Source organism: Acipenser ruthenus, chromosome 46 (genome assembly GCF_902713425.1).
Source record: "Acipenser ruthenus chromosome 46, fAciRut3.2 maternal haplotype, whole genome shotgun sequence".
Lineage (NCBI taxonomy): Eukaryota > Metazoa > Chordata > Actinopteri > Acipenseriformes > Acipenseridae > Acipenser > Acipenser ruthenus.
In genome coordinates, this window is record NC_081234.1 from 4,641,459 (window position 1) to 4,702,406 (window position 60,948).

Sequence of the window (60,948 nt, forward strand, 5' to 3'; positions counted from 1 at the left end):
CTGTTTCATACCTTCATGGTTTGCTTTTCTAAAATTGTAAACCTTAGCTTTAGTCATTACTTTTGGGGTTTTAAAAATCACTTCAAGTTTGCCAATGGCTCTCTGACCTCTGTTTTAGTTATTCTGTCTTTGTTATTTGAAAAGACTAAATCAAGGCATGCCTCCCCTCTAGTCGGTGCCTTGACAAATTACGTTAGGAAGCAGTCATTTGTCATTTCCACCATTTCAATTTCATCCGTCATGCTCCCCACTGGGTTCTCCCATTTTATACGGGGGAAGTTGAAATCCCCCATTAGTATGGCTTCTCCTTTTCTACACACATTTCAAAACTTACTTGCGTGCATCAGTGCATGAAAACTGACTTTCTAATTTGGCACTTCTGTTCACTGAAAGAGCTACGGCTGAAAGACTTGATTTTGAAAAAGTCATCACTACATTTAATAATTTAAAGGAACAAAAAATTGAGCTGTAGATGAGAACTTCAAAACCTTTTTTTTATACCTTAGTTTTAAAAAAATAATTTTGGTTCTTATTTTGAAACGCCAATTATTTCCCTTTTAAAACGAGACACTGACAAATCAACCCCTATTTGCAGACTTAAGACTGAATTGAAATTGGCCTGAACTGGATTTATCAATGTCTTTGGATTTATCAATACCTTTATAGCGTTTCACCAGTTATATTAGGCTACATACTATGTGGTATACAAACTAGGACAAGTTTGTGTTTATTTATTTTCCGTTCTCTCCTTTGCAGTTCTTCAAGAACAAATGTATTGAACATGTGAGAATGTGGTTGATGTAGGCTATCTGTGCTGTCTGTACTTTGTACCCGGTGGTAGTGACATCACATTTGCTCCTCTCGTTGTCTGCTCAGTTATGCAGAGTACATTGCCATTTGTATAAATTACATTGGATTTTGCGCTGTTTTGGTGTGATATCGCTTACTGCGTGCAGGTTAGTATTCAACTATAGACAATTCAGTTGAATCGTGATCATGACGTTAGCAAATTGCGAGACAATTATCATAAGAGTGCATCGTGAATTGTTTCTTTCTTTTTAGAGAAATTGATTGTTTCCAATTTTTTTTCTTTTAAAATGTATTAGTCGCCATAGTTTTTTTTTTTTTTTACGTTTTTTATGTTTTCTCCCCCAATTGAATAGTGTCCAATTATTTTTTTTTGTTTAGCTCAGCTCACCACTACCACCCCCGCGCTGACTCGGGAGCGGCGAAGACAAGAACACGCGGTGTGCCGTCAGCCGACCGCTTTTCTTCACACTGCGGACTCACCATGCAGCTATTGAGCTACAGCGCCGGAGGACAACGCAGATCTGGGCAGCTTACAGGCAGGCCCGCAGGCGCCCGGCCAGTCTACAGGGGTCGCTGGTGCGCGGTGAGCCGAGGACACCCTGGCCGACCTAACCCTCCCTCCCCACGGGCGACGCTTGGCCAACTGTGAGCAGCCCCCTGGGTCGACAAAGGAATAGCCTGGACTCGAACCGACGACGATTGTTTCCAATCTTTTAAAAAATAATGTATAATTAATAGTAAATGTACCTCTGTTTGACAATAGGAAAACACCCATCATCGCAACTGATTGCATATGTACCAAAATCTGACAGCGTACCTCTTTCTGACATTACATTGGTCAGGGTTTGGTATACGTGTCACATTCTGACGATGTACCACTTTCTAACACTTCACCGTTTTTTTCTCATTCATGATGCTATTTGGGGCACAGAATGATCATGTTGACACAACTTTGCCCGCCTTAGAATCTCTGTGAAATGAGGCCCCTGGATACAATCCAGGGGGATTCCTCAAAGCCTGGCTTATCTGATAATAAAACCACAATGCACTCCCGTTGCATTCATATGCATGAATTCACCACTACTGGAAAACTACTGGCATGGCTCAATAAAGTAAAAAAGACTAGGAAACACATTTGGCAGACTGACGTCAGCACCAGTGTCTGACACTCAAGTGTTCAAAAGGAAATAGCAGCCTAGCCAGAGACAAGCTGCTACAGCTGGATGTCCGGGTGCGCCTTTTTTACGTCATGCACTTGCCACACGCTGTTCACGCGCAGTATGCGTGGAGACAAGAACAGTCTTTTTATGTGAATTTACGATAGACATATATATGCTTTTTACTTTACAGACATAACAATTAAACATGACCACTGCTAGTCATATATGAACAACATAAACAATGAATTCACCAGATATACTCCACGTGTTGTATGCTTAAGTAGCAGTCGTTTCAGTACGCACACATTTACAGATTCAATAGCGAGATGTACATTAATAAACGCTAGGCTTACATTGGTCTAATGTAAATGCCACATGACGGGTAACCACGTAAAAGTGAAGTAGCACAAGCTATTGTGGGAGTCTACTGCTAACGTACTGGTGTGGCATCAAACCTATCAAACTGGTTTGTTTCACTGAGAACGTGTTCTCCATACCCGATGCTTTGTCGATGCTATCGACGAAGTGATCCAATTGTATTGTAAAAACAAAACAAATCATTTTATACATTTCTGATTATATATCTGCAGTCTTATCCCCTGATAAAAACAACCACGGTGAAGTCCAGGCTTAAAAACGCTTCCTTTTTATTTGCCTACGACAAACAGAATTCTGGAAAGTTCCAGGGATTCTCCGTGTCACTCCACACAAGAACACAAGAACATAAGAAAATTTACAAACGAGAGGAGGCCATTCAGCCCATCTTGCTCGTTTGGTTGTTAGTAGCTTTTTGATCCCAGAATCTCATCAAGCAGCTTCTTGAAGGATCCTGCTGGCCGAACACCGCATTATTTTCTTTATACGGTTGTTCATGGCTGCATCTATATACTTGTTGTTTTATTTACTGATAAGCACATTGACTGACTTTCATTTATATTCTGATTTCAAGCTACGCAGCTTGATTACTATTACTAAGAATTAGGTAGGAGGAGCCGGGTCTCGTGACCGGTGACGCTATCGAGCCGGTTCCTCTTTCCCCGCCCTCTTACCCTGCTATAAACCCTCGAGCCGGCTGCGTCCTACAGGCAGAGAGAGATCAATATCTGATTGGGTTTAGTACGGGTTGTACAATTATTACTTTTAGTGCCTATCGGATATGGATAATTTTGCGGTGGATATATTATAGTTAATTTTAAAATATAAAATATTTTTTTCGGCGAGGTACTACATTTTCTTTGGAAAGGTTTTTCAATTAAATTAAAGAAACGACATCCCGCGCGCGCCTTAGTGCTGAAGCGGGCTCGAGACTACGGAGCTGTTTCTGAAGAGATCAGACTTCTGTATTTGCCATTTCTCACTGACTTGGTGAGTGTTTGTTTGTTTATTTATTTATTTTTATTTTATTTTATTAAATGTGCTGTTTTTTGTTATCTTTCAAATAGGTGTGTTTTATTGTTACTATCACTTTAGTACCAAAAGCATTTTAGGGAGGGAGTCGTAATTAAATGTTGCTGTAATTATTTTGACTGACGAGTTGTTATTGTGGTGTGTGTGTGGTGTTTTTATTTATTTATTTATTTATTTATTTTATTTATTTTTTATATTTTTTTTCAATTAACATGAGTGGTTTAAGTACATACACAAAGACACTTGTTTTCCGGCCTGGTGATGAACAGCAATACACGTGTTGGATTTGATTGTCACACACAGATATATAGCTATTAACAGTTTATCAACGTCTGCTGGTGTCTTCTACCTTTTCATTGCTGTTTCTTAATATACTTTCAATTATAAGTGTCCTTGCTTGGGATGGGAGGGGGGAATTAGCATGGATGCTACATTATACAGTATTGGTCATATTTGGTCGGCAAGCTGTATATTTTATAGTAATACATACGGTAGGCAACGTGTTTGTTTCTTTAATTGTACACGTTTTATGTATTTTAATTCTGTATGGGAAGGAAAATGGAGCCTTTCACCAGACCACATCGTAGTACTGTATTTTGGAATAAAATGGCTCCATTTCCTGTCATATCAGAGCTCCCATTCAGTCCCTGCCAGCCATTCCAACAGGAGCCTCGCTTTGGATATACAATTCAGTAATAGTCTTCATAAAGCTGGGTTTCGCTAACTCTGCAGTTGCACTGGATAAACACAACCGCTTAAATAAAACTAGAACTCGCACACATTGGGAGGAAACGCATTCAGTGGTAGCTAGCAGCATGTCACGTTGTAAATTAGCGTGCAACATTCTGTATGCGTTAAATAATAAGCTCGGGCTCGACCTGAAATGTACTGTGTTCATCCTGTTCGTTACAACTACGCACCACTACGTAGTTTAGGGGTAAGGAGAGGCTAACCGTACGGATTCCTATGAAGGTGTTCTTGTCTCTTTAAATCATCCAGGTCTGCTACTGGCTAAACCTCATGGGGTTACTGTGGCAGACATAACGCTTTTAGATTTAGCTCACAATTGAGGCCACATAATTTGGGAACTGGTGTCTATTTAGGTTGAGAGGGGGAGGGGCAGAAGCGGTGTGACGGTAACCGTGCATTCATTCGAAAACCAGGACAGTTCAGAGAGGTCTAGCTGAAAATTAAAATTGGCACCGACTACAAATATGCCCTTTTAAGATATTTGACATTTACTCTGTTAGGCCTTATATACTGTGTTTAAAATGCGTTTAAAGAGGATCGTAGATTTTCTGCTAGCTCTCCTAGCCGCTCTGACTTTATAAAATGATTGTACTGCCCCGATCCCACCCAAAGTAGCACAAGCAGATGCAACTGGATACCGTTAAATTGGAGAAGTGTAGTTGCAATCGTTTGGAAACGGAAGCTGTTTCCGTTTAGTGTAATTTTTAATAACGTTTGACAGCTCGAAACCGGAGCTAACTGGTTTCTCTCGCTAGACATTCGCACATGTTTCTGTTACGCTGGCCAAACCTTCAAAGCTTTATACAAAATAAATAAACCATAGCTTACAGGCATTGTGCAATGCTTTATTTCCTCTGTGAATGTTTGTGTTTATTAGCTTGGCCGCAGGGTCGGTTTAAATATTCAGTCTGGACAATTATACAGTGTTTTTGGAAAGGAAAATGTGTCTAACCTACGGCTAAGGTCGTTGCGGTATAAAATTACTGTCTCAAAATACGCCTAGAGGGGGTGGAAAAGGATTTGGTTGACCACTAGGATAAATAGTTTTTCTAACTACTGGAAAACAAGTCTCGTTTTTGGTGCAGTAACTTAGTGTTCTAGCGCTGCCAAGCTTCCAGAACATTTCTAAACATCAATGCAGAGATGTTCGCAATGATGCCTCACTTTAGGACAAGGGGTGGCGTTAACGGTATTACTGTATTTCCTGAATGAGCGCTCAGGTAACAGTCTTTAAGTGAATCTCAAAAAATTAGAATAAGAGGACGTTACAACAGGCGGGAAGATTTTTAAATGTATTTACCAATGTTTTTAAAAGACAATGGGATTAATAATGTATTCACCCCCGCGGCTTCCTTGAAGTGCAGTTCTGTTTTTTTCAGCTTTATTGCCATCTCTCACTGTGCCACTGCATATCATTAAAGCGGAACAGCGCCGTTTGTCAGTTCAGAGCAGTGTATGGTACTCTTGCTTTGCTTATCAGGACGGGGATTTTCTTTGTCTTAATAGGAAGAATACTGAGCTCTACCGTGATTGACCATGCATATTTAACTTGGGCACATCATGTAGCGCTTGGTAGTGGTCAAAACAGGCGACTCTGCTGCAGCAAATACCAATGAACACTTTCCTGTCTTTGAATAAAGTTTTCATTTCTTGCCAGCTGCTTAATGAATGCTTTTATACTTGGATGTGTGGGACTGTAATTCAGAGCTGTTCAGTTTCATTAATTGCATACAGAGCATGTGTTTTCAAGCCTAATGGGGATGCTGAATAGGCGTTCCAGTTTTTAATTTGCGATTAAGTTCTCTGGGGTTAAAACCCAAAGTAATATCCTTGTGTGGTGGATAACAATCATCAGGAATTGACAGGTAGAATCGTTCTGCCATTCATTGGCATTCCTGCTATAACAGTCACAAAGGCTCCCAATCACAACACAGGCGCCCACAGAAAGACTGTAGTCAGAGTAGCGGAATCACCACATAAATGACTTCTTGCATAAAACCCAGGACCTTGAAACAGTCAGTTCTGTCACTGATTGTATCCCCTTATCTTGTGCTCAGTCTGTCCTATAGTAGGGATGTGCTTTTGGTAAATTTATGAACGTTTTAAACTCTTTGCAATGTCTGCGCTTAAACCATATCTACATACACACACACACTTTATATTACATTCTGATACTGACAGCCCTGGTTAGTATTTTCTAAGCATATAAACCCTAAATAAGCAAACAACATTTTAACATTGCAAAGAATTAACTACAAAAATAAATAAATAAATAAAACATCTACAAAGTATATTGCAATGTTTATATTTATGGTTGTAATTAAAGTTGCTAGTGAAGATATAACTAATATACATTTTCAGATAGTATAGTTTTTAGAATAGTGTGTTTAAAGGTTCATTTAACAGCAAAACAGGAACCTTTTTTTTTTTATAAGGCACAAACACACACAGTGCACCAATGAAGCGCTAGACTGACTGAGAATAAAACCTGCCCCAGTGTCAATCTACCTGTTGCACCAATTAGAAAAGCTACTTGGAGGCACTTACCAAACTCCTTCACTTTTTATAATATCCTCCCTTACTGTGGCACTACAGCAGTCTCATACGCTACTGATGATAAATTACTAAAATTAATTCATAAAAAAATATGCGTTTGACATTTGTCACGTGACCGGTTATATGTCTAGCATATTATTAAACGTTTTACCACTTTAGAGTTTATACGTTTAAAATTCCCATCCCTATCCTATAGTTGCTGCTTAACGGTTGCTCTCTGTTGCTGTTTTATTGTAATGCATTTAAGACCATTATTTAAGTATTGTCAGGTGGAAGTTTAAAGGAATTTTTTTTTTTTCAGGATGAAGAATCTTTCATCTCCAGCGTTTTCTGCAAAATGGATGTTTGTTCAATCTTTCTAACTGCCCAGAGCCAAAGAAACTTTCTCGAAAAGACTAGTATACGCAGAGGATAGCAATAACTCCCCACCCCACCCAACACCCATATAATATTACATTGCTATTCAAAATAAATACATATCCTTAAAGTTTACATATTTAATTTTTTATAGAAAAAATATTTATTGAAAATCAAAGCATTCATACCTCTTATTTTGTAAAAAAAAAAATCTCAATTTATAAATATATTTATTTGTACAAGTTAAATTAAACCCACTAAGATTGTGAAAATGGAATCGACAGCTATAGCAAGTTTTGTGTCCACTACTCTGGCATCTCTGACTCAGAAGCCTCTGGAGGATTATCTCTGGTTGTTGATAGTCGGCTTCATCATTGCATTTGTCCTGGCGTTTTCTGTTGGTGCCAACGATGTTGCAAACTCCTTTGGCACGGCTGTGGGCTCAGGTGTGGTGACCCTGCGACAGGCCTGCATCCTGGCTACGGTGTTTGAAACGGTTGGCTCAGTGTTGCTGGGAGCGAAAGTGAGTGAGACAATCCGCAACGGAATCATCGATGTCCAGATGTACAACACGTCCCAACATGTATTAATGGCTGGATCTGTCAGTGCCATGTTCGGTGAGTTGTCTTATTCCTCCATAAGAGTATTACTACTAATGAGCATGTTTGGTTTTTCATTAAGTGTTTGCATTGACCAAAAACAGGAGCACTGATCCCAGAATCTCAAGCAGCTTCTCGAAGGATCCCAGGGTGTCAGCTTCAACAACATTGCAAGCTACATTGTAGCTTGTTGCACTGACTGTGAAAAATGTCCAGTTTTTGTGTCCTGTTACTGTTTTATGAACACTGCAGCAAAATGACCATAATACTTACTTGCTTTAAAAAAAAAACAAAAAAAACACAAAACTTTTCTGGAATAGAACAGCTTTAAGGTACACTCCAGTCCTGTAGGTGGCAGTAATAAACATCATATTTGGCTTACACAGCAATATAAAGAGAGATATTTTAGACGTTTCTGGCTCCAGACCCGTGTCTGTGACGATATGGCGAAGCAGTTGTCAGTCTGAAGTTTTTTTGCTAAGCAGTCAGCATCTTCAGACTACAAGTGCAGTCATCTCCGCAGAACACCTCCTAAGAGAACACTTTGCCTAAGGAAACACACTTTGGGTGGAACAGATTTTTCCCATTGTAAATGCTCCAGTTAAAGGAAAAGGAACTTCGCTTAAAAGAACATCTTCTTGACTGTGGATGCAGTACTGTTTTGTAGCCTAATAACTCATTATCATCAAACTGAAATTAAAGTGATTCAGTCTTTTCAAAAGCGACTTGTCATCGCGAGAGTGTCTTGAGGCACACCGATTTGGTTTATTAAATCTTTCCAGAACCGGCGTCATATTATTTTATGTTTTGTGTTTTGATTTCCACAAGTGCACCTCATTGTTACAAAATGACATGCACAAACAAAATGGCGAAATGATTTTGAATAAGCAAAGCAAAATGAGCAATCTATTCACTATATAGGAACTCCTAATACATCAGTTATTAACCCCAATGTTAAGTGCGTATTGTGGAATGCACCCAGAAAACAGGCATATATGAATGTATGGACATTCCCTATGAATTTTGACCTTCCTGAAAAATTGGTTAAAAGCTCTTAGGCTAACCAAACGACAGCTGTGCTATATGGACTATTTGGTTAGTCATACTCTTGCTGTTGTGTATAACGGAAAGTTCTTTGATTACAGGTTCTGCTGTATGGCAGCTATTTGCTTCGTTTTTGAAGCTACCCATTTCTGGAACTCACTGCATTGTGGGTGCGACGATCGGCTTCTCCCTGGTGGCTAAGGGGCAGCAAGGGGTTAAGTGGTTGGAACTCCTCAAAATCGGTAAGCATCAGAATTGGATATCTTTCTGAATGTGAAATTTGTTGTTTGCTGTACTGTCGTACAAAGATGAGTAATTCTTTGATTTTAAAAATTGAAATTGGTAGTAAATGTACAATATTGAAATACTGTATGCATGGTGAAGTTGGCTAATATGTATCTGTTTCTTGAATACAAAATATTAATTTTAAATATGTTTAAAAAAAAAAAAAAAAAAACACACCTTGCATTGTTTGCTTTTTATCCCCACCAGGATGCCTAAGCCTTATAAATTGCACCATGTCTAAAAGATGTGAAAAGATGTTTTAGTTACTTGATGGCCAAAGGTCATTCAGACTCCAGCAATAGTACAGTGACTAATGGTGATTTTTTTTCTTTTTCTTTTTTTTTTAAGTGGGTTCCTGGTTCATCTCCCCTCTTCTATCTGGCATCATGTCTGCTGTTCTGTTTTACTTTGTCCGCAAATTCATTCTACGCAAGGTAAGGCCTAGATCGCAGCATGAGTTTACAGGGGAGGTAGGTTACTTGGGGTTAGAAACTAACACAATTGTGGTACTAGACCTAAGGACTAGTACCTTTTGAAACTTGCCAGTCTTTATGTAAACTTACTTGTCCTTGTGTGACGTTTCTGAGTCAGAATTAACAGCTGTTGGGGTCCCTAAAATATTGGGCTTAAATTTTATTTTCCTAAAAAATTAACTTATAAATGTTTTTTATTTATTGTAGGCCTATTTAAAAGAAAATAAAATTAAAAAAATACAATGAGCATTAATGCTCAGTCACCAGATACATTGATTGGGTTTCTGCACCTGCCTTCTCCATATTCTAACCCCACAAAGTCTGTGTGGACAACACCATTGACAGCATACTTCCAGTAGCACGTAGGTTAACTGGGTTGGATGCTGGGTCCTCGCGATAGCGTGTATACACTCCTGTTCCTGTTTAGAATTTCTATAGGTTTTCCCTACATTTGAATCCTTTTGCCTCATCCAGGTCACACATCCATTCAAAATCAGAATATGGTCGGGCATGCTTTGCAAGGGCGTGAGCTGTTCTAAAAAGCACTTTTTTAGATTTTGCTTTAAAATCAGAGGTGTCTATGGGGTGTAGTAATTGTTACGCATTTGATGTGCCTTGTTTTGGCGGTCTTTGCCTTCATCAGTTTCACACAGTTCTAATGATTATTTTCATGCGCTTTAAAATCGACTGTCTTAAAGGTAGACGACCCTGTCACAAATGTGCTACTCTGGCTCTTGTCATACTAGACACAAACCTTGCAGTACATCTTCTGAAGGCGTAGATTTACTGCAGCCAATCAAATTGTGAAAGCCAGGTTGCTTAAAGTGCACTGCCTCTTTTCTATGAAATTTCTTGTGTTTGCGAATCATCCTTTTTTACTTTTATTTTTTTGTGTGGTGGGGGATTGCAACCCGGTATAAATCTCCACATTTGTTGCTTTTACTTTACACTTACTTCAAAGATGCAATACGCTATTAATTTATTCATCGCCATGGTTTAAATGTAAACTTTTTGTCTAAATTTAATTTAGACAAACTTCAAAACACAAAATAGCTCTAGTGAATAGCCATTTCCTCACAACGTTTCTTTGAAATGGACCATATGAAATTGTTCTAGTATTTTACACTAAATCTTGTAATACGAATATATTGGTAATAAGACAAGCAATTAAGCAATCATCCCTTGAATCTGTATAGTTAAATACTTTATTTTACAGATTAAAGATTGACCTACCAAATAAGTTGTTGTGTTCAAGCAATTGGACTTTTTCCAAAAATAAATACAGAATTGAATAAGGAAATGTAATGTGAGGAAATGGCCATTTTTATGCTGTTGTCTTAAACGTTTTGTTTATCAAGTTCAATTAAACCATGGCGATGAATAAATTAATAGCGTAAGTAATCACACCGACACAATTTTAAGTGAAACGCTGACGCATTTGCATATCTCGCAATGCAAAATACAATGAGATGAAGGAAGGAAGGTTTCAGTTCTGAGTGACTGTTTTGTAAGAATTATGAATGTTTGTTCACCACTGCTACACCCCATTAGAAAATTGACTTTTCCTGCATTTTTTTTTATTATTATTTTTTTAAGCACTCGTCCACAGGACTATTGACACAGGCATCGACTAGTCCTCGTCAATTTTAATTCGCCTGGGGCGAGCGGTTGGTTTCTAATCCTTGTTCAGGGTTCTCCCCAGGAATTCTGTACAGCCGGGCGGCAGAACATTATAGCCGGGAGCACTTTTAATGGAAAAATAAACTTGCCTTACCTTAAATCCTATAATGCGACAAAGAATTTGAATAATGTGGTGTCTTTCATTGACTATCTGGTTGCGCTTTATGTTCTACATTCTTTTTCATTACTGTTTTTTATTATGGTAAATTACCGTGCTTATTTAGGCACTCTACGATTTGATTGGGGAAAGATAGCATAGTTATTGTACTGTTGTGTTAAAAAGGTTAATTTTAATACAACAGTACTCGCACAAGTTTCATCGCCATCAAAACTGTTGCATAAAACCGGAATGTAATAATCCAGCACCTCTGCACTTAAGCATTTGTATGTCAGCTGACAAGTGTTCAGCTGATATCGCATCACACCTTTCTTCTTATGAACCCCCAATATCTCTCGCAAGCACCTGGGTACATATTACGATATCACAACAAAAGGAATACGCTCTTTTTTCTCTTTTTTTTTTTATTTATTTTTTTTGGTGCATATGTATAGCTATTATGTACTATATATCCCCGTACGGTACAATAATACGACAAAGGGATAAAACCCGAAAATAATCGTAATATTTTTTTAATAAAGTAGCCGGTGCAAATATAGTATTAGGCGGTGGATTGCGCAGATCGTCAGCTTATTTTGACCCCCTGCATTCATTGTCACTATTTTTGCTTTGAAAATAATTGGTTATTTTTTTTTTTAGCAGTCATTTAACGTTTTAGCCTCTCGAAGTGCTTAACACAGAAAACCCACCCCTTCAACTCTCTGATTGGTTAAATGTTGTGTCAAGACGTAACACAGCTGTTATGTGGTTCAAAGATTTTTTTTTTTTTTCACCCAGCAACACGCAACTGATCTAGTCTGCTAGAAGCACAATCAAGCCTTACTGTTAAAGGCACAGTAGCATCTGCAAGACGGGCGGATCGGGTTTTTTCAGCCGAGCGGCGACGGCTACTTTGCCGGGCAGCCCGCCCAGCTGAAAAGGCCTGGGGAGAACCCTGCTTGTTACTTAATTTAAGCTTAGAAACATCTCCAAGTTTTTTAAATCTACATTTTCAATTGTTATTTTTGCCCTATTGGTCCAGAGATCAAAAAGAACAATGTTGAATTTAACGTTTTATTGGACTGTACAAGCTTTCAAGACCACATAGGACCTTTCAAGTAAAAGTAGATTTTGTGTCTCTCGGATCATAACTGTTTAACTGCCACTTGGTTTTCCATATGCCATTTCGTTGTGGCCTTGTGATTCAAGATACATTTGGTACACAGCTGTATTCTTTATATTTTGGAATGTTTGACAAAAAAAACAAACATTTCACAACCTTTTTGAGATTAAGACTTGCATCAAATGCTAAAGTATGCCATATTTGAAATATTTTGTTTTTTAAATTACGTGCCCCTTGAGTCCTCTTTTTTGCTGTTCTCTAACTGAAGACTCTTTGTTTTTATAGAAGGACCCAGTACCCAATGGGTTGCGTGCCCTACCTGTCTTCTATGCCTGCACTATTGGAATAAACCTCTTCTCCATCATGTTTACTGGAGCACCTTGTAAGTACAGGAAATCTGAAACATACCTAACTGTAAAAATGCTTTATTGTGGACGCAGTAACTTTAATGCTGTACAATAGTAATTTCCTAAAGGGACTACTGTTCATATTATTACTGTCCAAAAAACAAACTGCTGTATATTTTGTGAAATGTTTCTGTTTTAATAATTGTTCGTTTTCAGACTGGGAGACCTCATTAAACGCATAATTTTACTCCTTTTTACTTTACAGGGATGAATAAAGAAGTCAACTGGCCTGGGCCGATTATACAGAAGGCTGCAGGCCGGTGTACCCTGAGATATGCACACACTTACTGTAGCTATTTTGGCATTTCTGCCTATAGTCAGGGTTTTATTCAGACTTGCAACACGGCTCCAGTCCCCTCTTCTACCTTACTCTTACATTAACAGGTTGGTCACCAATATATATATATAAATCTGAAACTGGTGGCCAGTATTTGTACAATAGGCACTCATAATGTCTGTGTGTGTGTGTATATATAACAGTGTACTACACACATATACATGTACTGTATGTGAAGCATATACAAAAGAAAACATTTCAGTCATTTTGCAAAACACTTTACACTATTAAATAAACCACAAGAACTGAAAAAAAGATTAGTATACTACTTGCTTTACCAAATAGGACACAACAAACATTCTGAAACACAAGCCTTTTCATACAGCTGGTTAGAATTCTGCACCATCGATCTCTTAAGAGCTGAAGACTCCCAAGAAGAAAGCAGCTTCATGTCAACAACTTTTATTTCTCAATTTCATTTTCTTTTCTTTGTTTTAATTCCTCCATAAACGGGTTGGCACTCGCTCCAGAGCTTGACTTGCTAGCTTATCTAACTTGAGCTACATGGATGGTATGGAAACTTTTTTCTCTCCGTGACTAGAAATAATCGGTTTACCTACTTGATATTGGATGTTGACCACAATGCAGCATTTTATAAACAAACCTTCAATGGTCCTTTTCTCTACTGTACCATGAGCAGCTTTCTGTTACTAGATAGCATCAGGCAGAAAGCGTTTTGGGAAATTTGAAAAGCAGGATTTCGCCCTTAAGCGTGTTAGAATAGCTGCTTATTTCTGTAATTGCCCCTGTGTAAAAATGGCATTCTTTCTCAAAGCTTGCAACACATTTAAATTGTTTTAAGCTTCAGAAACACTTCCTTAGTAAAATGTAAATGTGCATGTATCTGTATATAATTGGTCCAAGCTGAAGATACAAACAATTTCTATAAAGATTTAAAACATTTGAGGACTTGCTTTTTAAGGATCTTGATGTAGTTTTAAATAATCATTCTCTTTTTATGTCTTTCTTATATGAAGAGGGGTTTATTGTTTCAGTACATGGTGTTTTTTTTTTGTTTTTATTTTTTCAAAACCCTTAAGCCGTACTAGCTGGGATATGCTTGAATTTGATTATGCAAACAACTTGCTAGCTAGTTTCAAATTCCATAATCTGTTCTGCAGCTGAAGGTCCACCTGCTAATCTGCACCTGTCAGGCATGGTAAGGGTATAGCATTGCAGCAGGTCTAATTAGATACCAGTAGTATTCTATCAGCATTTAAGAACATAAAGTTTACAAACGAGAGGAGGCCATTCAGCCCATCTTGCTCGTTTGGTTGTTAGTAGCTTATTGATCCCAGAATCTCATCAAGCAGCTTCTTGAAGGATCCCAGGGTGTCAGCTTCAACATTTGAGCATATGTGAATGTTGTCCTGCTCACAACCACTTTGTTTTTTTCATGTTCGGTACAGAATGTTTTCAGCAACTCTGTCCTTGGTTAGATTGTGTAATATTGGGATGTCACAAAGTTTTAAAAAAAACAACAACAAAAAAAAAAAACTGGAAGGAACTCTGTCAAATGTATGAACTTTGAGAAATAAGGTGATTTCTCAATACCGGTTATATGACCTTGCAACTTTAGAGTTGACACGCCTCCTGAATCTTTTAAAACTAAAATTCACTGTTAAACTGTGTGTTTGCTGTATATTTAGGAGAAGTATTACTTTATGTACAAAGCCCTGGCCATTATGCAAAATGGTCTAACCAAGTGTCTCCTTGAATAGCTAAAAATAACCCAGTATTCCATTGCCTAGTCTTGCATAATTGTACAATAATACTACTACTGTCTAGACTGGGGAGGGGTGGATTCTGAGTCATTCGATCAGTAAATTTTATTACTGAATGTAAGAAGAAACAAATGTAGTCCCAGTCTTTTGTTTTATGTAATTGCTTAACAATGTGGGCACAATTAATTGAGGCCTATGCTTTGCTCCAGCGCTACTTTAACGCATATGAGTTGGGTTGGGGGGGGGTGAAATGTTGTCTCAATCAATCCAAGGGTACTGGATAGGGTACTATATCCAGCTGAGTAAACTACAATCCGCCAACTTGTAATATTGATTATTTGTGAGGTTCACAGCGTATCTGTAGATGTCAACTGTTCCTGGTGGCTGTACAATATACCTGTTCATTAAAACCTTTTTATATTAACAGTGGAGGAAAAAGCTTCAATTAAATCACGATGTGATGTTAAATACAGCAGTTGTCAGCCCAAGTGTATAAGCTCCCATGTGGTTGTGTCCATATTGAGCTCCCCCCCCCCCCCCCCGTGCATTAATGTTTGCATACTCTGAAGGGAAGAAGTCTGCAGCAGCGGGATCCTGGCTCATCCAGCACTGGAGAACAGTGTGGGTGCTGTGTAAGGAGGGGTTTGTCCCCTGAAGTCTCACGACTCTTCTTTTCTCTCCTAGTGCTGGGGTTCGAATTCCCTGTGTGGGGTATGATCCTGATAACTCTGGGTTGTGCAGTGATCACGGCCCTCATTGTCTGGTTTATCGTCTGTCCCAGATTGAAAAGAAAAATTGAACGTGAGTATCTGCCTCCTTTTGGTTTACACTTGTGCTGTCCCATAGTTGTGGGTAAGGGGAATGGTGGTGGTTTTATCAAACTGTTACTTGACTTAGGAGCTGTTTCATTAAACCTTTCTATAAATGTGTGAGATACAATTTGATGCAGAAACCAAGTGTTCGTGGGAGAAAAAATAAATAAATAGAAATGTGCTGCAGTAACACTGTACAATGTTTCACTTAAATTCTAGTTTAAAAAAAAAATGATGCTTTGGTTGGCATGGATTTTAAAATGTCTAGTGACATGATGTGGCGTCTGTCAAGCCTTGAATGTATTTCCTCCTGAGGTTAGCGGCTAATCGAATCCTGACTTTCAGAACTCCTCTCATAATTGAGGACGATGAATGGCTCAACCTTATTGAGACAAAAAGGGAAATTAAAATCCACATGACTGACTTGTCGCTTGCCCTTGAAGCTGAGGAAGTGCATTGCAACCCAGAACTGATATTCAGCAGTTGCTATGCTTAGTTGCTTGTGCCACAGACCACTTTATCGATGTAAGAATTAAAAATGCACTTGCTAAACTGTTGAAATCATTAAGTGTCTGTCAGTGTCCCAGTGAGGGGACATCGCCTTCACTGCGTCTCCCATTGATGCATGTCAGTTACCAGTACGCTGCAGAACTGTGCAATGTCAATTGGAAATGGAAGTTTTGTTTTTTTCTCCCCAGATATTAATATTGGACTTGTGGGTTGACAAAAGCACAAGGCTAAGCCCACCCCCCCCCCCCCCCCCCATTTAACTGGAAATGTAACTTTTGCCTGCTGTTTTGAACTTCAGTTAATAAAAGACAAGATTACTTTAATTCAGAACCCAGAGCAAACATTTTATAGGGTTTTGTTTAATGAACTATGCAGGTCGGCAGCTTGAACTTAAAAGCTTGGCTGGAGGTTTGTGTGCTAGCTTGTTATCCCTGATACCATGTGTTCATATATTTTAATGTTTGCCTTACTCTGTAAAGCAGAGATCAGAACTAGAAATTGGTCATTGTGTGTGTGTTGGGATATTGATTCCTTATCGGTGGAATGAATACTATTTTAATGGAATAGCCCAAATGCATGTTTTAGAAATGTACACGGATGAATCTACCAGTTAATCAACTAATGCCCATACATTAACCAATCAAAAAATTTGAATCGAGTGACAGCCCTAATTTTAGTGTATACTTTGGTGTGTTTTTTTTTTTTTTAACTTTTGTAGGTAAGGAAGTCTCTACAATGTTAACTTTATTTGCTCATTTAGGGATTCTTTTACTAATACTAACCAGGGCTGTTCTACATCAGAATGTAATAGTGTGTGTATGTAGATATGGTTTAAACACTGACACCTGCATAGCATTTAAATGTTCATAAAAATGTACCAAAAGCACATCCCTATAACTGGCAAATGGATTGCATTCTTCTATGACTAATTGGTACAAGAGGTTAGATTTTGGCAACTACAAATTGCAAGAAATGCGTTGCATTTTCAAATCCTATCTCTGACCAGAGGTACAGTACAGTGTTTGGTGTATATACAATAACAAGCGTTTTCCACCCCAAAAACTATTCTGCTTTTAATTTTAAAAAAAACTTAAGGTAAAGTTTTTTTTTTTTTGTTAGTTTAACTTTCGCATATGCTTATTTATTCTCCATAGAATACGTGTGTGTATCGCTTAAAGAATGGACAGGTGTTGCACGAATGACAATGACATTTTGTGTTGTGACTGGTAAAACATTTAGATCAGTCAGTTTTTGCTAGCGGTGGATTATATTTATGTAAAACCTGAACATGTGTGGGACACTGCAGCTCACTGGCTGTGTGTCAGATTCTAGTTGACACAGTACAATAAACATGAGGTTTTGGAACTTCTGTTTTTGTTTGTTTGGGAACAGGTTGATCTAGTGTATTGTACTTTATTTGTGAAGGAGGTTGAACAGTGTGAAATAAACACAATTTAACTAAGATTTAGTAACTGCAATAAAATGCTTAATTTTGTTAGCCGCCACAGGGTATCGTATCTAACCCAATCTTTCTCCCTCGCCAACAGGAGAGATTAAGTCAAGTCCTTCTGAAAGCCCTTTGATGGAGAAGAAGAATAGCGACCTGCACTGCCCAATGCTGAAATCTGACCCTGAGACTAAAGATCCACCTTCAAATGGGATTTCTGTTGAAACCAAGAGCCCTGTGATGGAGAGCGTCTGCCCTCTCCTGCCTTCCAAGCCAGTGTCTGGGGAGCGGGCAGTCGCGTTCAACATTGGGGATTCGGATGATGGTGACGAGATGGACAAGCTGCAGTCGGGAGACGAGAAGGATACCAGCGACGACGTCACCTGCAATAATGGTAAACATTCCATCGCTATGCTATCTGGTCATTATTTGATGGATGTAGCGTAGAGTCTTCCATTTCAGGATGGAGTGTTAACCCTTAGTGATCCATTTATTCAGCGCGTGTCCGGTCCAATTTATTTTCACACGCGCTGTTTATTTTACACGCGCTGTTTTAAAAGTATTATTTTTTCACAGTAAACAGGTTTAAAAGGCACTGCATATCAACAGGACACTCGGTACTGCATCTCCAGCCCCGCCACACCCCTTGTTCGTTGTATTTTTCACATACCTCTTCATAGTCGTGCATACTGATAGATCATCTCCTGATCACTGGTTTTATCACCAAACTCCTCAATAATGCGATCCAAGTCATTATTTTATTACTATAACATCTCAAAAAGCTCTGCAAATGTCTGATTTTTTTTTTTTTGAGCGTTGGATGCGGAAGCAGCTATCTTGTTTGTTTATGGCCGTGTTATCTCTGTGGTGCCGGGGCTGTGTATTGCTAAGATCATTTTTTTTTTTTTTTGTTGACTCCTATCGGTCTCACTCAGCCATTGAATGATTTACTCTGTTTTTCCGGAGAAAAAAAAAACTAGACGCCTGTGCTTTACATCTTTTTTGATGTCGGACCGGAAAGGGAAAATTGTAATGTCGGACTTGGTCTGACATACGACCGCAAAGGGTTAACACAGGTTGACAGTAGCTGTAGCTAGTCTGGTTTCTGAATGCATTTGATAAACCATGATTTTGGTGCTTATGAAAAGACACGGTTATTCTTTAAACAAAAGAGATAGTAAATTTTGTTGACTAAAGATTTCTTAATTTTAGATTTAACTTTTCTATTGCTCCATTTCTTAAACATCTGTTTTTGTTACTATTTTGAAGAGGCTGGAATTGTGAGTAGGATTGCTGCTTTCAGGTTATTGGTGTTGGTCTTGCGTTCAAAGTGTTTTACCTTTTTGTCTCCTTGTTTAAAGCAACAGAGAATGCAGGACACGTACAATTCAGGAATGTGGTGAGCAGCCATCTCCCCAGCAATGGCTATAGCCAGTACCACACTGTGCACAAGGACTCTGGGCTCTACAAGGACCTGCTTCACAAACTGCATCTGGCCAAGATGGGCGACTGCATGGGGGAGTCCGGGGACAAGCCCATGAGGCGCAACAACAGTTACACTTCCTACACCATGGCCATCTGCGGCATGCCTCTGGACCACTTTAAGCCCCGTGAGAACGACTGGAAAAGTGGGGCGGCTGTTGATGACACGGAGAAGGACAACATGGGGGCTGACCATGGGAAGAAGAGGGTGCGCATGGACAGCTACACCAGCTACTGCAACGCTGTGGCGGAGTCAACCCTGGCGGAAGCGCTGGAGGAGAGCCAGGTGGCGGTGGAGATAGGGATGGGTGAGCGGAAGAGCAGCGATGGATCCCTGGAGGACTGCTGCGAGAAGGACAAGCCAGAGGTCTCCCAGCTCTTTCGGTTCCTGCAGATCTTGACTGCTTGCTTTGGATCCTTTGCTCATGGCGGGAATGATGTCAGGTTGGTAGTTTTTATTCGTGTAGAACACGTAGTTAAATGTAATCATTATTTCAATATGCTACAGTGCATTTGCCATGTGAGCCATGGAGGATTAACCCTTTGCAGTCCATTTATTAAGTGCGCGTCAGGCGCGCCAGGTCTAATTTATTTTCACATGCGCAGTTAATTTTAGACGCGCTGTTTAAAATGTATTTTTTTCCACAGTCAAACGGGTTTAAATGGCCCTGCATATCAACAAAGCACTCACTAGGCATCTCCAGCCCCGCCACACCCTTTCGTTCGCTATCGCTTTCATCTATGTAAGAAATAAATAATAATAAAAATAATAGTCGTACATACCGATCAATCATCTCCGGATCACTCGTTTTATCACCAAACTCCTCAATATTGCGATCAAAGTCATTATTTTATTACTATAACATCTGAAAAAAGCTCTGCAAATGTCCATGATAGTCTCTGTGCGCTGACGCACTCAGCCAGCTTGTTTACTATGACTGCCCCGTTATCTGATACCAGGGCCATATGTATGACTATTCATGAGATACGCTTTCCCCCCCCCCCCCCGACTTGTCTCGGCTCCTGTCGCTACCACTCGGCAATTGAATGGTTTTCTCGGCTTTTTCCGGAGAAAAAACGACTAGAAACCCGTTTTTTGCGTTGCTATAATGATGTCGGACCCAGTCCGACAAAGGACCTGAGAGGAATAATTGCAATGTCGGACCCAGTCCGACAATGGACCGCAAAGGGTTAAGCACTTTAGCCAGGCACAGTACAGGTACAATGCGAGACTGTGGAGTACTTTAAGTACTGTGGAACATCGCATATCTGACCGTCACATAACCGCCCTGATCAATTAACAGCCTCGCTAAATAAATAAATAAATAAATAAATAAATAAAATAAATATTAAAAGTAGGCTACGAGAGTAATGGCATTGGCAGCAAATGCAGCTTCCGTGATGAAAACATTCTAGAAAGAAAGCATTCTAGCAATCAGCCTTTTGGTGCGTTCCCCTTTAAGAGAGGTGGGCTGTGTGTGTCAGTCAGCTGCATGTAGCAGTGATGTTTCAGTACACTGTGTGCAATGTGTTTATGATGGAGCGCACGCTTGCAGATATTGACAGCGTGTTGTAGCTTTTAAATGCATTTGAATTAAACAAAGCAAGCTTCATAAATGCAGTGCTTACCGGCCGTTTGTTTATAGAGCCTATGACATGGAATTTGACTTTTACCAAAAACAAATATAATAGCTGAAGCAATATTCAAAACGAACTGCTTATCGGCTGTTGGCAATATCTAAAAAGAGCGCAAAGTACCGTGACACAGATATTAAAGCAGAATTACTGCCGATTACTGTACGTTTTACTGTTTTTGTATTTTTTTTTTTTAAGCAGCTTTGCATGGAGATGGCTTATAGCAAACCGCATAGCAACACTGTGTATTGTAGCCTAATTTAATCTCGGTTTGCTTACTTTTTAAAGCAAAATATGTCTCCATGTTTAAAGCAGTTTGCGTGTTTGTTTTTGTTCGCTAACCTACTTATGGATTTGTAAATGCTACAGATGTTCGAAAATTCGACATCTTCACATATCCACCGCCTACGTGGTACTGTATTAAATATTATTTGAGTGACATGAAATGAGGTGCTTAAGATTGTCCAGCTTTCCTGCTCTTGTTAAAAGGTGGAACATGTATGAATACTGAATGGCTTTTGTTTTTTCTTTCCAGCAATGCAATTGGACCTCTGGTTGCTCTCTACTTAATTTATCAATCTGGTCAAGTTGCCTCAAATACTCCCACCCCTATCTGGCTGCTCCTGTATGGAGGAGTGGGCATCTGTGCTGGTCTCTGGGTCTGGGGAAGGAGAGTGATCCAGACCATGGGAAAGGACCTCACCCCCATCACTCCTTCCAGGTAGGAAGGCTAAATATAGTCCACTACTTCATGCAAATAGGTCAACTGATGCAATAATGGTGATCTCTATGTTTGCAGAAAGTAGCGAAATCTGTACATTTCAACTGTCGCCTTTTTAAGCAAAGTGAGTTTGATGTAGTTTATAATGTAAACAATGTAATTATCTGTAGATCAGAAGTGATGCCATTTCTTTTTTTGTTGCACAGTGGCTTCAGTATTGAGTTGGCATCTGCTTTGACTGTGGTGCTTGCTTCAAACATCGGACTTCCCATCAGCACAACGCACTGCAAGGTTTGTGTAATGGAGGGTTTGACAAAATACGTAGCCTTTGTGACCGGTGCAAGTATCCCCATGAGTTCAAAACTAATCCTCAAGTACCCCAACAGGCCAGGTTTATGTTTCAATCTGGATCAATTTTGTTTAGCATGCATATGAGATGGCACTAACAAGCTGTGGGGCTTTAAACTGTGTAATGAATATCAACTGGGGGGGCGTCGAGTGTCATTAAGGGGGGCGCGAGACTAAAGAGGCAGTTCTGTTTTTTAAAAAGATAGAACATTTAATAAATGCATAAATGACTAATTAGGCCAAGCTCTTACCTTTCAAATGAGCCGTTGACGATTACTCTAGGTAGGACTTGTAGAACTGGAGAAATTATGTTTGAACTGGCGAGTGCGTCAGTGAAACTGCAGTGAACAGTGCTGATAAGTGTAAAAAAAAAAAAAAAAAAAAAAAAGTCCTGTATTAATGTAAATCACGTATTTTTTCCGAGGTTTAACAACAAAGTCCAGATTTATCTAAATACATAAATATTAACAAACATTCTTAAGTCGGAGTGTAAGCGCAGTTCTGCAACATGCACTGCCAAATCAAACACATCAATGGGCTTGCATGTTAAGAGCTATGCACACTGGACGCGAGCTTGTGAATCAAAAATAATTAACTATTGATTTAAATGGAGTAATGCACAACACAAGCGAAGCAAGTGGCGTGAATGAAGCAAGCAAATATAGAAATACATTTGTTTTATTTGTATTTTGCTATGCATTGTTCGCGTCACAATGGACCAATCAGAAATAAGGTCAAAGGTAGCGGCTGTCAGACTGTCAGTGTCTCACGCAGAGATTACCACAGAAATATAAAAATGGTAATTTAATTATTAAAGTGAAAAAATATAATGTTCTTTGATGCCGGTGTCTGTGGTTATAAAGACAATAAAAAGGACGCACATGTCAAGAAATAGCAGAACAATTGGAAATTGATGGTATGTCTCTCTCTTTATTTCACCTTAATTTTAGTCCGTGATGGGGAGCGCCACACACTGGTTTCTTATTTCTGTAAAATGATGCTTCTTTGTTTAAATAATGTTGACCAATAATAATAATCACATTAGCTATTTTACAAGCTTACAAACTTTCCCTTTTTTAGTGTGTGGTGTTCCCATGCTCTTCTGTTTTATTTTTTATTTCATCTCCACAAAAGGAGACAGTCTTTTCTTTGACTAGCTACATTTTTTTGAACTCGTGCTGTATTCGTGTCGTTCGCGCTTCTCTCCCTATGTGCATACTGTATTTTGTGAAAACCTAAGATTTAATTGCTGAACGATAATGTTTCAGATGTATCTGTCAGGTAACTGTTGAATCGCCAAGTTTAAACAAAACAAACAAAGTTAAGTTACATGTATTTTTTCACAGATTTATTTGTTAGAAATGTTAGCTAAATGTTGACTTGCCAAGTGTAAACAAAATATATAAATTCACCGATTTATTTGTTAGAAACCCAGGTTTAACATGTCAAAATGTTCACTCGAAGTGGGGGGGCGGGGGGGGGGATTAAGACTGATTTTTAAATGTTGAATTTGATGCGTGTGTGTTTAGCTAAATCTGGACTTAAGGAAGGTTAAGGAAAAAATATGCAATTTACGCGGAATCGGGAAAAAAAACTGTTAAAATATAAAGTTGTGGTCTAATGTTTTAATATGGGGGGGCACGACAAAATGTATGCTAAAAAAGGGGGGTGCCATTTAAAAACTTTGCGCAACACTGCTCTAGAGTTGAGATTCATTACTAGGCAATATACATAAAGAAAAGAGAACCATTTGGGGGTACTTGAGTATGTGGTTGCCCTATAAAACCACATTGTATAATCAGTCCTTTTTTACTGGGTGTTTATTCACACTGGGAACACGCCCCTCCCAAATGTAGTACTAATGTGAGTTTCATCCCAGTTCCTCTACGTCTTCTGGAAGCTTTGCACAGAAGTCCTTGCTCTGCACACTGTTTACAATTACCAGTAGAAGCAGTCAATATGGGAAATGCTCTTCTAATGGCCTCCCCTCGTTCGCAGGTTGGCTCGGTTGTGTCCATTGGTTGGCTGCGCTCCAAGAAGGCTGTCGATTGGCGCCTGTTCCGTAACATCTTCCTGGCCTGGTTTGTCACTGTGCCAATCTCGGGGCTCATCAGTGCAGCCATCATGGCCCTCTTCAAATATGTCATCCTGGATCCCTGAGTGTGCTACCAGGGGGGTTCATGCAAAGTTCACCTTAGAAAAGGGAGACCTTCAGTCTGACAGCAGAGCAGCTGGGGTGGACAGAGGAGGGACTGCTGTCTTTCATGGAAGATGATTTCTGCTTCAGCTCTGTATTCTTGCTATATTACTGTGCTTTAACTCCTTGGTGTATTAAGACTACCATAAACATATGTATGCTGTACATAATTGCCAGTAAATTTCCAACCCCTCCCAAAAAAAAGTTCCTTGGCATTCTGTAATTATGTACATATTTTTTATTTTTATTTTTTTTTACACTTGCGTTTTAAACATCAGAGTACAAACTATGATCATGTTGGGTTTTTTTCTGTTTTTTTAGAGCTGGAATTGTGTTCCGGGTAATGCAGTTAACATGTTAATGTCTATAGAGTAGGCAGTATGTGTAGGTGCCAGTCTGTTAAACAGTAGTTTCAGAAGTGGATTGGGACAGGTCTAACAGTATATGCCTTAAATGACACTGACTTTGTGGAGAGATGCGTGTTTCTTTATAAAAAAAATAAAAAAAATGAAAGGCTGGTACCCAATTGCAGTCCAGTGTGCAAAACCTTTGTCTAATGAAATATTTGAGGAATACTTTTTTTTGTGTGTATCTGCTGCTTTGAATCACACAAGTCCCACTATAAGGAATCGAACTGCAAATTTAGTTTGCCATTCTTAATGTATTGGAATTTCTTAGCTGTTTTTAACTAAGTTGCTTCCGTTTAGATATATATTTGCCTACAACTGTTTTAAAATCTGTTGTTCTTTAACTTCTAACTTACGTATTAAGAATTGTGTTTTTATATAGATTTAAAAAGAAAGTGAACTGTGGTTCTAATGCTGTATAAACTGTATTCCTGAAAACTTGACCGTACTGAACAAGAGGGAGTGACTTTTCAAAGGCAGTATTCATGTCTTGCACATTGTAGGGGTACAGGTCTGGGATTGTGAAAGAATTCTACCATCGGCCAAGTGGAAACCACCTGCCTTTGTGTCTTTTGGTAATGTTGCGCCTCTCCTAAAAGTTTTTGTTCAGATAAGCCTGCATCTGGTGGTGTGTGTGGTGTTATATACTTTTTTTTTTTTTTTTTTTTTTTTTTTTTTTGTGGTTGCTTGGATGCCTTGTGAAATAGGTACCAAAGAGTAGAGACTGGAGTGTTGGAAACACATGCAACACGTGCTGTTTTAGTCTTCCAGTGTGAATGGAGGTTTAAAAAATGTAATTCAATAAAAAAAATCATTTTTAAAACTACCAATTTTAAAGCTTTCTTCAAGTTATTTCTGCTACTGTGGGGCTTCTTTGGGAGCTACATATCACTGCTTTTAGAATCCCATTAAGCCAACTAGGACCATAGCCACAGTGGTGGGGACAGATGGTAATATCATTGAAGTAGAAGTGTGAAATTACATTAAAACATAAATTTAAATCTGTAGGCTCCTCCCAGTTTTTCAAGGTTATTACTTTGTTGCTTTCTACATTTATGATGCATCTATAGTTCAGTTTTCTTTGCTGTCTACTTTTAATTCCCTTTCAAGTATGAAATGTAACCATTACCTAATGGCCTAACGGGGATATCCTCTCTTATAGCCTGAATTACCTGATCACTTCTATCAAAGCTGCTTCTTTTAAGAGCCCCTTTTGTGTTGGACGTTTTCTCCGCCCCCAAGATATAAATATGAGTGACACATAAGGCTCTGCATCATTTTCACCTTCAGCCTTTACCTGAGGAAGGAGTGAGCTCTGACTTTGTCATAACTACAGAGAGAAGTTGCTTTAGTTCACTTTTTCTCTCTATTACATAGGGCTCTCCCCACCCCTTACCCGGGATTCAGTACCTTGTTGCGGCTAGGGATTTGCTGCCATAGGTCCAGGGCCCGTTCTATCAGGATACCTGGATTATTGCCGATCATGCACCACAGACACCTGGGTGATTTGCCATCATCAGGGCAGGTCACACACTGCAGTTTCGGTTCAGCCCCCCTCCTCAAGACACTGTATTAGTGTCTCCGGAGGTGGCGGCCCTCCTGCAGAAACAGGCAATTTCAATTGTTCACCCTCGCTGAAAGAAGGGTTTTACTCCAGGTTCTTCCTGGTGCCGAAACAGGATGGCGGTCTCAAACAGATCCTCGACCTCAGACAGCTTAATCTGTACTTGAGAGTACAAAGGTTCAAGATGCTGACAACACGGCAGCTGTTGCAGTCACTAAGGTCAGGTGACTGGTTCACTATAGTGGACCTCAAGGATGCCTACTTTCACATCTGTGGGTACTATTGTAGACCGTTAATATTCTTAACAGCAATAACTGTTTTATTATAACGTACAAACCCGTTTTCAATATTGCGCTCTGAAAACGGTAGCAGATTTACATGTTGCAACAAACTAAAACTATACCACATTCCATTAAATTTAAAGTTTAAATCGAGGTTGTTCAACACGAGTGAATGATTTACTACTGAGAATCCCTCAGAAAGATGGCAACAAAAGTTACACATTTAATACCACATTTAAAAGCAATAAGAACTAAGGTTTTAAACAATATGCCAATTAACTATTAGTACATACTGACACTACAACAAGGAATCGTACAACTCCCTCCTGGCTGGCCTCCCTGTGTCCGCCACCCTTCCGCTCCAGCTCATCCAGAACTCCACTGCTCGCCTGGTGTTCTCTCTGCCTCGCTTCTCCCACGCAACTCCACTGCTCTGCTCACTCCACTGGCTCCCAATCACCCTTCACATCCAGTTCAAGACTCTTGTACTAGCCTAAAGCATCTTGTACAGATGCCTTGACCAGACTGCACCCAGCTACCTCCAGACCCTCCTCTCTCCCTACACCCCCCCACTCGACACCTCCGCTCCTCCTGCACTAGAAGACTGGCTGTACCTCCTCTACGCTCCCCTGCCTCCAGAGCCCGCTCCTTCTCCACCCTAGCCCTGCAGTGGTGGAATGACCTGTCCCTGACCACCTTCTGGCACCTCCTCAAGACTCCCCTCTTCAGACAGCACCTGTAGACCTCCTCTTTTCCCTCTGGACACTTTATCACTCTTCCTTAATGCGCTTTACTTGCTCTTATCTGCTCCCTATTTTACTGCATTTAATCCTGTACTTTAGAGTACTGTAATCTGTCAAGTGTTATTTAATCTGTAGTATTTTGTATTTAATTATATCCTGACTGTTACCTGTTCCGTTATTGAATCGTATTTTGTCATATACTTGTACTTGCTAGAACTGAAGTCACTGTATTTTATCTTGCTCTTGATTGTATTAATACTTGTACTGTGATTCATGAAATGTATTTTTGTTTACAACTGTAAGTCGCCCTGGATAAGGGCATCTGCTAAGAAATAAATAATAATAATTGTTACTTAGCCTGGAAAGCAGTCAAGTTTCAGCGTGCTGTTACCTTGTGTTTTTCTGAGTGTCAGGGCCCCTGGTCTGGATGGATTAATGCTGAAAGTGGAGGGCTTCTGGCACGATCTTGTAGCTTTTGCTTTTTTGTATCCGAGAGAGTGCTTTATAATGTTTGCTTTTATACTTTTCAGGCTAAAGGGATTTTGAAATTCCGCAGCACGCTCTGATTGGCTAGTTTGTGCCTGAATTGGGATCGCAATCTTGATTGTTCACCTTCCTCCCTCCCTGGCTCTTGTCTGACTCGTTCATTATCATCATTTAGAGAGGGGAAATTTTTAAACGTACATAAGAACATAAGAAAGTTTACAAACGAGAGGAGGCCATTCAGCCCATCTTGCTCGTTTGGTTGTTAGTAGCTTATTGAACCCAGAATCTCATCAAGCAGATTCTTGAAGGATCCCAGGGTGTCAGCTTCAACAACATTACTGGGGAGTTGGTTCCAGACCCTCACAATTCTCTGTGTAAAAAAGTGCCTCCTATTTTCTGTTCTGAATGCCCCTTTATCTAATCTCCATTTGTGACCCCTTGTCCTTGTTTCTTTTTTCAGGTCAAAGAAGTCCCCTGGGTTGACATTGTCTATACCTTTTAGGATTTTGAAAGTTTGAATCAGATCGCCGCGTAGTCTTCTTTGTTCAAGACTGAACAGATTCAATTCTTTTAGCCTGTGTGCATACGACATGCCTTTTAAACCCAGGATAATTCTGGTTGCTCTTCTTGGCACTCTTTCTAGAGCAGCAAGATCCTTTTTGTAACAAGATGACCAGAACTGAACACAATATTCTAGGTGAGGTCTTACTAATGCATTGTAAAGTTTTAGCATTACTTCCCTTGATTTAAATTCAACACTTCTCACAATATATCCAAGCATCTTGTTGGCCTTTTTTATTGCTTCCCCACATTGTCTAGATGATGACATTTCTGAGTCAACATAAACTCCTAGGTCTTTTTCATAGTTCCCTTCTTCAATTTCAGTATCTCCCATATGATATTTATAATGCACTTCTTGTATTGCCTGCATGGAATATTTTACACTTTTCTCTATTAAATGTCATTTGCCATGTGTCTGCCCAGTTCTGAATGCTGTCTAGATCGTTTTGAATGACCTTTGCTGCTGCCACTACTCCTATTTTTGTGTCGTCTGCAAATTTGACGAGTTTGCTTACTATACCAGAATTTAAATCATTAATGTAGATCAGGAATAGCAGAGGACCTAATACTGATCCCTGTGGTACACCACTGGTTACCTCTTTTCTTCTCGTCTAAGTTCCACGGACAAGCCCTGTCTAAACAGCGGCTGTCGAGGTGGATTGTAGTCATGGTCAGGATTGCATACAATCCAGCCAAAAGGTCACTGGTCACTCCACAAGAGGCCTTGCAACCTCTTGGGCTTTATTCCAGGGCGCATTTGTCACAGATTTGCAACGCTGCAGTATGGGCCATGCCTTGACTTTTACCAGGTTCTACTGACTGAATCTCATAGGACCGTGGTTTTGGGAACATAGTGTTAATGGCAGCCACTCATTCTGCTCTTTAACACATATTTTTTTATTGTTCCACTTTAAGTCCTGGGGTAGTTAGCCACACACTTCTTGGACTTCTGGTGTTAAATGCTGAGATTACTCAGTGTAACCTTGCAGCACATACACTGCATGAGGGTCCCCCCTCACTGTATTTCCCTGAAACAGAAATGTAACCATTACCCTTCAAGGTCGCTGCGTTCACTCCAACGCAGCAGGCCTGAAAAGAAAATGGTGCCGAGCCTTATGTGTCACTGGGGGCGGAGACGGGGCTCTTAAAGGAGCAGCTTTGATACAAGTGCTCAGGTAATTCGGGCTGTGAGAGATTATATCCCACTAGGTAATGGTTACATTTCTATCTCAGGGAACCAGGGTTGTCATAATAAGGGGTAATAAATCAGTGTTTGCCACTCCTCCTATTTTTGTGTCGTCTGCAAATTTAACAAGTTTGCTTACTATACCAGAATCTAAATCATTAATGTAGATTAGGAATAACAGAGGACCTAATACGATCCCTCTGGTACACCACTGGTTACCTCTCTCCATTTTGAGGTTTCTCCTCTAATAATTACTTTCTGTTTTCTACATGTTAACCACTCCCTAATCCATGTGCATGCATTTCCTTGAATCCCTACTGCGTTCAGTTTGAGAATTAATCTTTTATGCGGGACTTTGTCAAAAGCTTTCTGGAAATCTAAATAAACCATGTTGTATGCTTTGCAATTATCCATTTTCGATGTTGCATCCTCAAAAAAATCAAGCAGGTTAGTTAAATATGATCTCCCTTTCCTAAAACCATGCTGACTGTCCCCCAGGATACTGTTACCATATAGGTAATTTTTCATTTTGGATCTTATTATAGATTCCATAAGTTTACATATAATAGAAGTCAGGCTTATTGATCTGTAGTTACCTGGTTTGGTTTTGTCTCCCTTTTTGTGGATCGGTATTATGTTTGCAATTCTCCAGTCTGTCTGTACAACACCTGTGTCAAGAGACTGTTGCATGATCTTGGTTAGTGGTTTGTAAATAATATTGTGAGGATCTCATCCGGCCCAGGGGATTTGTTTATTTTAAGAGCTTCTAGTCCCTTTAACACTTCTGCCACTGTTATGCTAGAGTTATTTAAAACTGGATAGGAACAGGTCGACATGTGGGGCATGTTGTCCGTGTCCTCCTTTGTAAAAACTTGTGAAATGTATTAATTTAATATATTTGCTATTTTTTTTTCTTCGTCTATGATTTTGCCATTTGTGTCTCTTAGACATTTAACCTCCTCTTTGAATGTTCTCTTGCTGTTATAATATTGGAAAAACGTTTTGGAATTGGTTTTAGCCCCCTTAGCAATACTGATTTCTATCTCTCTCTTGGCCTTTCTAACTTCCTTTTTGACTTGTGTTTGCAGTTCCAAGTACTCTTTCTGTGTACTTTGTTCTTGGTCCCTTTTAAACGCTTGGTAAAGTGCCTTTTTTCGCTGAATATTTTTTTTAATTGATCTATTAAACCATTTTGGCCATTTTGTTTCAGATTTAGATTTGTCTACTTTTGGGATGTAATTGTTTTGCGCCTCTAGTACTACATTTTTAAAAAACAGCCATCCTTTTTCTGTGGATGTTTTCTCTATTTTACTCCAATCTACTTCTGTTAGTCTCTGTTTCATACCTTCATAGTTTGCTTTTCTAAAATTGTAAACTTTAGCTTTAGTCATTACTTTTGGGGTTTTAAAAAGCACTTCAAATGAGACCATGTTGTGGTCTGAGTTTACCAATGGCTCTCTGATCTCTGTTTTAGTTATTCTGTCTTCGTTATTTGAAAAGACTAAATTAAGGCTTAAGAACATAAGAAAGTTTACAAACGAGAGGAGGCCATTCGGCCCAGCTTGCTTGTTTGGTTGTTAGTAGTTTATTGATCCCAGAATCTCATCAAGCAGCTTTTTGAAGGATCCCAGGGTGTCAGCTTCAACAACATGCCTCTAGTCGGTGCCTTGATAAATTGCATTAGGAAGCAGTCATTTGTCATTTCCACCATTTCAATTTTGTCCGTCGTGCTCCCCACCATTACTGGGGAGTTCCAGACCCTCACAATTCTCTGTATAAAAAAGTGCCTCTATTTTCTGTTCTGAATACCCTTTAATCTCCATTTGTGACTCCTAGTCCTTGTTTCTTTTTTCAGGTCGAAAAAGTCCCCTGGGTTGACATTGTCAATACCTTTTAGAATTCTGAATGCTTGAATCAGATCACCGCGTAGTCTTCTTTGTTCAAGACTGAATAGATTCAATTCTTTTAGCCTGTCTGCATACGACATGCCTTTTAAACCCAGGATAATTCTGGTCGCTCTTCTTTGCACTCTTTCTAGAGCAGCAATATGCTTTTTGTAAAGACATGCTTTGACCCAGAAGACCCTGCTGAGGTGAAATGGGCCAGAAAGTGCAGGATATCTATGTAACAGTTATCCTGAAAATAAGACATACAAACTGAGGACTTACTTTAGCCTAAAGTAGTATATCATGTTTTAAAATAAAAATACATGTTTGCTATGACATGTGTTTCTTTCAAAACTGCACATATATAATAAACCGAAGTTCATGAGAGGTAAGTTATTTTGTCAGTTTAAGTATTGATGCCATCGTCTGGGAGGAAGAAACTAGACAGACATGCTTTCATTCTTCAATTACATTTTTTATTTTTAAGTTGGTTCCCGAAATCCTGAAAGTAACAGACTGGGAACCAGGAAATCATTTGTATGAGCAGCTTTCAACCATGGTCCTCTACTGAATGGTCTCCTTGGAATCTATAAGGGAGGGAAAAGGATAAGTATTAAACTACAATATATTATGAGATAAACAAAGCCTTAAGTTTAATGTGACTCCCTGTACACTGAATTAGTCAGACTTTGTCAATAACGTGAATATAATCCATGTTTATTTGAGTAGACTTGTCTGTCTGTGTCCATCTGTGGAAGCTCAGGTGAAAGGTGCAGTATTACTGTAGGTGTATATTTATTCATTGCTATTTCTTCCTCCTTTAGAACTGCACCACAAAACCCAATCAAAGCATTCAGGCAAACAACCATACATATGGCCTTTTTTAGAGTTTGATTCCAAATGTAAGTGCTTGTAACAGTGACCCAAGTCCCATTATATTGTATGATCATGTATCCTTCTGCAGGGGTAGTGGTTGCAGATATTCACCAGATTGCAATTAGACCAAAAGCAGCTCTTGTTTTCTCTGCTAAAATACATCGTTTCATCTGAACGATGCAATTATTTTATAGAAAGCTGTCAGAAACAGACTGCAAAACCTTGCTGACCAGACAGACAGACTGGGAACCCCTGTTTCTCTCCTAGAAAAGGCACTACCGTGTGGCGTGCAGGGGGACCACGGTGTCTCTCCTAGGAAAGGCACTGCCGTGTGGAGTGCAGGGGGACCCCGGTGTCTCTCCTAGGAAAGGCACTGCCGTGTGGAGTGCAGGGGGACCCCGGTGTCTCTCCTAGGAAAGGCACTGCCGTGTGGAGTGCAGGGGGACCCCGGTGTCTCTCCTAGGAAAGGCACTGCCGTGTGGCGTGCAGGGGGACCCCGGTGTCTCTCCTAGGAAAGGCACTGCCGTGTGGAGTGCAGGGGGACCCCAGTGTCTCTCCTAGGAAAGGCTCTGCCATGTGGAGTGCAGGGGGACCCCTGTGTCTCTCCTAGGAAAGGCACTGCCGCGTGGAGTGCAGGGAGACCCCGGTGTCTCTCCTAGGAAAGGCTCTGCCGTGTGGAGTGCAGGGGGACCCCGGTGTCTCTCCTAGGAAAGGCACTGCCGTGTGGAGTCATGTGACTGGGAGCTGGCTGATTAAAATCCCGGTCATGCTGAATTGAAAATCAGCTGCGACTCATAATGGCCAGAAGGCAGATGCGGCCACAGCGCCCCCTACTGATCAAGTGCTGGATGAGGCCGGCAGTGTGAGCCAGTTTGAGCCTCACCTCCAGGGTTCGCTAGCTTGGCAACCTCCATTGCAGTTTCAGCAGACGAAAAAAGACTTATTTTGCAGTACAAAGCCCCCCCTGCTGGATAAGACTTGTTACTATTACCTTGCTGGTCTGCCACATTTTCCAAGTTTTCAAGAAGTGCATCTGTGGGAAAAAAAATAAAAAATAAAAAATAAAAAAATAAATAAATAAATAAATAAATAAATAAATAAATAAATAGGAGATTACTGCCAGACCATTCACTTTGAAACTGGAAACAAAACTGCAGTTTACTAGGACAATAGTAAATGAATAACAATAACTAACCTAAACCACCGAGCTCATCTGCTTCCAGGTTTTCTGAAAAATAAAGTAAGCAGTGTGGGGTCCTGTTAGATTGTTATTACAGTACAGCAGTGTGGGGTCCTGTTAGATTGCTATTACACTACAGCAGTGTGGGGTCCTGTTAGATTGTTATTACAGTACAGCAGTGTGGGGTCCTGTTAGATTACTATTACAGTACAGCAGTGTGGGGTCCTGTTAGATTGTTATTACAGTACAGCAGTGTGGGATCCTGTTAGATTGTTATTACAGTACAGCAGTGTGGGGTCCTGTTAGATTGTTATTACAGTACAGCAGTGTGGGGTCCTGTTAGATTGTTATTACAGTACAGCAGTGTGGGGTCCTGTTAGATTGCTATTACAGTACAGCAGTGTGGGGTCCTGTTAGATTGTTATTACAGTACAGCAGTGTGGGGTCCTGTTAGATTGTTATTACAGTACAGCAGTGTGGGGTCCTGTTAGATTGTTATTACAGTACAGCAGTGTGGGGTCCTGTTAGATTGTTATTACAGTACAGCAGTGTGGGGTCCTGTTAGATTGCTATTACAGTACAGCAGTGTGGGGTCCTGTTAGATTGTTATTACAGTACAGCAGTGTGGGGTCCTGTTAGATTGTTATTACAGTACAGCAGTGTGGGGTCTTGTTAGATTGCTATTACAGTACAGCAGTGTGGGGTCCTGTTAGATTGCTATTACAGTACAGCAGTGTGGGGTCCTGTTAGATTGTTATTACAGTACAGCAGTGTGGGGTCCTGTTAGATTGTTATTACAGTACAGCAGTGTGGGGTCTTGTTAGATTGCTATTACAGTACAGCAGTGTGGGGTCCTGTTAGATTGCTATTACAGTACAGCAGTGTGGGGTCCTGTTAGATTGTTATTACAGTACAGCAGTGTGGGGTCCTGTTAGATTGTTATTACACTACAGCAGTGTGGGGTCTTGTTAGATTGCTATTACAGTACAGCAGTGTGGGGTCCTGTTGCTATGTAGCTGGGCGTGTGGGATGCGTCAGTGAGCAGTGCGAGCAGCAGGGCTTGATCTGGGGGTTAGTGAAGTGGCAACTACCCAGATACACCAGCTTGACTTGTCTAGTGCTTCTACGAGGGGCTCAGCAACTACACAGCACACAGCAGCTTCCACAGAATCGCATCATAGTTCGGAGTTGTGTTTGTAAAGGTAAACCTCACTAAGTTGTTAAATCATTAACCTGATAGAATGCCTCAACCATTAACATCAGGGGTATGTTGTAAACGAATCATCCTGTTTGTAAAAACATTTAAAATACATTCCCTTTGTTGTTATTTTGCATCTTCACACATCATCCTACATGCAGTGGCAGAAATCCCAAAAGTTAACGTAGATAACCCTGTTTTTTTAAATGTATTTTTATTTTCTATTGTCTTCAGCTAACTTTTGTGTGTTTGTCATGGGCGCAGGAATATATGAACAGAATGTAAAATAAATATATTTTTCATAAAAAAACAAGCATTGAGATCTCTGGTAATTTAGCAGTTTACATGCTTTACAATGCTTACCTATGCTTTACTATGCTTCATTACACTGTCCTGTTGATTTTGCTTATTTGTAATGTAAATGAAATATCATTGCATTTATATTTCATAAATGGTAGCAAATCATCTTATGGAAGTGTAATTAATTGGTTTCTGATGTTTTATTTGTGAGCATGATTAAAAAAACAAACATTTTTCAGCCATCTTCTTTTTTATTTTTATTTTTTTATTTAGCGTGTCTGATTATTATATGACCCCTGATTTTCTCCCAGTTTAGAAAATCCACCCGCTCTCCCCTCACTGCAGCAACTACCCACACGGCTCATGAGATTTCACCCGCCTTCTATGTGAGGCACACTGGTATATTATTAAACACACTTAATTAGAATTCTCTTCAAGGGGGATAACCAGCCCTTTAAAAACATGTTGAGACTCACTAGCAAAACCCCATTCTAGAAAGTCCCTTTTCTGAAGGTTTAGACAGAGGTTTCTCTTTGACTCATTTAAAGTGTCAGAATCCCCTGCAGCGTTAGAAGAAACACCTTCCCTTTCTTGAATAGCAGGTCGTCAATATCTCAGCAATTGTTTTCAACATATCCCCAATTGTTTTGATGTTCTTTTATTAACACTCCATATATATTATTATTATTATTTAATCATTTAGCAGACGCTTTTATCCAAAGCGACTTACAGAGACTAGGGGGTGAACTGTGCTTCATCAACAACAGGTGCTGCAGAGTCACTTACAACAGAACCTTGGTTTTAGTTTTCATCAAAGGACAGAGCACAAGGAGGTTAAGTGACTTTCTCAGGGTCACGCACAGGCAGTCAGTGGCTGAGCTGGGATTGAACCAGCAACCTCCTGATAACAAGCCCCTTTCTTTAACCACTGGATCACCAAGCCTCCTATAATACCTGCAGCACAAGAAGGGAAAACTTGAGGACTGTGGTTGAGATCCACTGATCACTACACCTTACCTCTTTGTGCTTTCTCCTCAGAATCTATAAAAGAAAGATAGGAAATTGGGATGAGTCTAATGTACTGTTAGCCATAATTCCACATTAATAGTATTCCACGCTGCAGACACAGCCTGCTACATAGATAACACCAGTAGGGTGGCTATATGGGCCCATCTTCACCAGGACAGTTTGGGACAGTTCATTCTATTCAACTCACATCGCAATGCATTCTGGTAGCTTTCACTAGTCTCTTTTCTTAAAGAGAAACAGGACTACACTTACCAGAATGCATTGTGATGCCAGTTAAAAAGCCCGAACTGTCCCAAACTGTCCCAGTGTCCTCAAAGGATTTCAAACAAAATAGTTCTCAGAAACAGACATTAGAAAGTTATGGAGGCTTTGGAACAGACTATGAAATTGCTGCTAGGATTAGAGCTATTCTTAAACTGCCTTATAAAAATGATTCAGTAACTTAAAAAAAAATACAGCAACTGTAAGTAAGACTTTGAATTTAAATTTCACATTTGATAATTGCACACTGTCATCTTAGTTGTTATTTGTTACTTTTTAATTGACACTATAAGGACATCCTTTGTTTTGTTTTTTTCCTAGGGTGAATTGCATTTCAGTAAAAAATAAAAATTATGCAAAAATATGTTTTAATCACAACATGTGTGCCTCAATGAGAATAATATTTAGCACAAATCCACCGTTCTGACAGGAGAGGGGAGGGGAGTGGGAGTGGGAGTGGAGGGGGCAGAGTCTGAGCTGAGTGAGATTAGACCCAACCTGACTGGCAAGCATTAGCAGCTACATTGGAAATAGATTGTAATCCACTTAGAACTCACTTAAATCTTCAGCTTCATCTTCTGACATGTTTTCTGAAAAAAAAAAAAGTAATTGAGCTTTAGGATAACTGAATCTAATAATCTTCAATGGAATGATTAGCAATAGTAGGTATAAAGACAGCTTTGGAAACACCTGCGATATGTAGCTCACACTTTTGTGTAACTGGACTGTCCTCACATGACTGATCACTAATATTTATTTTTGGAATCAGAGAAACAGCTAGGATGAGGTCTATGCTGCAAAGGCTGGGGCTGACACACTGCCTCACGCTTGTGTAACCTCTCAGGCTGATCTCTTGTTTGCTGGTCCCCCACAAGCATCATTGGATAGGTTGCAGCTGGTTCAAAATGCTACAGCCAGTCATATTACCTCCCGTTTAAGGTCACTGGCTTCCAGTGAAGCAGTGAATTGGTCTCTTGGTAATTCCATATAAAGCTCTGGAGAGAAAGCATGCAGTTCTCAAGTTCCACTTTGGAACTCTCTTCCAGGTTCTATTTGGAATGCTCAGTCATGTTTGAAATCCAAGCCTGGGATATCTACCAGGGTGGGATTCATTCAAAAAAGCTAGCAGCTCTCCTATTATTTCCCTGTTGTATTTAACTTTACAAAGGTGGGGACGTTGGCATGTGTTAAATTAAGGGCTTGTACAGTGCTGTGGTGCACTACGTTTTTTGATTGAATCAGCCTTTCTGCAGTGAAATACTATACAAAAATATATTTACCTCTTTGGGATTCCTCATCAGAATCTATAAACAGAAGAGCGGAAATTAGTAAAACACACAGCATGCGTACTAAAACTCCTTTTTACTGCATTCATTTATATGAAATGCTGTTTCGCATTTTTGGTGCTTATGAAGGTCTTATCTTAAGGAAGAAGAAGCTTCTAATGCAATTCACTATAGAGTTATTGCCCTTGTCTCTGAATCTGCCATTACCTGGCTTTAAGCTTGTCTGGAGAATCCTGCATGCTGGGACTAACAGACTTCATTCCAATGTAACCTTTGAACTCTGCCAGGCCCGCCTACTTTCTCTCTCTCTGTCTATATATATGTGGAGTAGGCAGGTCGAGCACAACACTGTCACAGGATCTGACTGGAATGAGGAAGGCTCATGGTTGGCATTTAGGATACTCCTGGCAGGCTCAACGCCAGGTAAGGGCAGATTTAGAGAAAAATATTCAAACTCAATATGGGAGCAAACACCATAACATAGAAATAGAAATGTGAAGCAATTCAAGTGACATTTGAAGCTACTCACCCTTATAAACGCTTCCCACAGTCAAATCACAGCAAAGTGTAATAAAGCACAGATAAGCATTGTAAAGACCAGAGAGGTATTGTAAAGCATATTACTAAACAGGACAAACCAGGGTAAACTATCTTCACAGTATAATCATGGGAAAACTGCAAAAATACTGCGGTAAACTTTTATAAGAGTGCACATTTCAACAAACAATAATGAATGATTCTCGAAGTTAATCATAGCAGTGGAAATGGGTTAGGGTTAGGGTTAGGGATTCTCAAAGTGAATCATAGCAGTGGAAATGGGTTAGGGTTAGGGTTAGGGTTAGGGTTAGGGATTCTCAAAGTGAATCATAGCAGTGGAAATTGGCTAACCAATGTGCTAGGACTCAGATCTATATTAGCTCAAATCTAAGCTCTCTTAGTGACAGCCAATGTGGAGATCAAAACCAGCGTGCCACCTAGACCTGCAACACTTGAAATGCACTGTCACTTTACTACTTGCCTAGATGGATCTCTTCACCCTCCTCTGCATCTATGTGATCTGAAAAGGAAGAGCGACATGTATAGAATATCATAGATCATGTATTCTCTTCTGTACAATACAAGCTAATATCCACACAATGAGAGCTCAGGGTGGACTTGAGAGGGTGAAGATCAGATTGTTCCCTACACAGCACCTTGTGGTGTTGAATATATAAAATAAGAATAATCAAACACTAGCTCATTCTATTGTGACTTCCTTTCCATCTCATACAAACTATCTGATGCAAATTTCAGGAGACCATATCACATCAATACTACTATTATATATAATGTAAAGTTTTTTTTTTTTAAACAAACCCTTAATTACCATGTAGTTTATAGTGCTGTAGCTTCATAAAATAAAGAAAGTGTATTTCTATGAAAAGTTGAATGTAGTACTGAAAAGAATGCAGGGAATGGACATGTATTTTTAAGCTGGACGGAATGCACCTTCAGCAATGGGTTTAGTTTAAGAATCATTGATTAGTTCCTGGGACTTTAGGAACAATGTACTATTACAAGTAAAAGCATAGCGTAGTAAAGCACTGGGAAGATCCCAAGCACAGGGAATGCACTGTCATTTCTTTAGAGTACATGTATCTACTCACCTCGTTCTGTGTTCTCTTCAGAGTCTGCAAAAAAAGATGAAGACGTAGGAATTTTACAATCAGGACAATAGGGTGTTTGGATATCAACGATTCTGAAGAAAGACTAAGAAAGTAAGTAAAGCAGATTTGTCTAATGCTACGACGGTGTTAATATTAGCTAAAACAGGAAATTAAACAATATAGTTTATATTATGTTTAACAGAAACTACTAAAGAGATTTTAAGTAAAACTAGAAATAAACTTTTCTAATTAGACTATCTTCTGAGCAGCACATCTGGTGAACAGCCCCGGCAGAGATCGTTTTTACAGTGTTTCTGGGACAGAGTAGGTCCTAATACATCCTGCATTGACAATGTTACAAAATACAAAATACAGGCCGTTTTGCATGTATCTTAACTGAAATGATATTTAAAGTTAGGGGTGGTGGCAAGACAAATTAGTTTTACACATTGGACTAACATAAACATGGTATCAGTGCATTGAACGAGATCTGTAAAGAGCTTGTGTGGGTACGAATCTCAGTGTTGCTCTTGTGTGATGTCAGTGTTGCTCTTATTTATTATTATTATTATTATTTATTTCTTAGCAGACGTCCTTATCCAGGGCGACTTACAATTGTTACAAGATATCACATTATTTTTACATACAATTACCCATTTTACAGTTGGGTTTTTACTGGAGCAATCTAGGCAAAGTACCTTGCTCAAGGGTACAACAGCAGTGTCCCCCACTGGGGATTGAACCCACAACCCTCCGGTCAAGAGTCCAGAGCCCTAACCACTACTCCACACTGCTGCCCTGTGTTACTCTTGTGTGATGTCAGTGTTGCTCTTGTGTGATGTCAGTGTTGCTCTTGTGTGATGTCAGTGTTACTCTTGTGTGATGTCAGTGTTGCTCTTGTGTGATGTCAGTGTTGCTCTTGTGTGATGTCAGTGTTGCTCTTGTGTGATGTCAGTGTTGCTCTTGTGTGATGTCAGTGTTGCTCTTGTGTGATGTCAGTGTTGCTCTTGTGTGATGTCAGTGTTGCTCTTGCTGTTTAGATGTAGATTTCATCCTTGGGATTTTTTTTACTTTAAAGCACTCCTGTGTATCATGTCTATAAAGTGCCTGCTTCTAGAAACCACAGTATGAGCATCGATGTTGTGGGGATTGCTCCGGTCACTTGTAATGATTTGTGATTTACAGTGATCTGATGTTCTTGTTTGTCTTTCAAACTGCTGTGTATAAATAGTTTTTCCCTGTTGAATAAATGAAACTAAAGTAAACTACAAATAGTTCTGGATTGTTACAATAGAGTTCTGGATTGTTCTGCTGTTCCTGATTCCAGATACTAATTCTACACTGAAGTACAAAGAGAAACCATTAATGCACCCCCCTGCAACACCCTGTCCCTCGTGTAACATTAACACGCCCCCCTGCAACACCCTGTCCCTCGTGTTATATTAACAAGCCCCCTTGCAACACCCTGCCCCTCATGTAATATTAATACGCCGCCCTGCCCCTCATGTAATATTAATACGCCGCCCTGTCCCTCATGTAATATTAACACGCCGCCCTGCCCCTCATGTAATATTAATACGCCGCCCTGCCCCTCATGTAATATTAATACGCCGCCCTGTCCCTCATGTAATATTAACACGCCGCCCTGCCCCTCATGTAATATTAACACGCCGCCCTGTCCCTCATGTAATATTAACACGCCGCCCTGTCCCTCATGTAATATTAATACGCCGCCCTGCCCCTCATGTAATATTAATACGCCGCCCTGCCCCTCATGTAATATTAACACGCCGCCCTGCCCCTCATGTAATATTAACACGCCGCCCTGTCCCTCATGTAATATTAACACGCCGCCCTGTCCCTCATGTAATATTAATACGCCGCCCTGCCCCTCATGTAATATTAACACGCCGCCCTGTCCCTCATGTAATATTAACACGCCGCCCTGCCCCTCATGTAATATTAACACGCCGCCCTGTCCCTCATGTAATATTAACACGCCGCCCTGTCCCTCATGTAATATTAATACGCCGCCCTGCCCCTCATGTAATATTAATACGCCGCCCTGCCCCTCATGTAATATTAACACGCCGCCCTGCCCCTCATATTAACACGCCGCCCTGCCCCTCATGTAATATTAGCGCACCCTCCTACCCCTTGTTTTTGATTTGATTTAGGCCTCAGTCCAGTTTTGAAAGAAACACGTTATAAAAACATGTATTTGATTTTAAAACATGATATCTGGTACAGCACCTTAAGAAATATCTGTTTGTGTAGCAGATATCCTGAGAATAAGGCATGGGAAGGGAGTGTGGCAGATATCCTGAGAATAAGGCATGGGAAGGGTACTTTATAGAAGTGGCACCAAATATCATGTTTTAACATTTTCAAGACTGTACATTTGAGAGCTGTGTAGTGAATGAAGTGCAAAACAAGCAACAGAGTGTCAGGAAGAGATGAGAGCTGCTCTTTAATATCTTACCAAAGACAAATATGGACACATGGAATTGTGTCATCTGTCTAGTTTCTTTCCAGGGCATGCAGTAACTGGGGACACTGTGCACCAATTAGACTAAAAATGCCATTCTGTAGAAGCTATTGTTTGTTGTACAGTTGAGCCCCTCATAGAAGCATCTGGGTAGCTGCCACTTCACTAACCCCCTGATCAAGCCCTGCCGGTGGTGCCTGGCACCTGCACTGACTGAGAACACGTGCTCCCTTCACTGACGCATCCCACACGTCCAGCTCCATAGCAACTAACAGGAATTATATCACTTACAACTCACTCACTTAGTGTTAGTATTCAATACCTGCACACAGCTGATCGAAATATACAGTGCTAGTTATCAATTACTGCACACAGTGATCGAAACGGTGCAAGCAGCCAACCACTGAGGACAAGCAGTTTTCACTTGGCTGGCTCTCAGCAGAAACAGCAGGTCTGATTTGCATTGCCAAGTAGAAGAGACGCAGGTGAAGCTGGTCATGACGATGGACCATATTCTACATATATGTCTGAACTAGGATACCAGGAGTGGAAAGAACAGAATGTAAAAAACCATACTGCTACAGAAAACACTGACTTGCTCAATATACACATGCTTTACAAAACTTCGGTCCTATTTACAAACTTTTTACAAGGTATTTATTTAAAAAGTGATTTCGAAACTTTTTAACATGTGTGTTGAATAATGTATAATTTTCCAATACTGATAATGATTAGGTTAATAGTTTTACAGCAGTGGTCAAAAATACTGCACAGTCCTATATACGTTTTAATAAAGGAATCTTAATGTTTTTAAGTGATCCAATAGAGTTCTAGATTGTTCTGCTGTTCCTGATTCCAGATACTAATTCTATACTCTTTCACGTGAATTTGTCCTATTTTCCCACATATCTGAAGAGAAGCCCCAGAATAGAAACACCCAATGTGTATGGTAACAGGAGCCTTGCTCGCCATCTTGTGGCCATTACAGCTCCCTGCTTTTAGTCTGACCAAGGGGATCTGTTTTCATGAAGCTGTGCCGTCCTCAAACCTGCTAGGGGCGTGGGGGGATATTAAATCCATTCAAAATAATGCAGAATAATGGTGCCCTATTCAACGACCTGGAATTAACAAGACATACTGCCCTGTATCTCTGTATCCCTGTGTCACTGTAGGCCTGTATCCCTGTATGCACCTAAACACAGACTGGTACAGGCTGGTTAAAAGCCTGCAACACCCAATCTGTCTCTCTTGCAGTCTGATCAGTGCTGCACTGCAGAAACAGCTGGCAGTCTAGAGGGTTGATTAGCCGGTCATGTGTTTAGAATCTTCTGCCTTCTGTCTGGGATCCTCCCCCCCTCCCCTCGTTAAGAGCATTAAACAGCATCAAGCACAGCAGGAGCTGTGTCACTTTGAATTAAAGCACAGCCTCTTTAGAATGGGCTCTGCGGGACAGTGAGTCACAAGCTGACCTCACACAATCCCCGCTGCATTGCAAAGTACGCTAGTCACGAGGAGAAGCAGTCCACACCAGCTCCTTCTGCCGCATGGAGCCTGAATGATGCTCTCTTTTTATTCCATCATATGATTCTGTTTCATTACAGGCTGTGAGAGCTTCTTGGAGGAAAGTGAAGAGGGCTGTAGCTAATTCCATGAACATCCCCTCACTATGAAGGTCTCAAATGAGGAGTTTTGCAAGAAATCACTTTTTTTTTCATTTTAAACCTTGATAGCTGGTACTACACCAGGTTAAAGAAATGTTTGCAGGCCTCTCTTTCAGATAGTCTTGCACTTGTTTGGTGAAATTGCCACCCTTCATGGCCACAGCGGAGGGAAAATGACCTCGAAGTGTAACCGATTTCCTAGAAGGCAAGGCAGGCAAACTGAGAACTTTTTTACCTAGGTGTAATGCCGGATGTCATGTTTTAAAATGAAAATACATTTGCAATCTTAAGGTGTTTTTTTTTTTAAACTGCACATTTGAGACCTGTTTTGTGAATGGAAGTGCATGAGAGGTAAGGGTTGTAATGGAAGTGCATGGGGGTAAGGGTTGTAATGGAAGTGCATGAGAGGTAAGGGTTGTAATGGAAGTGCATGAGAGGTAAGGGTTGTAATGGAAGTGCATGAGAGGTAAGGGTTGTAATGGAAGTGCATGAGAGGTAAGGGTTGTAATGGAAGTGCATGAGAGGTAAGGGTTGTAATGGAAGTGCATGAGAGGTAAGGGTTGTAATGGAAGTGCATGAGAGGTAAGGGTTGTAATGGAAGTGCATGGGGGGTTAGGGTTGTAATGGAAGTGCATGAGAGGTAAGGGTTGTAATGGAAGTGCATGAGAGGTAAGGGTTGTAATGGAAGTGCATGAGAGGTAAGGGTTGTAATGGAAGTGCATGGCGGGGTAAGGGTTGTAATGGAAGTGCATGGGGGTAAGGGTTGTAATGGAAGTGCATGAGAGGTAAGGGTTGTAATGGAAGTGCATGAGAGGTAAGGGTTGTAATGGAAGTGCATGAGAGGTAAGGGTTGTAATGGAAGTGCATGAGAGGTAAGGGTTGTAATGGAAGTGCATGGGGGTAAGGGTTGTAATGGAAGTGCATGGGGGTAAGGGTTGTAATGGAAGTGCATGAGAGGTAAGGGTTGTAGTGGAAGTGCATGGGGGTAAGGGTTGTAATGGAAGTGCATGAGAGGTAAGGGTTGTAATGGAAATGCATGAGACGTAAGGGTTGTAATGGAAGTGCATGAGAGGTAAGGGTTGTAATGGAAGTGCATGAGAGGTAAGGGTTGTAATGGAAGTGCATGGGGGTAAGGGTTGTAATGGAAGTGCATGAGAGGTAAGGGTTGTAATGGAAGTGCATGAGAGGTAAGGGTTGTAATGGAAGTGCATGAGAGTTAAGGGTTGTAATGGAAGTGCATGAGAGGTAAGGGTTGTAATGGAAGTGCATGAGAGGTAAGGGTTGTAATGGAAGTGTATGGGGGGTAAGGGTTGTAATGGAAGTGCATGAGAGGTAAGGGTTGTAATGGAAGTGCATGAGAGGTAAGGGTTGTAATGGAAGTGCATGAGAGGTAAGGGTTGTAATGGAAGTGCATGAGAGGTAAGGGTTGTAATGGAAGTGCATGGGGGGTAAGGGTTGTAATGGAAGTGCATGAGAGGTAAGGGTTGTAATGGAAGTGCATGAGAGGTAAGGGTTGTAATGGAAGTGCATGAGAGGTAAGGGTTGTAATGGAAGTGCATGGGGGTAAGGGTTGTAATGGAAGTGCATGGGGGGTAAGGGTTGTAATGGAAGTGCATGGGGGTAAGGGTTGTAATGGAAGTGCATGAGAGGTAAGGGTTGTAATGGAAGTGCATGAGAGGTAAGGGTTGTAATGGAAGTGCATGGGGGTAAGGGTTGTAATGGAAGTGCATGGCGGGGTAAGGGTTGTAATGGAAGTGCATGAGAGGTAAGGGTTGTAATGGAAGTGCATGAGAGGTAAGGGTTGTAATGGAAGTGCATGGGGGTAAGGGTTGTAATGGAAGTGCATGAGAGGTAAGGGTTGTAATGGAAGTGCATGAGACGTAAGGGTTGTAATGGAAGTGCATGGGGGGTAAGGGTTGTAATGGAAGTGCATGGGGGGTAAGGGTTGTAATGGAAGTGCATGAGAGGTAAGGGTTGTAATGGAAGTGCATGAGAGGTAAGGGTTGTAATGGAAGTGCATGAGAGGTAAGGGTTGTAATGGAAGTGCATGGGGGTAAGGGTTGTAATGGAAGTGCATGGGGGGTAAGGGTTGTAATGGAAGTGCATGAGAGGTAAGGGTTGTAATGGAAGTGCATGAGAGGTAAGGGTTGTAATGGAAGTGCATGGGGGTAAGGGTTGTAATGGAAGTGCATGAGAGGTAAGGGTTGTAATGGAAGTGCATGAGAGGTAAGGGTTGTAATGGAAGTGCATGAGAGGTAAGGGTTGTAATGGAAGTGCATGGGGGTAAGGGTTGTAATGGAAGTGCATGGCGGGGTAAGGGTTGTAATGGAAGTGCATGAGAGGTAAGGGTTGTAATGGAAGTGCATGAGAGGTAAGGGTTGTAATGGAAGTGCATGAGAGGTAAGGGTTGTAATGGAAGTGCATGAGAGGTAAGGGTTGTAATGGAAGTGCATGGGGGGTAAGGGTTGTAATGGAAGTGCATGAGAGGTAAGGGTTGTAATGGAAGTGCATGAGAGGTAAGGGTTGTAATGGAAGTGCATGGGGGGTAAGGGTTGTAATGGAAGTACATGAGAGGTAAGGGTTGTAATGGAAGTGCATGGGGGGTAAGGGTTGTAATGGAAGTGCATGAGAGGTAAGGGTTGTAATGGAAGTGCATGAGAGGTAAGGGTTGTAATGGAAGTGCATGAGAGGTAAGGGTTGTAATGGAAGTGCATGAGAGGTAAGGGTTGTAATGGAAGTGCATGGGGGGTAAGGGTTGTAATGGAAGTGCATGAGAGGTAAGGGTTGTAATGGAAGTGCATGGGGGGTAAGGGTTGTAATGGAAGTGCATGAGAGGTAAGGGTTGTAATGGAAGTGCATGAGAGGTAAGGGTTGTAATGGAAGTGCATGAGAGGTAAGGGTTGTAATGGAAGTGCATGAGAGGTAAGGGTTGTAATGGAAGTGCATGGGGGTAAGGGTTGTAATGGAAGTGCATGGGGGGTAAGGGTTGTAATGGAAGTGCATGAGAGGTAAGGGTTGTAATGGAAGTGCATGGGGGTAAGGGTTGTAATGGAAGTGCATGAGAGGTAAGGGTTGTAATGGAAGTGCATGAGAGGTAAGGGTTGTAATGGAAGTGCATGGGGGTAAGGGTTGTAATGGAAGTGCATGGCGGGGTAAGGGTTGTAATGGAAGTGCATGAGAGGTAAGGGTTGTAATGGAAGTGCATGAGAGGTAAGGGTTGTAATGGAAGTGCATGAGAGGTAAGGGTTGTAATGGAAGTGCATGGGGGTAAGGGTTGTAATGGAAGTGCATGGGGGGTAAGGGTTGTAATGGAAGTGCATGAGAGGTAAGGGTTGTAATGGAAGTGCATGAGAGGTAAGGGTTGTAATGGAAGTGCATGGGGGTAAGGGTTGTAATGGAAGTGCATGAGAGGTAAGGGTTGTAATGGAAGTGCATGAGAGGTAAGGGTTGTAATGGAAGTGCATGAGAGGTAAGGGTTGTAATGGAAGTGCATGGGGGTAAGGGTTGTAATGGAAGTGCATGGCGGGGTAAGGGTTGTAATGGAAGTGCATGAGAGGTAAGGGTTGTAATGGAAGTGCATGAGAGGTAAGGGTTGTAATGGAAGTGCATGAGAGGTAAGGGTTGTAATGGAAGTGCATGAGAGGTAAGGGTTGTAATGGAAGTGCATGGGGGGTAAGGGTTGTAATGGAAGTGCATGAGAGGTAAGGGTTGTAATGGAAGTGCATGAGAGGTAAGGGTTGTAATGGAAGTGCATGGGGGGTAAGGGTTGTAATGGAAGTACATGAGAGGTAAGGGTTGTAATGGAAGTGCATGGGGGGTAAGGGTTGTAATGGAAGTGCATGAGAGGTAAGGGTTGTAATGGAAGTGCATGAGAGGTAAGGGTTGTAATGGAAGTGCATGAGAGGTAAGGGTTGTAATGGAAGTGCATGAGAGGTAAGGGTTGTAATGGAAGTGCATGGGGGGTAAGGGTTGTAATGGAAGTGCATGAGAGGTAAGGGTTGTAATGGAAGTGCATGGGGGGTAAGGGTTGTAATGGAAGTGCATGAGAGGTAAGGGTTGTAATGGAAGTGCATGAGAGGTAAGGGTTGTAATGGAAGTGCATGAGAGGTAAGGGTTGTAATGGAAGTGCATGAGAGGTAAGGGTTGTAATGGAAGTGCATGAGAGGTAAGGGTTGTAATGGAAGTGCATGGGGGTAAGGGTTGTAATGGAAGTGCATGGGGGTAAGGGTTGTAATGGAAGTGCATGAGAGGTAAGGGTTGTAGTGGAAGTGCATGGGGGTAAGGGTTGTAATGGAAGTGCATGAGAGGTAAGGGTTGTAATGGAAATGCATGAGACGTAAGGGTTGTAATGGAAGTGCATGAGAGGTAAGGGTTGTAATGGAAGTGCATGAGAGGTAAGGGTTGTAATGGAAGTGCATGGGGGTAAGGGTTGTAATGGAAGTGCATGAGAGGTAAGGGTTGTAATGGAAGTGCATGAGAGGTAAGGGTTGTAATGGAAGTGCATGAGAGTTAAGGGTTGTAATGGAAGTGCATGAGAGGTAAGGGTTGTAATGGAAGTGCATGAGAGGTAAGGGTTGTAATGGAAGTGTATGGGGGGTAAGGGTTGTAATGGAAGTGCATGAGAGGTAAGGGTTGTAATGGAAGTGCATGAGAGGTAAGGGTTGTAATGGAAGTGCATGAGAGGTAAGGGTTGTAATGGAAGTGCATGAGAGGTAAGGGTTGTAATGGAAGTGCATGGGGGGTAAGGGTTGTAATGGAAGTGCATGAGAGGTAAGGGTTGTAATGGAAGTGCATGAGAGGTAAGGGTTGTAATGGAAGTGCATGAGAGGTAAGGGTTGTAATGGAAGTGCATGGGGGTAAGGGTTGTAATGGAAGTGCATGGGGGGTAAGGGTTGTAATGGAAGTGCATGGGGGTAAGGGTTGTAATGGAAGTGCATGAGAGGTAAGGGTTGTAATGGAAGTGCATGAGAGGTAAGGGTTGTAATGGAAGTGCATGGGGGTAAGGGTTGTAATGGAAGTGCATGGCGGGGTAAGGGTTGTAATGGAAGTGCATGAGAGGTAAGGGTTGTAATGGAAGTGCATGAGAGGTAAGGGTTGTAATGGAAGTGCATGGGGGTAAGGGTTGTAATGGAAGTGCATGAGAGGTAAGGGTTGTAATGGAAGTGCATGAGACGTAAGGGTTGTAATGGAAGTGCATGGGGGGTAAGGGTTGTAATGGAAGTGCATGGGGGGTAAGGGTTGTAATGGAAGTGCATGAGAGGTAAGGGTTGTAATGGAAGTGCATGAGAGGTAAGGGTTGTAATGGAAGTGCATGAGAGGTAAGGGTTGTAATGGAAGTGCATGGGGGTAAGGGTTGTAATGGAAGTGCATGGGGGGTAAGGGTTGTAATGGAAGTGCATGAGAGGTAAGGGTTGTAATGGAAGTGCATGAGAGGTAAGGGTTGTAATGGAAGTGCATGGGGGTAAGGGTTGTAATGGAAGTGCATGAGAGGTAAGGGTTGTAATGGAAGTGCATGAGAGGTAAGGGTTGTAATGGAAGTGCATGAGAGGTAAGGGTTGTAATGGAAGTGCATGGGGGTAAGGGTTGTAATGGAAGTGCATGGCGGGGTAAGGGTTGTAATGGAAGTGCATGAGAGGTAAGGGTTGTAATGGAAGTGCATGAGAGGTAAGGGTTGTAATGGAAGTGCATGAGAGGTAAGGGTTGTAATGGAAGTGCATGAGAGGTAAGGGTTGTAATGGAAGTGCATGGGGGGTAAGGGTTGTAATGGAAGTGCATGAGAGGTAAGGGTTGTAATGGAAGTGCATGAGAGGTAAGGGTTGTAATGGAAGTGCATGGGGGGTAAGGGTTGTAATGGAAGTACATGAGAGGTAAGGGTTGTAATGGAAGTGCATGGGGGGTAAGGGTTGTAATGGAAGTGCATGAGAGGTAAGGGTTGTAATGGAAGTGCATGAGAGGTAAGGGTTGTAATGGAAGTGCATGAGAGGTAAGGGTTGTAATGGAAGTGCATGAGAGGTAAGGGTTGTAATGGAAGTGCATGGGGGGTAAGGGTTGTAATGGAAGTGCATGAGAGGTAAGGGTTGTAATGGAAGTGCATGGGGGGTAAGGGTTGTAATGGAAGTGCATGAGAGGTAAGGGTTGTAATGGAAGTGCATGAGAGGTAAGGGTTGTAATGGAAGTGCATGAGAGGTAAGGGTTGTAATGGAAGTGCATGAGAGGTAAGGGTTGTAATGGAAGTGCATGGGGGTAAGGGTTGTAATGGAAGTGCATGGGGGGTAAGGGTTGTAATGGAAGTGCATGAGAGGTAAGGGTTGTAATGGAAGTGCATGGGGGTAAGGGTTGTAATGGAAGTGCATGAGAGGTAAGGGTTGTAATGGAAGTGCATGAGAGGTAAGGGTTGTAATGGAAGTGCATGGGGGTAAGGGTTGTAATGGAAGTGCATGGCGGGGTAAGGGTTGTAATGGAAGTGCATGAGAGGTAAGGGTTGTAATGGAAGTGCATGAGAGGTAAGGGTTGTAATGGAAGTGCATGAGAGGTAAGGGTTGTAATGGAAGTGCATGGGGGTAAGGGTTGTAATGGAAGTGCATGGGGGGTAAGGGTTGTAATGGAAGTGCATGAGAGGTAAGGGTTGTAATGGAAGTGCATGAGAGGTAAGGGTTGTAATGGAAGTGCATGGGGGTAAGGGTTGTAATGGAAGTGCATGAGAGGTAAGGGTTGTAATGGAAGTGCATGAGAGGTAAGGGTTGTAATGGAAGTGCATGAGAGGTAAGGGTTGTAATGGAAGTGCATGGGGGTAAGGGTTGTAATGGAAGTGCATGGCGGGGTAAGGGTTGTAATGGAAGTGCATGAGAGGTAAGGGTTGTAATGGAAGTGCATGAGAGGTAAGGGTTGTAATGGAAGTGCATGAGAGGTAAGGGTTGTAATGGAAGTGCATGAGAGGTAAGGGTTGTAATGGAAGTGCATGGGGGGTAAGGGTTGTAATGGAAGTGCATGAGAGGTAAGGGTTGTAATGGAAGTGCATGAGAGGTAAGGGTTGTAATGGAAGTGCATGGGGGGTAAGGGTTGTAATGGAAGTACATGAGAGGTAAGGGTTGTAATGGAAGTGCATGGGGGGTAAGGGTTGTAATGGAAGTGCATGAGAGGTAAGGGTTGTAATGGAAGTGCATGAGAGGTAAGGGTTGTAATGGAAGTGCATGAGAGGTAAGGGTTGTAATGGAAGTGCATGAGAGGTAAGGGTTGTAATGGAAGTGCATGGGGGGTAAGGGTTGTAATGGAAGTGCATGAGAGGTAAGGGTTGTAATGGAAGTGCATGGGGGGTAAGGGTTGTAATGGAAGTGCATGAGAGGTAAGGGTTGTAATGGAAGTGCATGAGAGGTAAGGGTTGTAATGGAAGTGCATGAGAGGTAAGGGTTGTAATGGAAGTGCATGAGAGGTAAGGGTTGTAATGGAAGTGCATGGGGGTAAGGGTTGTAATGGAAGTGCATGGGGGGTAAGGGTTGTAATGGAAGTGCATGAGAGGTAAGGGTTGTAATGGAAGTGCATGGGGGTAAGGGTTGTAATGGAAGTGCTTGAGAGGTAAGGGTTGTAATGGAAGTGCATGAGAGGTAAGGGTTGTAATGGAAGTGCATGGGGGTAAGGGTTGTAATGGAAGTGCATGGGGGGTAAGGGTTGTAATGGAAGTGTATGGGGGGTAAGGGTTGTAATGGAAGTGCATGAGAGGTAAGGGTTGTAATGGAAGTGCATGGGGGGTAAGGGTTGTAATGGAAGTGCATGAGAGGTAAGGGTTGTAATGGAAGTGCATGAGAGGTAAGGGTTGTAATGGAAGTGCATGAGAGGTAAGGGTTGTAATGGAAGTGCATGGGGGGTAAGGGTTGTAATGGAAGTGCATGAGAGGTAAGGGTTGTAATGGAAGTGCATGAGAGGTAAGGGTTGTAATGGAAGTGCATGGGGGTAAGGGTTGTAATGGAAGTGCATGGCGGGGTAAGGGTTGTAATGGAAGTGCATGAGAGGTAAGGGTTGTAATGGAAGTGCATGGGGGTAAGGGTTGTAATGGAAGTGCATGAGAGGTAAGGGTTGTAATGGAAGTGCATGAGAGGTAAGGGTTGTAATGGAAGTGCATGGGGGGTAAGGGTTGTCAGTGTTTTGTTAGACAGGACCGTGAGAAGCATCCTAGAGAAATAACTAAATAGGTCATTGTGGCAATGTGCCCCACCCCTGTGTGTATTTTTGTGTTTTGTGTTGTATGTAGTGTGTAAGTGTTGGTGTATTGTAGTTGCTGAACGGGATATAAATGGGTGTGTGTAGCACAAGTTATTTAAAATGCATAATTGTATTTAGGCACAGGGATTGCACTTCACTGCAAAAGAATAAGTATAAAAGAATAATTGTTATCTGTTTTGACTCACTATGTTTGTTTGTCTGTTAGTCCACTGTTTGTTTAGTGTTAATCTGTTTTGTTTGTCTATTTATTTTGGCCTCAAGTGCCGTATGCGGTTTAAACCTTTTTATTTTACAATAAATGCACTGAGCGCCGCCGCGCCTCACTTTCACCTTCCACTACTGTCTGTCTGTGTACTCCTTTCTGGTCTGACGTCATCCCTAAAGCCAGCTTGTTCACAGTCATATTTCCTATTTCCTAGTCCCCAGTCGTTAATCACAAAACAGGCACGCAACTGAAGAGCCATTGCCCCTCACCTTATATGATTATTTATTACATTAACAAAGCCTTCAAAGCTGTTTTGGTGTGAAACATTACCAGATATACTTTCACAGCGTAATGTTCACATTGTAGGCGCTCTTAAACTAACATGCTGTTTTCTTTTTAATTTTGGTGCTTATAAAAGATGAGAATCAGACAGGGGGTACAGGCTACAGTGAGACACAGGTTACTGGCTACAGTCAGACACAGGGTACTGGCTACAGTCAGACACAGGGTACTGGCTACAGTCAGACACAGGGTACTGGCTACAGTCAGACACAGGGTACTGGCTACAGTCAGACACAGGGTACTTGCTACAGTCAGACACAGGGTACTGGCTACAGTCAGACACAGGGTACTGGCTACAGTCAGAAACAGGGTACTGGCTACAGTCAGACACAGGGTACTGGCTACAGTCAGACACAGGGTACTGGCTACAGTGAGACAGAGGGCACTGGCTACAGTCAGACACAGGGTACTGGCTACAGTCAGACACAGGGTACTGGCTAGTCAGACACAGGGTACTGGCTACAGTCAGATACACAGCAGGCAGGAGAGCTTCCCCTCACAACTCTGACAGCAGGCGAGCGCAGTCCTCACATTCACACTGACAAGTGTGCGGAACTATAGTCCTGGGTTTGTAATACAGTCTCATTTGAAGAAAAATAAAGTTTTATATTCATGTTTTTTAGAGCTTACAGTTCCAATGACTGAATACCTGGCCTTGACTGACTGTATTCCCTTCTTTCTGGAATGATAGTACCATTTAAAGGGTAGCCTACCTAAATCAAAATCTTCCATCCCGTGATCGTCTGGAAAGAAAGAAACACATTATTTATTTGCTTGACCATTTTAAATCTTTCAGTTTTGTCCAGGATTCTATGGGACTTCTGTTCCAAAATCTATTGCTCCCAGTTGAAGCACTGTGTGAATGTTATACAGGGTCTTTGTTGCAAATTATATTTAAAAAGAGCCATTCCTAACGTTCCTATCTGCCCCTACTGGATGCAGAACATACCACATTAGTTTGACGTTGCATTTCTTACTCATGTATTTTCCACTAGAGGCAGAGATAACTCTGATATTTCATACCCATAACAAGTTGCACTTTGAGGTAAAAGTATAGCAATTCAAATATAAGTCTGGTAAAGTATGATAAAAACCAAGATGTCAATGCACAGTATAAGTATGGGAAACTGTCAAACTACTATCCCGTGCTAAACTTGTATACGTGCTGACAAAGAGAACTAGACAGAATTTTATTTCCCTTCCAATTTGACAAGGTTTTCATTGTATTTTATTCAGGGTGTTTTTAAACCAGCCCAAAGTGGTTTTGATAGCGCTGCTACAGCACAATGTCATATTGATTACAGGTGTGAATATATGTCTATATCTACAATCACATAAACTCATCATCTGAAAATAAAGCTGAGTAAAAGCCCTGGCTCTGGCATGGAGCAGGTGGGTGTGTGCACTGACTCCACCTGCAGACTGGAGGGTGTGGTTTGAAGAACAGCATTACAAGCAGCCCACATAACTACACTGACTCATTCTCACACACAAATATATTAAAAGGAGCCCAGTTGGTCCTGATAAATTTCCACTTTCCTTAGCGATATGTGTTTTATTATAAATTAAATTTGTGGGCTGGTGTACTAAGTTGAGTTTGTTTAACTTCATGAAACTATTAATTTACTGCATTCATTGTTTTAATAGCAGACTGCAGTTTCTAGTCATTTTATTTCTTGTGTTCTTTGAAAAGATTTGCTTTTGTTGTGTTAATGAATAGTGATAATAGCTTATTTATGAATGACCTGTTTTTTGGTTTTTTTTTAATACTCTTATATAAAAGTTAGAAGCTCTGCAGGAGTTCTTGCATGTTTTTGTGTTACTGAATTTAACAACTATTATAAAAATGCTTATTAATATTAAGCTTTAATGTTTTTTTTGTTTTTTTTTAAGCTGTCAGAAGCACCAGTCGATGGGTGTCTGGCTCTCTGTTGGCGTCAGTGTAACTGCAGCTTTTTCTCTGAGGCAGGGTTCCAGGGGCCCCCTGTCCCCTATTCTAGAAACATGCAGAACAAGAGGAAGCCTTTAAAAGCTGCTCTCCAGCTGGGGTCTACAGGAGGGAGAAACAGGGGCTTGGATCTCTTCCATGCACTGCAGACTAGCGGTAAGAGCTGCTGAGGACAGGGGATACTGCCTTTGAATCTCTTAACCCTTACCAACTGGAAATGCATTTTATAGGAAGCTCAACTGAAATTGAATTACAAGACTTTGTCAAACAGCAGTCCCCACTAGTACTAGAAGGTGTTTAACATTGAAGGAACACATTGCCGTTCTTACTATTGGCAGAATGGGCTCTATCCACAAAGCATTAATACGCAAGTTGTTTTATGTTTTTTCAAAGTCTGTTTTTATGAATAAATGAAAGTTTGATATTTATAAAACTGTTCTTTACTGTTGTTAATGAGATCATCAATAGTCCAGAAAGTTTCAGGAATATCAGACTTGATTTTATTCATATAAACTTTGAACCAAGTTCTGGTTATTATACCCTATCCACGATCATTCAAACCATGCTGATCGCTTATTATTTAGACAGTGTGAATAAAGTGCTGCAATGACCTGGTTACTAAAATACCCAGGATCTGAGCAGTCAGCCTCTTGCTAAGTCATGAGGACATTCTGAATGAAAGCAATGCACAGGTTAATGTGGAGAGATGCTCATTTGATTTAGCATCATGATGTGCTAACCAAATAAAAACTAAATGTGATTTATAGAAAAGTCCATTGAAAACTAGTCTTTTTAAATTACAAAAGACACTCGTAGAAATGTTTATATGTCAGTCAGCAGTACTAGAAGGTCTTTAACATTAACCCTACTAGGTTTTAAGTGTTTTTTAAATGGGCTCAACAGCAATACATAATACTGTATGTGATCTGTAAACCCAGTGTGTCGAGGTGAAAGCACCTCACATGTAAATATATAATAACACTATTATCTTTATGTTCATATTTAAATGTGTTAACTTTATGTGACTGGAATTGAAGAAACAAAGGACCTTGATTGGTGGTCCTATCATGATGTGGTTTGAATGCTGCAGGTGTGTATAAAAGGCTGCACCTAGGGTGTGTGCTCAGTCCTGGAGGCTGGGGTTGGGGTTGGGGTTGGGGTTGGGGTTGGGGTTGGGGTTGGGGTTGGGGTTGGGGCTGGGGCTGGGGCTGGGGAAGGGAAGAGGAAGAGGAAGAGGAAGGAACACCAGAGGGTTGCTGCCAAACATAGCAAAAACTTAAAACTTTTTTATTTGTTAAAAACTATTTGTTTTGTTTTATTTTTGTTGAATAAAAATACTCAATGAATATCTGATTGCCTGCCTTCTTCCTACCCCTCATACCTGCAAAAGGAGGATTCATTTGCCCTGCACCCATTTCTGGTAATTAATTAGCTTTAACTGGAGAACATTTGAATGAAAGCAATAAATGGAGTTTATTGAATCATCTGACATCTTCTCACCAGGGAAAGGGTTGCTGTAATTGAACTGGACCCTGAGCCCACAGACCATTAAGATGTTACACTCTCCACAATTTAATTATCTTACCCTCCGTAGACTGCTCATCAAAGTCCATCTCATCTGGAAAGGTAAAGAGCATGGGTATTAAAACTAAATCAATATTTCACATTTTTGTGAGATTCTGAGGAAGTGTAAGAACAGATTAGCAGGCGAATTTCTCTGGACGCATTCCAAAGGTGTTGCCCTGGTCGGATTCGCTAAGCTTTCTCTCCAGTACAAAACAATGAAGGCTTCTGTTGTAATATCACACTCTTTCCATCTACTTTACATTATTATAAAGCTTCCTTATAGTTATTAAGTTTCAGTGTTTTGTACCCTTATGACAGTTTACTACAGTCATTAAGCAGTTTTCCCAAGCTTTCCCCATAGTTACACTATGCATTTACCATGTTTTTGACATTACTATACTAATCTATGCTTTAACTGTGCATTATTATACTGTTCTATGCTTTCGCTATGGGAAACCTTTATAAGGGTAACACTGACAGTTTGTAAACTATGCAGTCTTTTTAAATCCTCTTGAAATATTAAACTTCCTGGGTTCATATCAGACAGAAATAAACTGCCCTTCATAAACCTTGGGACCTGTATTCATATTTTAAACAGTGGGTATATTTACTTCAAAGGAATATACCACTCTACTCTTTTAGAAAAAAATGAGAATAAGCTTTGTAAACCAGTTTAATAAGCATCAACTACAATGTGCATGTAAACTGGAGCGCAAGCATTCAACAGTCTTCCCAAGTGGATTGGATGTGTTCTCTAGCTATTGCATGCTTAGGTCTTTTCTTTTAGAAGGTCGTGGAGTTTGAATTAAAAAGGTAGTTATGTGCTTTGTTTGTGTTTGACTGATATTATTAATTCTGCAGCAGGCTGTCCTTCGTGTGCCGTGCTGTGCTGTGAATGGGAGGCTCTGTGATGACTGCTTATTAAAACTGCATTGTGTTGTTTTATCACTGGGTTACAGGATCTGGAATCCCAATACAAGCACAGAGAATTTACCAGTTACATAAATATAAATGACCAAAGATCAGCATGCAAAGAAACTACTGATGGGCGTACATGCTGGCAGGGGAAGCCCTTCATATTGCAAGCCTCCCTCAGCTATCACTGCATTATTACTGCATTCTACAGCAAACAACTGCTATACAATCTAGTAATTACTGTAGAATACTGCAGTCAATGGCAGTATTACCACAGTCTTTCAGGTAAATGACAGCTTTTCACAATACTGAACCTCCTCTGCCAATTGTATTGTGTTGTACTAGACCAGGGATTTTCAACCAGAGGGGACATAAGCGGTACGCAGAACGACTCAGAAATGCACAAATAAAAATGAAAGTAAAAGAAAATAATGCTCTTGAATTGATTTTTAACCGTGTTATATCGTATCCCTAAACCACTGTGCATAATTATTGTTCACAACTCAAAGTGAACTGCAGATGAGGGGGAAGACGGAATCTACCACGTCCGCACTTTCCACCTGTACGCATGCGTGCTTTTGATTGAGCGGCTTTTCACTCTGATATATTTACTGGAGTGCAGAGCAGGCGATGGCGGCGGTTGTGGCTATGGAGAGTGGTGTGTCCTGCTCTTTGCTGTTTTTAACTTGTCGTATCAGTGAAGCACAGTTTTTTTTTTTTATAGAAGTATAACTGCACCGGTAAACAGATATAATAATCACAATACTCATACTTTGGTGGTTTTTCTTTTATTTATTAGGCGCGGCTGCATTAGCAATAGCGTCTGGTTGAATTTGTTTTCGGTGTTTGAAATTGATACATTTATTGCAAAAGAAAAACTAAGGAATAAAACATCCATTCGGAGTTTACCGAAACTGCAAAGCGACAGAATAAGAGGCCCTTTGGAATTTTTTTTTGGTGGCTTTAAAAAAAAAGTTGATCATTGTTAGTTATTATAGTTTTATCTTGATGTTAACGTTTTTGATATTGTAAACATTGTAAACGACGCACATAATTATGCTGAGATGGGAAGTAGATGGGAATATAATGAACATTTGCAATGCAGACTAGTTTGTATTATGTATAATAACTTTGCCAAATAGAATACCAGTGTTTCCAAGTGTTTTAATTCTGTGCATCCATCGACGTGGAATTCAGTTTTAAGAATTAAAACTACTGTTTGGTATTCTATTAAGCCAGCAGTTTGTCTGTTGTGGAAAAAACGACATATTAAATAAACGGAAAAAAAGTTGTTAATCGGATTATTCAGCCTTTTATTGCAACTATGGTACCATTCAGTGAGTGAAAATAGAAAAGGGTACTTTAGCTGAAACCTTCTAACAAAAGGGGTACAGTTTCAAGAAAAAATTGAAACCCCCTGTACTAGATAATAAAGCGTAGTTTTGTGAAGTAAATTGACTGTCATTTCTTTATAAACCACTAGACCGAGACACCAGTCCAGCAGCAGTCTGAGAGCTAACTCAAATAAAGGGAGGGGTGTGTGGGGAGCTGTGAGATGCAGGTGCATCACATCTAACAGCAGGGGGCACTAAACACACTGAGGAGAATGGAGGTGGAACCTGCAACGCTGATCGAATGTTAGTCAGAGAATAATTCCTTTAACCGCAAGACATTTTTCACATAGTAGGTGTCTGTCCAGAATAGAGCAGCGATAAAACCGTTGCACGTTTTGTACAGATTATCCCTTACAAATATCAGCTTCAATTCAGAGGAAATAATTAGTTTTTTCTGCATGTTGTTTTTGACAGACAAATCTAGTGAAACTTAAAGATAAAAAATGGTTAAGTTTCAGTGAACTATTGCTGAAGCCTAACAGGTAGCTTCCTAAAGAAACAACTAAAGAAACACAGTGCATGATAACTAAACGTTTAATGACAAAGTGTTTTCCGAAAATTAATGTTTTGTGGAAAACTGAATCCGAAAACTGATTTTCTTAAAACGTCACTTTTCCGTGTTTACATGATTAACGATAGAAAGTCTAATTGGAATTCAACTGTATACATGGATTGAAGTTTGAAACGCAGGATATTTTCGCATGCAAAGTACTGCAGTACCCTAAGTACGATTTGAACAGATTGGACATTTTTTCTGCAATAGAACTGAAATAGAACGAAGTGTCAGGTCTTAAATTCAAAGATTACTATCCTATAACTCTATTCAGATTCCTCACAATGTGCAATCAGCCTTTCCAACAGCTCATCCTGTTCTATATTACCAGTTTTTTTTGCAGACATTATTTTAAATTATTACGTCATTTTAAAGCTCTAAAACATCTGCTGCTTCAGTATGGGGTATTTAAAAAATACAGACGGACAAATATTACTTTATCCCTAACATATAATCTTATTATTATTATTATTATTATTATTATTATTATTATTATTATTATTATTATTATTATTATTTATTTCTTAGCAGACGCCCTTATCGAGGGCGACTTACAGTCGTAAACAAAAATACATTTCAAGAATCACAGTACAAGAATTAATACAATTAAGAGCAAGAAAAAATACAATGACTTCGGTACAAGTATATGACAAAATACGATTCAACGGAGCAAATGGATCCGTGCAGACTGACTACATATTATTATTATTTTCTCTGTTTTCGTGCAGGAATGAAGGTCAAAGTTTGCACATGTGCAGTACGCTATCAGAATAAGTTTTCCGAAAAGTGTGTTTACATGATATACATTTGGTTCATTTTCGGAATTGAATCGGAAATTTCTAGGTGCTGTTTTCCGAAAACTGACACAAGGAATATTCCGATACATTTTCCGAAAACTGTTTACATGACTTTTGATATCGGAATTAGTTTTCGGAAAACTTAGTTTTCCGAAAAATATCGGAATTCTTACGTCATGTAAACGCACAGTGCGTGATAACTAAAGGGTGGGCTTCCCACTGATGATGAAGTATTTTAGTAGAAAATTAGTAGTTTTTGGTCTCTACTGTTTTGTATAGTTTTGGGAAATATGGTTATAAAGTGTAATAGAGCATAATGAAAACACGGTTAAGCATAGGTAATCATTGTACAGCACAGAGGTATCGTAAAGCATAGAAGAAAAAAAAAAACCTGGCAAACTATGGTAATGCATAGTACAACCATGGGAAAAGCATGGGATAACTGCAAAATGAGCATGCAAATTTACAGTGGTTAGTGATAACTGTAACCATAACTAGTGACATTTTTTCAAAGTAATATGTTTGTGTAACTAGTTACAGTACTTGTAACTGTAACAGATGACTTTTTACAAGTAACTTCCCCACCACTGACCTTGCTAAACCATTCCAAGGATAAACATTAGTTACAGCATCTTTTTAAAGGATCATCGTGCAGTACTGTGGACATATTATTTGGGAGGAGTGGGAAATAGGTGAAGGGTGAAGCGGTTAATGGAGTAATGACATGACCGGAAAAACTGTGATGATTTGTTAGGAGGCTGCATTAAATACATTAAATAATTAATAAACCAAGCTTTTACCTCGTTTGCTGTTTCCATCAGACTCATTCAGGTCCTCAGATTCCACAGAGAAAGCAATTGCTGTTTAGATAAACAAAACATCATTCTTTAAAATGTGTTTAAAACTGCGGTTCTGATGTATGCAGAAACCAATGGAAGTCAGAGAGCAGTCCAGCAGTAAATGTAGCTGAAAGTCAGCTTGAGAGGGCTTTCGATAAAATGTATGAGGAGTGCAATAGAATTTCACACTATTAGAATGAAATCAAAATCACATTTGAAGCTATTTACTATTCCAGTAAAACACAAAGATTTAGAAGTACTAAAAGAAGCTTTGCACATTGAATGTCATTTAGTCCAAGTGCTTCTTCTCATGATTCTAAATGTACCACCACTGAGGTATGGATGAAGATTCCCTTTTCATGTTTCCATATTTGCAATGAGCATTTAAAGTTATGGATAAGCATGAAAGATGTTATTGAAACACTGTATAATATTAGATTATAAATTTAAAGTTACACAGATAAGCTGAACAAATCATTTTACGAAGACCCTCCACTCCCAGTCTGTCTTCACTGTACTGTGATAACAAACACAACAATGATTCGATTATTGATTGCCGTGGCTTTCATTGATGAGCCTCAACTAAAGATTCACAGATCTAGTAATGGTCCTGGTGCTCTACTCAGACCCTCACATTGTATTGCTTCTAGTGAAAGCTGCTCAGATTGGGACAGTGCTTGCTGAGTGCCTCTCTAACATTCACAAGAGAACTCCTGCCCTGGCCTTTCTTACAGCTTGAGATTCTGAGAAGAGGATCCCTACCTGTTTTGAGTCCCACCACAGCAAAGACCAGAAACAGGGCTGGCTGGAGTTTCATCTTGGTATCTGTTGCTCCCAACGCGTTTAGAGCTCTGTAGTATAAATTTGTGTCAAGGCAGCCGGCTGACTCTTATATACCCAGCTGCTCATCATCTGATTTGCATGGCTACTTCTCCTCCTGCCACTCTACCTGATATCAGAGTGTCCCGTGTCTCAGCAGCCTCATAGTCGCTCCATTCTTCTGGGGTGAAAGAGCCTTTGTGCGCCCTTGCCAGTGATGGGACTGTGTGCTCAGTTGTTGGTTTAGAATGACGTGCACACTTTGCTTAACTGAAGCGGCTTTATGAATGGCGATGTCTTCCGGATTGTTTTGATAAGAAATGTTCGAAAATGCTGGAGTGCAGAATTCACAA

At 40.5% G+C, this 60,948-nt stretch overlaps 2 protein-coding genes across 5 annotated transcripts; one reads left to right on the forward strand and one right to left on the reverse strand.

Moving 5' to 3' along the window:
• Positions 1 to 3,028: 3,028 nt before the first annotated feature.
• On the forward strand, positions 3,029 to 25,198 carry LOC117966117 (sodium-dependent phosphate transporter 1-A-like). The gene is made up of 11 exons (XM_059013526.1): positions 3,029 to 3,335; positions 6,985 to 7,657; positions 8,785 to 8,925; positions 9,317 to 9,402; positions 12,627 to 12,723; positions 15,494 to 15,610; positions 17,679 to 17,972; positions 18,940 to 19,504; positions 21,231 to 21,416; positions 21,623 to 21,707; positions 23,763 to 25,198. The coding sequence occupies exons 2-11, from the start codon at positions 7,312 to 7,314 to the stop codon at positions 23,922 to 23,924; spliced, it is 2,079 nt and encodes a 692-aa protein (XP_058869509.1). The 5' UTR covers positions 3,029 to 3,335; positions 6,985 to 7,311; the 3' UTR covers positions 23,925 to 25,198.
• Positions 25,199 to 31,529: 6,331 nt separating this feature from the next.
• Positions 31,530 to 60,697, reverse strand: LOC131720989 (glutamic acid-rich protein-like). Of its 4 annotated transcripts, XM_059013677.1 has the most exons (12): positions 60,539 to 60,697; positions 59,738 to 59,797; positions 55,298 to 55,330; positions 52,478 to 52,507; positions 38,852 to 38,875; positions 38,224 to 38,262; positions 37,200 to 37,223; positions 36,477 to 36,509; positions 35,647 to 35,670; positions 33,147 to 33,179; positions 32,943 to 32,984; positions 31,530 to 31,662 (listed from the first exon to the last, which is right to left on the reverse strand). In XM_059013677.1, the coding sequence occupies exons 1-12, from the start codon at positions 60,591 to 60,593 to the stop codon at positions 31,640 to 31,642; spliced, it is 420 nt and encodes a 139-aa protein (XP_058869660.1). In that variant the 5' UTR covers positions 60,594 to 60,697; the 3' UTR covers positions 31,530 to 31,639. The 4 variants fall into 4 exon arrangements, with proteins under 4 accessions (XP_058869660.1, XP_058869662.1, XP_058869661.1 ...); XM_059013679.1 differs by lacking the exon at positions 38,224 to 38,262; XM_059013678.1 differs by lacking the exon at positions 33,147 to 33,179.
• Positions 60,698 to 60,948: the final 251 nt, after the last annotated feature.

Bases quoted from the DNA above. Each gene is read 5' to 3' on its own strand.
- LOC117966117 (XM_059013526.1), top strand. From the start codon at position 7,312: ATGGAATCGACAGCTATAGCAAGTTTTGTGTCCACTACTCTGGCATCT. The intron at 12,724-15,493 runs GTAAGTACAGGA...TTTCTCTCCTAG, and splicing joins CATGTTTACTGGAGCACCTT to TGCTGGGGTTCGAATTCCCT. The intron at 17,973-18,939 runs GTAAACATTCCA...CCTTGTTTAAAG, and splicing joins CGACGTCACCTGCAATAATG to CAACAGAGAATGCAGGACAC.
- LOC131720989 (XM_059013677.1), bottom strand. From the start codon at position 60,593: ATGAAACTCCAGCCAGCCCTGTTTCTGGTCTTTGCTGTGGTGGGACTC. The intron at 36,510-37,199 runs GTAAATATATTT...TTTTTTTTTCAG, and splicing joins TGATGAGGAATCCCAAAGAG to AAAACATGTCAGAAGATGAA. The intron at 31,663-32,942 runs GTAATAGTAACA...CCTCCCTTATAG, and splicing joins AAATGTGGCAGACCAGCAAG to ATTCCAAGGAGACCATTCAG.